We start from the raw sequence: 72,089 nt of genomic DNA, 5'->3' as shown, positions 1-72,089 counted from the left end.
GACCGATTTAAATTTTATTTCTATTATTATGTCACTATGGTAGGCAGTGATAGAGATAACACCAGAGTTTAGTTTTTTCGTACTATACAAATTCTTTAATTTTTTTTGTATGATTTTCAAATGCTAAACCTTAGTTTCAAGTAGATCGTACCAAATAAATAGGCTAACGTATTCTTCGTCGCCACCACGAAGGGTACAAAGGTCAAGGAATACATCAACTTCGAATTATCGTGTCATGGTGCTCCAATTGTATAATGTACTTGTTTTCAATTTAAGAATGTGATTGTCTTATACCGGTTGACATGCGCTCAACAACGTAGGCTTACCTACATCTACCCTCAGTTGTGATGGATTAGGGTTTTTGGTTGTGGACGACTGAGATGTGGTGTTGGTGTTTAAGGGTCTGACCACCTCCTTCCCAGCTAGTCAGAGGTAACTGAAATTTCCTGGGCATTAATGGGTGTTTGCAGGGAATCCCCCATGTAGAGCAGTAGCAGCAGGGCGACAGGTGGAATTCTTCCCAAACAATCCATTGCGCAACCAGGAACAAGTTGCACCTTGAACTTTATCTGAAGAGATTACGAGAGCACAACCTCATGATACAATTGAAAGATTATTTAAATATGATGCTAGGGATCAGATGGGTGAACGAGCTCAGATGGCTTTGTTTGTTGGTAGAATAGAAATTAGGACTGAATCGGGGCAAAAGAAATTCCTAGGACATTGGAAAAATTAACATAATGATTGTATTCTCCGTTTGAGGATGTTGAGAAAAATATCCATAGTCTTTGGAAATTTTAGCATCACGACATGTGAAAATGATACTAACCATCACTTTTCCTATTTCTTTAGGCCTCCAAATCCACGGAGAGAATAAACAATGCTGATGATTGTGTTTCCTGTTCAGTTGTTGGAATCGAATGTGGAAATGAGTGCCAACACCCTCATGCGATGAATGAAAAATGGTGCGATGTATTAGAAATGTTACAATAGAAAAATGCGCAGAGTGTAAGCAATAAAATAATATCAATGTCATCCATATATCATCACTGCGACTTTATATAATGCTGATATGTTGAATGAATATAAATTTTGTTTCCACAATTGTATTGTCCATAGTATGTTTTGATTCTCACACAAATTCAAAAGCATTCATGAAAGTTGTTTCCACATACGACCCTATCAACGCATTGTAATGTATATACCACTGTACGATATATATCAAAGTTATAATGTCAAAAAAAAAACTCCAAAAACGTGAAGTTGCACTGAATATTAGAATATATAATGTATACCATAGTTACCAAATACGCCTGAATCGGGGAAAAAATTTCGGAAATTCGTCAATTTGATTCAGAGAGCGAATTATTCAAGGAAATTCAAGTTGGTTCGTTTACGGTTTTATTCATTTGAGCCTTTTCAAAGAAAGCAATACTTCATTGTGAGGAGAACTGGCTTCCGAAACGTTAGTGCTTTTTAAGGAGTTAGGAGTTAGTGTTAGTTTCTACACTTTAGGATGGCCTTGCTCAAGATTCTTGGACATATACATATAATGTTAAGGTCTAAAGTTTCAATACATAACTGTGTTTATTTTAAAAAAAAGGAAATGGAAAAAAATGTGTAAATTGGAAAAGTTTTTCTTTTCAATTTCAATCTGTTTTGTAGTGTTGGAAAAATAAGAAAAAAAAACTTGAAGCTGGTTACTATTTATTTTCTAAATATATTTATATTTTGAAAGATTTTAAATAAATAAGTTTAGAATAGTGATTTTCTAAATATGTATTTATCTATTATACTTTTTGGATTCAAGTTCTTATTGGGAAGTGTCGCACGGAATTGGTCAAGGGTGCGGACACGGCTGACCTTCCTAGAAGTCTAAGACGTTCTAATGACAAACAAGACAAAATGGAGTGATCTTTCTCTAAATATACCTTTTACAACATGAAAACTACAAGTGTTTAGGCTTACCTTATTCCAAAACGCTATTGTTGAAGTTCGTCCTTGCGATCCGGATGAGCTCCTCCTTCACATCAATTCCTGCAACCACAAACAATCAAACAATTACCAAGCACTTGTATTTCATATAATAAAACATATATCCAACATGCAGACCAAGGAACACATGAAATAACTCATTAACACAAGCTATTGAGAAAAATAAACCAGTTTGTATTAATAACGAAACAAAGAAACTCTTACAACCTGGCCTTGGTGTTGTGCAAGTTCCTCCCAGGGTCCATCAAGGGTTTTCCTCTACTTTGACAAAGCTCACCCACTTCCAAGTAGAATCAAGTAAAGACAATCTCTCCTCACAAAGGTTCTAATGGAAGACCTAAATCCTGCAGCATTTACCCAAAGAAAATGTATAGCTCCAACCTCTCCTCCTTCTGGCTCAATGCCTTTATTTATAGTGTTGTAAAGAGGTTATTCAGGTCCACTATCAATGGGATCATCCCCCTCTATGGGTGGGATAGCTCCCTTATTGATGGGATAAGCTCCCTCCTAATAGAGATACATGAACCAACTGGAGGCGCATCCATTTCATCAAACCGACCTCTAGAATGTTCTAGAAGTAACCACAAGTAACTTTTTCAAGATAAAACTTGCGCATTTTGCCTTTTACAGAAGGACGCACCTGTCCTTTAACATACAGAGCGTCCATGGACGCAGGTTTTGTGAACATGGCCTGCGTCCCCGCAGGTAAGGCTAGAGAGAACCTGCGACCCCAGAGATAAACATAGTTTTTACAAGACTTTCTCTCTTTTTTGAGTTTGAGATGGATAACAGAGGCATAAGACTTGCCTAAGAGGGTAGCATGACTGTTGATTTGAGCCATACTAACTGTAAGTAGTCAAGGTGACATTTTTTAGTGTAACAGGAAGAGGAAGTATGGGTATTTTATTTTTAATTGTATCTTAAAAGTGGTTAGATAATGTAGAATTATTCAAAATTATTTAAAATCTAAGATGAATTAGAAAAAAATAGTGGAAATATCTTATTATTACAAAAAATAAAGTATATATATTCAAATTTTTATGATGTATACTATCGAATTTTTTCCGAATTAGAAAATTTAATCGAATCGAATTCGAATCCGAATTCGAATTCGAACTTGGTAACTATGATTTGTATTAGTCTGTTTCATGCAGGTGATGCTGCTTTTGTTGGTAGACAAGTGGAAAAAAATTCTCGAGGAAATCATCCATGGATGTTACACCGCCTGTTACACATTCAAAAACCTCCAATTAGTTTTCAAAATGTCGGCAATTTTCTAGATTTTTAAGCTCCACCTACAGCCTAAAGCTACTTCTGCAGACATAAATCACAGTGAAATGTTTGTAGAGACAGTGAGACCTTTTGGAGTGAAGTAATTGTGCTAATAACGAGTCATTAAACATGAAATTTCTGGATTGAAATGTTCAAATTTTGAATCCTTTCGCCTAAATTAAAATATTTGTGTTTGTCTCATCATAATCCAACAATTGTTGAAAGAAATTGTATGTACATTTAATACAGAATGGGTATATTTAATACAGAATGGGGAATTCTGAGAATAGCAGAGTTCCCTTTCAGAGCAAAAGCTACTACGTCATGTGCACATGGGGCGATTCTGAGAATCGCCAGGTCAGAATCACCCCATCTGCTACGAATCATCCCAGAATAGGAGTTCCTCTTCCTCCTCAGAGACTAATACCTGTATATCGAACTGTGCATATAGATCAAAATCTATATTCATAAGTGAACTAGTAATTAATAGCAGTTTGTCACTGAGAGTGTTTTTACTAGTTGGCAGATCAAAATCTATATCCATAAGTGGGCTACCAGAGCCCACAATAAGCTGACCTTCCTTCTCGCTCATTTTCAGGGCAGCTGAGCCATGTGGCTGCCTCCCGACATATTTATGTCAGCGTTAGCTCATCAAACAATATGGAGCCACCAAATTGCCCCGTTCGATGAAAATTTGCAGCAATGCATGAATCTAATTGTGAGGTAAATGCTCTAATTGTGGGCAGAATCTAATCACAAGGCAAATTCAATTTTAAATTGGAGGAAGAGGCATCTCAAGTTCAGTTCGGCCACCTTTACCATAGTATGGTGGGTGTGGGAGGGTGGATGTTGGTTTGATAATTGATGGTATGGACCAGAAGAAAACACTTTTACCACATTTTGTTCGCACACCTAAAAATTTACAGGAGGAAAATTTTATTCAGTTTCACTTGGTCGGTTGTATGGTCTTCAATGGGAAAATTTTTCCAAGGGTGTACTTCACAGCTCCAAATATTCAAAATGATGCAAATCTGACCATAACCATAATTCATGATGTGATTTCTCATTGGTCTGGTAATCTTCCTGAAGTTTTGTATCTACAATTGGGTCACAACACTTGCCGTGAAAACAAAACTCAGGTTATTTTTTGATATCTAAATATGCTTGTTGAATTGAGAATTTTTCAAAAGGTAAAGGTTGGTTTCCTTCTTGTTGGGCACACTCATGACCATATTTATCAGATGTTCAGTTGTTTTTCAGTCACATTGAGGAGGAAGGAAGTTGGGAGCTTGCCATCACTAATTGAATGTATTAAGAAATCATACATGCCAGAGCCTACTTTTGATGTGTTGGAAGAAACTGTTGACATGCGAAGGTTTATTCTGGGATCATATGGTGAGGGGAAATGTCTTGAACAACTTAATGACATTAGCTTCCAACATCAATTTCACATGAAAAAAATTGATGGGAAAACACTAATATGGGGCAAGAAGTATTCAACTACTACAGAATGGGCATCGTCATCAGGTTTCCAATTTTGGAAGTTCATTCTAGATTATCATGTCATGGTCTTTTAATTTTATAGTTCAAAAAATTTCAATTTCTTTTGTATCTAGCATTTTATGGTTGAGAGCATGTTGAATTTATACTTAGGAAAGAAAAATGATATTCTACCAAAAACATTAATGTGTTTTTTTTCCTCATAAACAACTTTGTTTGGCACATAAAAATTTGGTTTCACTAGCATTTTTTAAAAAGTTTGAAAATTGACCCTAAAAAAAATCATCATTCCAGTATCATCACTTTTTCGTTTTGAAGCAATATTTTGCACGAAAATTTCGTAGTAAATTTCGTAGTCACTGCCTTTTTAAAAACATGTTCAAAATTGACCCCTAAAAAATAAAATCATCGTTCCAGTATACACACTTTTCATTTTTAGCACTGTTTTTGATGTTTTTTTGGGGTTTTTTGGCGAGAATTCCCATTTTGAGTTTATAGTTCACGTTTCAAAGTTTATATTGTTTCCTTCAGAGATGAGGTATTGTGTGATGTTTCTCCTCTTGAAGTTTGTGATGTATTATTAGGCCATCCATACTTGTGGAAGCGGCATGTTGTGTATGAGTCTAGACCTCGCACTGTTATTATTACTTTGGCAAATAAGTTGTACAGAATACAAGAGGCGGCATTGACTACCGCCATTTCTTTGATCACTACAAAGTAATACAGTAACTCCATTTCCCAGATTGGGAAATTTGTTTTCCTTATGATTTGTCCTTAATGCAAGAATAATATTTTGGCCACGACCTCCAAACATGGCTCCTCCTCATGACAACAGCATACAGACAAGGTTGTGGAGGAGTACAGGGACATCTTCACCTCACCGATAAGGGTACCTCTACACTGTTAGGTTAAGCACTCCATCGATCTGACCCCACGTGCGCTGATACCCAATGGGTTGATCTATTGACACTTTTTTCCTGAGAAAGATGAAATTGAGAGGTAGATTTAGGAGATGTTGTAGAAAGGGCACATCAGGCCACGTTAATCACCCTATGGGAGCCCAGTTGTGTTAGTACAGAAGAAGGATGGGACCTGGAGACTCTGTATTAACTATCGGGTGCAAAACAAATCACTTTTCAGAATAGGTATCTAATCCCATGGATTGATGACCTTCTGGACCACCTCATGGGGGCGAAATATTTCACCAAGATTGACTTGAAGTCTGATTATTAGCAGGTATTGATTGAACCCTCTTATGTGTGGAATACTTCCTTCAAATCTAAGGAGGGCCTTTTCGAATGGTTGGTCATGCCTTTCGAGTTAATGAATGCAGCCAAAACCTTTATGAGGCTAATGGATGACATCTTGAAACCCTTCACTAAATCATTCGTGGTGGTGTATCTGGATGACATTTTGATCTTCAACCAAAGTTTGGAAGAGCACCTCCACCATATTCAAGAAGTCCTCCAAATCCGGCGGCAACACAAGTTGTGTGCCAATTTGGAGAAATGTACTTTTGGTATGACCCAAGTTCAATATCTGGGGTACATCATTGATGATCAGGGTTTTCATGTGGATCCAACCAAGATACATGTAATTCATGATTGGCCAACCCCAACCACTCTAATAGAGCTCCCCAACTTTCTAGGCCTTTCCAAATTCCGTCACAGGTTCATGTTCGGGTTCACTCATATCACTTGGACTTTGAGTCAAGTCACCAAGGGAGTAGTGAAAGAAAAATTATTCTTGTATGGATCCCAACAAAAGGTGCTTGTCGAGTTGACGCATCACCTCTCTTCTGCACCAATGCTCACATTAAGAGACTTGCAACAACCATTTGAGATCGAGACAGATGCCTCCATCTATGTTATTGGTTCAGTTCATACTCAGCAAGGGCATCCTGTGGCATATCAAAGTGAGAGCCTTTTAGAAACAGTGTGAAAGTATCCCACTTATGACAAAGTGATGTACTCCATCGTACATGCCTACTAACAATGGAAGAATTACATTGTGGGAAAGGAAATGGTCATCCACACAGACCACCAACCCCTGCATTTCATACAAACATAAGGGAAGTTGTAGAACGATCACCATCAGAAAGGGTCCACATACTTGCAACAGTTCCATTTGAAAATTAAGTACAAGAAGGGAAACAACAACAATGTTGCAGAATTCCTCATCCAACTGCCAGCCATGGCGTTGATCCTTGCTATACTCTTGTGGGCACGAGATTGCAGGGTTGCTACATCTTTACAAGAGCGATCCAGAATTCGGCAACACATACGAGACACTCCTGGAAGGTAAGCGAGTTCCAAATTTTCACTTCCGGGATGCACTACTATGCCACTGGGGAAACTTCTGTGTTCCTTCGAGCAAGTGTGCCAAGATGATTTAGGAGGTGCACTATAGTCATGTCACTAGACATTTCGGAGTAGAGAAAATAGTGGCAGTCCTATAAAAGTACTTTTATTGGCCGAACATTCGACAGGATGTTTAGAAGTACGTCAAATACTCCACTTCCTATGCCATTTCCAAACCAACTATCAAGAATCAAGGCTTATACACTCCTATTCGTACTCATATTCAATATTGGGAATCCATCTCCATGGATTACATGTCGGGCTTTCCTTCTACTAAGCATGGAAATGACTATTTTTTCATTGTCGTTGACAAATTCTCTAAGATGGCCATAATGGCGGCCTCCAAGAAGAGTATCACAGCAGAAGCCACTACTAATGTCTTCTTTGAACAAGTGTGGGTACATTTTGGGATCCCTTAGTCCATTATCTCAAATCGGGACAACGGGTTCCTAAGTACATTTTGCTCAAGTCTCTGGTCGATGTTGGATACCAAGCTCACTAAGTCCACGACTTTCCACGCCCAAACTAGTGGCCAAACAAATTTCATAAAGAGGATGATCGTACACATTCTTCATATGTACAAATCAAAGAATCCATGCACATGGGATGATAGCCTCCCCTATTTCCAACATAGCTACAATATAGCTCTCCATAACTCAACTAGCCACAACCCCTTTTAGGTGGGGTTGGGATTCCAGCTACTATGTCCCACTGATGTGGCTATACCATTTGCAGCTACTTAGGTAGATTTGACTCATGTCCAGTCCGAAGCTAACAAGGCTAACAACTTCATTAAGTGCATTTAGCAAATCCTCCAGCAAGTCCATGACATACTGGATAGATCCAATGCTAAGTAGAAGAACATCATGATCAACATCGGGTGCCACATAAGTTTTGAGTAGGCAACAAACTTTGGTTACATTTGCAGAAGGAGAGCCTCATTGGGCCCCACCACAAGATTTTCCAACTTCAATATGGGCCTTAAACCATCACTAAAGTTGCAGGGGACAATTCTTTCGAGCTCAACATTCCACCATTCCTTGGCCTACATTTGGTGTTCAATGTGGACAGCCTTCGACCATACACTAGTAGAAAATGGTGAAATTAGTGACTAGGTGACTAAAAACGTTAGTCACCACAACTTTTCCAAGTGAAATACTACCAAAAATTAGCAATATTAAGAGACCCAACTAAAAACGACTAACATAAATGACTATTTTAGTCACCAGTTAAAATATACGACTAGCTAATAAGTAATACTACTAAAAATGACTAACATAAATGACTAATTTAGTCTAGGAAAAAAAATATGACTACCTAACAAAAACTACAATAATATGAATTAGTCATTTATGTTAGTCACTTTAATTGTGTCACTTCAACAATCTAAACTTACAATTCATAGGGGATTCAAAGGTTGTTTTGGGTGAAAGGTTATGCTTCCTTGTACAATTCTTTATTGGATCAAAGGATGATTAAAATTATAGAGCTTATTAGAATCTTTAGGGTCATATCATTTGATCACCTTCACAGGGAATCAAATTCAAAGGTTGACAAATTATCGAAAAGGGGAGTGGGCCAAAACCTCCTTTTGCAACATGACATGACCACCTATATATGTTGCAACAACCTTTCCAACTTATTTAGTTGGTTGCACATATATTTCACATTTTCTCTTCATCTTGCAAAGTGGTAGTGCTAAGGAGCGGGTATGAACTTTGATCAAAGAATGTTCACTTAGTACCACTACCAAATCCTTCATGCAACTTACATGATGATAAATGGATGAAATTTAAATGTCAAAAATGTATAAGTAGTCCACATTCAACTTTGTTGTCTTCATTGTCCTTAGTAACAACAAGTTTGAATATTTCATTTATTTATCATGGCAAACACATAACTCTTTGTTGTCCAAACGTAGTTAATATTGTTGGTGTATGATCTCTTAATTGTGGAATGGTCTCTTGATGATGATAATGAACTCTCAATCTGCAATGCTCATGAATACAATGAATGAATGATCTAATGCCTTAATTGTATAGACAACTTATGATTCATTTTCTATTTTTTTTGTTCCATTGTATATATGCTTCACTAGCATCTCATGCTATATGGTTAATTGAGAAAGCTTTATATTTCATTTTTCAAGTATAATTTGGTTACATTAATAAGCATAGTTGTGTAATTAAAATCATTCAAATTTTTTTAATAATTCATGGTTTGTTTGATGATTCGCACACTTATCCCTGACCTTTTACCTTGAGAGTGAGTAGTGTCAAATCACTAGTCTTCGTTAAGGAACTTCCTTTCATTACTCAATGACCTAGCTTACCTCAATATTTAAGGATTCCCCCCTAGATAAGGATATCCTTCTTGTAATCTAAAGAGTGAAAGAAGGCCACCAAGGTGACATTGGGTGGCTTGCTTGATGGGTGGGGTAAAGACTTTTTTTTCTATGAGAGTGTTTGAGTGGAGATACAATTTAGAAAATTCTTACAAGAAAATTAGTTTCCCTTATTTCCATCACCTAAACTACTTCTAATAAAATCATGTGCTTTTAATAAAATCTAATTTTGATAAATAATTAATTCAATAAAATTAAAAAATAAGATTATTATTATTATTATTATTGTGATTTTTTTGTATATGAGAGAATACACAACTATAGCATGTTTGTACTTAAGGATTGATTCTATCCACTAGCACAATCACCTCCAAGTGTACCCACATTCCCTCACACGTGGCACACTGAACTAATTGAAGTTTAAACCAATAACATCATAAGAAATGCCTTAACAACCCATTTTATCATCAACTAATCTACACCATGGGGCAAATTAAAAATAACTTTTAATATTGAAAAATATAGCCAATTTATTTTATTTGAAAACCAATTTTAACATCTAATTTGAGGAAACTGTATAAAATAAAATTTAATGTGAAAAATGTTAAACAAAATAAAATTGGGGTAAATTATAAAAATAAAAATAAGTAAAGTGAAATATAAAATTAATCATTATAATTATAATTAATAATTCAATCATATTACTCCTAATTTACCATGTGTCAAAGGCATAAAATCTCTCCACATAGAAACCTTTGTTAAAGTGAAAAGAACTTTGATCCCCGTAAATCCAAAATTAAGATCTAAAATTAAGATAGATCCAAGCTAGTTTTATATCAATTTATGTAATTGAAAGTAAAGAATTATTATTTTAATGAAAAGTTACTTTCAAAAATATTTGTAATTTCCTCAATTTTAAAATAAAGCCAGCCTAGTTCCATCTTAACTCTACATCTATCAAGCAACAAGAGGGATCGCATCTCTTGAGGTGAAAACCTATTTTTTGAGTGAAAAACTTGAGGAAAGTTTTGTACCTTGAGAGATTTGATCCCTCTCGGTGCTTGATAGATTTAGAGTTAAAATGGATCTAGGTTGGTTTCAGTCGTGTGCAGCTAAAGAAAATATAACAAACATATGATCAATTTTATCAATAATACATAAAATCATCTAATATTAATATAATCATTCTAAATATGCTAATATGTCTTAGATTAATTTGTATATTTTAATTTTAAATTTTCCAAGTTGCCTTAGTTTGTTGTGATGATAATGACTTTAATGATGAAAAATGATGAAATATAAATTTTGAATGTAAAGGGATAGTGTAACAGTGTTGAATGATAGAAAATTTGAATAATAAGAATATAGTCAATTACAAATAGTCTTCATTGTTGTTAATGTAAAACTATTTTCTTCTATTATTCTTATTGTCGCCCTTTTTACTTTTGTCATCTTTTCATATTCATTGTCGTATTTTCATATCGATTATATGAAAAGGACGGGTTAAACCATAAACCATCTAAATCTTTAGCTCAATCTATTGTAGTAAACATCATTCCTTATCTCTCCTCTCCAATATTAATAGGATGAACGAATATAACACAAAAATCAATGTACATTGTCAATAATTTTTTGTGCTTACACTGACATCAATGCACAATGTTAATCCAATCACTTTAAAATTAATGTACCATCATACATCCAATTACATCAAAACAGAAATCAACATTTACACTGAAATTAATGAATCTAATGCAAACAATTAAATAAGATTAGAAAACAACATTTACACTAAAATCACTACATCTAATGAAAGCAATCAAATAAGATTAGAAATCAAAATTTACACTCAAATCAATTCATCTAGTACACGTAATAAAATTGGATTATAAACCAACATCTACACTGAAATTAATGCACCTAATTCAAGTAAGCAAATATGATTATAAAACAACATCTACATTGAAATCAATGCATCTAGTGGAAGCAATCAAATAGGATTAGAAATCACCATCTATATTGAAATCAATGCATTTAGTGCAAGCAATCAAATAAGATTAGAAATCACCATCTACACTAAAATCAATGCATCTACTGCAAGCAGTCAAACATTATTAGAAATCAACATCTACATTGAAATCAATGCATCTAGTGCAAGCAATCAAATAGGAATAGAAATCACCATCTACATTGAAATGAATGCATTTAGTGCAAGCAATCAAATAGGATTAGAAATAATCTACATTGAAATTAATGCGTCTAGTGAAAGCAATTAAATATCATTAGAAATCAACATATACACTAAAATCAATGCATCTAATGCAAGAAATCAAATTGGTTTAGAAATCACCATCTACACTGAAATCAATGTATCTAGTGCAAGAAACATTCTTCTCTCTCCCCCCTCTCCCCTATATATATCTATATCTCCCTCCATCTCTCCTTATTTTCCACTCTATCTCAACCCCCCAAACACACATGCTATTTCACTTCGTATCTATCAATCTCTTTGTCCCTCCCTCCCTCTCTCCATCTCTCGCTTCCTTCCTCTCTTCACTTTCCATCTATATCTCTATCTCCATTTGCCTCTCTATATCAGCCCCAAAATATGCACTCTATTTCTTCAATCTATCTACCTATCCCTCTCTCTCTCTCTCTCTCTCTCTCTCTCTCTCTCTCTCTCTCTCTCTTCTGCTTCTCTCCCTCTCCCCCACTTTTATCTCTCTTCCTTAATTCTTTCCCCTCTCCCTCTCTCTCCATCCTCTTTATCACTCCCTCTCTCTCTCTCTCCACCTTTCTCTCTATATTTCTTTCTTCTTACCTCTCTCTCTACCCCTCCAACTCCATCTCTCTTTCCCTCCCTCACTCCACTCTCTCACATCCTCTCTCTCTCCCTTCATCTCTTTCTTTCTCTCTCTCTCTCTCTATATCTTACTCTTCAGCCTCCAACTCTGTTACTATATCCCTCTCTCTCTCCTTCTCTCCCCAATTCTCTCCATCTCTCCTTCTTTGTCTTTATCTCAACCCCAAATATACATACTCTCTCTCCATCTCTGCATTGTTACTCCCTATCTCTCTCCACTTCTCACTCTCTATGTATTTCTTCTTCCCTCCCTCTCTCCCCCTCCAACTCCATCTCCTTATCCATCCCTCTCTCCTCCTCTCTCTCCAATCTTCTCTCTCGTACTTCCTCTTTCTCCCTTTCTCTCTTACCTCACTCTTTCTTCCCCCATCCCCCACTCTCTCTCTCTCTCTCTCTCTCTCTCTCTCTCTCGCTAATCCTCTCTCTTACCCCATCACTCTCCTTCTCTCTCTCACGTATTATCTCTCTCTCTCTCTCTCTTTTCCCCCCAATCCTATCTCTTCCCCCATATCTCTCGCTCTCTCTCTCTCTCTCTCTTTTCCCTCCAATCCTATCTCTTCCCCCATCTCTCTCTCTCTCTCTCTCTCTCTCTCTCTCTCTCTCTCTCTCTCTCTCTCTCTCTCTTTTCCCTCCAATCCTATCTCCTCCCCCATATCTATCGCTCTCTCTCTCTCTCTCTCTACCTATGTTACTATATCCCTCCCTCTCTCCTTCTGTCCCATTCTCTCCCCCCTTCTCTCTATCTCTCTTTATTTATCTCTTTATCTCACCCCTAAACATACACGCTTTCTCTCCATCTCTCCCTTGTGAGTCCCCCTCTCTCTCCACTTCTCACTCTCTATGTCTTTCTTCTTCCTTCCCTTTCTCCCCGTCCAACTCCATATCTCTAACCCTCCCTCTCTCCTCCTATCTCTCATACTCCCTCTCTCTCCCTTTCTCTCCTATGTTTATCTCTCTTCCCATGTCCCTCTCTCTCTCTCTCTCTCTCTGCCCTCCAATCCTCTCACTATCTCCCTCCCACTCTCCTATCTCGTCCCCTCCATATTTGTGTTTGCCTCTCCCTCTTTTACCCTTCTCTACCTCTTTCTCTTTTTATTCCTCCTCTCCCCTCTCCTTCAGTTTATCTCCATCTGTCCCTTGTCACTCCCCATATCTCACCACCTCTATAAATTTATCTCTTTGTTCTTACCTCCCATATATATAGAGTTAATATATATCATGATATATTAATATATATTATAATATAACAAATTTAATATTGGATTAAAACAAAGTTATTATATTTAATAATATCAATATTATGATATATTAATATGAATATTAAATTTAATAATAATAATAATATTATTATTATTTTAATAGATTTAATAATAATAATAATCTTTTAATATTAATATTATGGTTAATAGTATTTTTTGCATGGTATTAATAATAATTTGGCCCATGGTATTTTTCCCATAGGCTTCACCTAAATAAAACCTTTTTTTTTAGTGTTAGTAAGTGTAAAGAGGTTTATGGAGCAAATATAAAAAGAGGTTTTATTTATTTACCATACCTCTTGTTTATTTATATTTTTATTTATTTATCGTATTTCTTTTATTTACAATGGTATTTGGCCGATAGGCTTGGTATATAATTAAATGTTGATTTCTAATGTTATTTGATATGCTTTTATTTATTTACCATACATCTTTATACCTCTTTAATGTTCATTTATTTATCATACCTCTTTTATAAATATGGTAATTGGCCCATGATATTAATAATTATGTGATAGAGCAAATATAAAAAGAGATTTTATTTATTTACCATACCTCTTGTTTACTTATATTTTTATTTATTTATCATATTTCTTTTATTTACAATGGTATTTGGCCCATAGAGTTGGTATATAATTAGATGTTGATTTCTAATCTTATTTGATATATTTTTATTTATTTACCATACATCTTTATACCTCTTTAATATTCATTTATTTATCATACCTCTTTTATAAATATGGTAATTTGTCATGGTATTAATAATTATGTGTCCTGTGCGATCCACCTAAATAAAACCTATTTTTTGAGTTTTCATAAATATAAAGAGGTTAATGGAGTAAAGATAAAAAGAGGTTTTATTTATTTACCATACCTCTACTTTATTTAATTTATTTTTTTTATTTACCATACCTTTGGAGTAAATAAACAAAAAAAAAGGTCTTATTTATTTACCATACTTCTTGTTTATTTATATTTTTATTAATTAACCATAGTTCATTTTTTTACTATTCCTAAACCTCTTTATATTTTAAATATATGTTGTGTTTATACATAATAATAATTAGATTGATTTTTAAATAGGGGTGACATTAGATTAACAATGTTAAATATTAAATATTAACGTTTACATTTATATTTACATTTAAGTCTACATATTTATGTTTTTACTTGAGATCTACCACATGGGCTCAATAATTATTTTATTTTTATTTTGAAATTACAAATAACTTTGATAAATACATATAAATAACCAAAAAGAATTTTGTATTAATTAAAATAAAATAAATTTCAATTAATTGAAAGTTAAAATAATGTTATTTGAATGAAAAGTTGCTTTTTATTTTCAAAAGAGTAAAGAGATTTGTAATTATTTTATTTAAACTTTGAATTACAACAAAATTAATAATTTAAAAATTTAAACTGCCATAAATTTGGAGTTTTTGTTGATTTTTCGCTAAACCGTAGGGATTATAGATCATCTTGCATTGATAATTGGCAATGTAAAGGCATTGTTTTACATCTGGCACTATTTCTACCAGGGTAACACCTATCCAAATCTTTCGGAGCATAAAACTGATCCAGATCATGCAGCTGGATTTTCCCATGAAAATCGACATCTCAACCATCAGAGTGATTTGAGAAAGATAGATGCAGTGAGCTGCTAAAACCTGGAAAAAAAATTAGTAGGTTTTTAGATTCAAAGTTCCTTGTAATGGAGACATGGTGGGTGCTTCACATGTTGGTTACATGTCTATCAATTTGAACCGCTAACGACGAATCAATGGATGTCGATGTTTCATCGAAAGTCGGTCTTTGACAAAGTTGAGGAAACCTTCAGATCCAATGCTAGATTACTCTTACATTGTTGTTGAGCTAAATCAAATATTCAGCTTGCAAAATGATTGATCCAATCATTACGCACTATGGCAAAGGTCAACTCTCTTCCTTCTTGGCTGATCCAGATACTGTGCTAGATCTGGTGAGTAACTCTAACAAAGTGTGAAAAAACATTTCATAATTAATTTTAGATTTTCAGGGGTATTTCCATATTAATTTTTTTATTTTTATAAGATGAAGTTCTTCACCTATATCTGGAAGATGACAGTACATGCTTCCAAACTTAGATTTGATATTTTTTAATTATTTAAAAAATATTTATTTGATTTTTCTGGAGTTTCTCTACATTATTTATTTCTCTTGGGAGATGATTTTCCATATATGTCTTCAAAACTTGGACCCAAAAAACCATTATCCGTTTTCTCTTAAATGCGTTATTCTTTTTTTGTTGAATTCAAATTGCAAACATGGTTGCGAATGTAACTTTAGTAGCCATGGCCAAACACTCAGGAAAGCATGGCGTAAAGTTTTATGAGGTTTCTTCTTCGGTGGTAAATCCCATAACAATTCAGGAACTTTTAAAAATAATATTTGAACATTTTAAATGTAATCCCTACATTGATGGCAAAGCAAACCCAGTAAAATTGTTGCAGCAATTGACCTGTGTAAATACTATGGAGAATTATGGGTTGGACACAGCAATTAGTTCACCAAACAATGTATGTTGTAACGATACTCTGTGTTTCTTACTCGAAATTTTGATGACTATAAGTGGAATTTGAAAAGTTAAAAATTTACTCATGTAAATTTTACTTTGCATATAATTTCTGCATATAATCTTTGTTCAAGGAGTATATTCGTTATTTAATCTAAAGAATTATTGATTCACCATAATTATAAAAAATATATGTATATATATATAAAATGAATCATTGCAAACTGATAGCCATATTGCAGAAAGCAGGGTTATTAAGGTCATATACAAAATACATGTTACATCAATTGAAGAAACTGGAAAAGATCTACAAGCCATATGCATTCTATGAAGGAAGGTGAATTATGTGCAATGGAGATAAAATACAAATTTATTGGTGATGTTTTGTTTTAAACATTTTGATTGGTAATCAAGCAGCATACTCTTGGGTCCCTATAATACTAGTGATTACCCCATTACTATTGTAGTTGTATCCCTTATTAATATTGTTGTGCCCCTATCGTCCCCATATTTTTATTACTGTGCCCCATAGAATCCCCCTATTGTTATTTTTGTGGCTTTATATTATTATTGTTAGGTCAGCTGGGTTATATTGTGACTTCTTGGACTCCTATATATAGAAAGGAGGTTTTGTCATTTGAAACATCGAAGAATTGTTCATTTATGTAATGTAAAGGAGGTTACCCCCTTCAAGAGGCTGAGTTATAAGGCGTTTATCAATCTTTTCTATCTTTTTCTTGAGCTGGTTTCATAACATTTGGTATTGGAGGTTTGGATTCTAGGGTTTCGCTGCTCTAAACAGGTCATCGTGGCATTTTCGCTATAACTTTTTTCTACAATGTTTCAGAAGCTAAAAAGAAAACCCATTTGAGAATAAATCGTGCTGAATCTCGGGTCCATATTTCAAAGCTTTTCACCCTATATTTGTGGAGATATGATCTGAGGAAGTTGTTCTTTTTGCAGACTCCTGAATTACATTCCAAACAGGTGACCTGGGTAAAATCGTCATAACTTTCTCTCTGAGCATCGGATTGAAATTTCGTCAGAAGGTACAAAAAGAGGACATAATTTAGTTTCTTGTATATATTTTTTAGAGCCAAAGGTCGAAACAGTGACTCGTGGCACGTCGTACACGTTCGCTCTACTGAACTAGTCTATAATTAGGTCAATATGGGAGATTTCGCATAACTCTTCCTTGGAGAATCCAATTTGGATCACACTGGTGGCATTGGAAAGAGGACACAGAGGGCTACTGCAGGTTGCAATTTCAAAACTAGATGATCAGAAAGTACAGAGATACATCAGAGGAAATATCGAGCTCCTACAAAGTGAAAAAAGGTGTGTAGATTTTTTTAAATTTTTTCTTAAGCTTGGTTTGAAAATTTATTTTGAAGCAATTCAAAGGGCATAGTAGAGCATTATTATCGGTAACTGATTCCCTGAGGAAAGAAAATGCAAACACCTAGTAAGCAACTTGAAAGCTCTAGCATGACTCATGAAGAAGAGGAAGAAATGCTACATGATATATCAAAATTACAAGACCAAGTGCAACAAATTTCACTCTCACAAAAGCTAACAGAAGCTAAGATAAATGGCGTGGAATCTAAGATAAAGGGCATGGAAGCTAAGATGAATGGTGTGGAAGCTAAGATTGATGATTTGAAGATAGATTTGAATATAGATTTGACAAATTTTCTACAAGAAATACTTACTAATGGTGAAAGGGTAGCAAAGGAAACTCTCACAAAAGCTAATAGAAGCTAAGATAAAGGGCATGGAAGCTAAGATGGACGATTTGAAGATAGATTTGAAGAAAGATTTGAAGAGAGACATGGCAGATTTGAAGACAGATTTGACAAATTTTCTACAAGAAATACTTACTAATGGTGAAAAGGTAGTAAAGGAAACTCATGATGCGAACAAAAGAAATGTTAATCATGATTTCATAGACTGTAATGTGGGATCGAAGACCCACCATATTCCAAAAATCGATATGAGGAAGTTTGATGGCAAGGATCCCGCAACATGGATATTACAGATGGAGCAATTTTTCGATCTCAATAATGTGCAAAACACACAAAAGGTACGTATTGCAACTTTATATTTGGAACCAAATCAGTTTGTATGGTATCAATGGCTTTGCTCTCGTAAACAAATTATCACTTGGGAAATTTTTACGAAAGAATTGATACACATTATGAGGATACAAAAAGCAACACTTTTTTTAGCCAATTGATAAGTCTCAAACAAAAGGGTTCAATAATGGAGCACATTGAGGAGTTCCAAAAATTGAACAGAAGGGTAAAAAAATATTCCAGAGGAGCATAGGATTGATGTGTTCATAGGGAATTTAAAGGATAATATCCAACATGATGTTCGCCTTTGGGAACCTGATTCGTTAGAGAAGGCATTCAGGTTAGCAAGAAAAATGGAAAGAAAAATTATGGCAACCAGGAAGCATACCACTCACAACTATAAAGATGGAAGTGTTGTTGCCCCTAGTCTTCCACAACCTATAAGGTTGACACCACAACAATTGGAAGAAAAAAGAGCAAAAGGGCATTGTTACAGTTGTGATAGCAAATACACTAAAGGTCATAAGTATGCTGAGAAGAAATTATTCTACATAGATTGTGAAGAGAAAGAAGAAAAGGAGCAAGAAAGGTCAAAAGAAGAGGATATACTCCAGGAACAAAGCCTAGATAAAGAAGAAATGAATCCGACCATATCTTGTAATGCATTGGCCGGAACTACCACTCCTCAAACCATCAAGATAGAAGGACAAATCAAGAAGAAAAATGTAATAGTGTTGATTGATTAAGGAAGTACCCACAATTTTATTCATTGTAAGGTAGCAAAAGAATTGAATTGCTTCCTATATCCAACACTAGAGTGTCAAGTGATGGTTGCAAATGGAGGAACAATAAATTGCTCTAGAAAGTGCCATAATATCAAGCTATCCATGGGAGAATATGTATTGACTAGCCCAATGCTTTCCATTCCAATGGGAGTGGTGATGTTGTACTAGGAGTCCAATGGCTACAATCCTTGGGTACAATAGCTTTTAATTTTCAAGAAATTTTCATGAAATTTTCTATGGAAGGAAAGGAAGTTGAATTAAGGGGTATTGCAGGGAAACCGGGAAAGATAATCAGCTCTAATGGTATGAAAAAGCTTCTAAAAAAGGAACAAAGAGGTGTAATTGCACAATTATGTTCACTAGATGTTTCCACATTGGAATCATCTATTTCTCCAGATCTCCAAAAAGTCTTGGACAATCATTCCAAGGTATTTGAGACTCCCAAAGGTCTCCCACCTATTGTGATCATGATCATGCTATTCATCTGATTTCAGGAAGTGTTCCTCCAAACATCAGGCCGTATAGATATCCCTATGCCCAAAAGAGTGAAATTGAATGTATGGTTGCAGAAATGCTAGAGGTTGGTATAGTTTAATCGAGTCAAAGTTCTTTCTCTGCTCCAGTAGTATTGGTGCACAAGAAGGATGGATCATGGCGCATGTGTCTGGATTATAGGGAGCTCAACAAGCTCACTATTAAAGATAAGTTTCCCATTCCTGTCATTGATGAATTACTGGATGAATTGCATGGATCAATTTACTTCACCAAGTTGGATCTTCGTTCAGCATATCATCAAATCAGAATGAAGACTGAAGACATTCTAAAAACAGCATTTAGAACTCATGAGGGTCATTATGAATTTTTGGTCATGCCTTTTGGCCTTACCAATGCACCTTCAACATTTCAAGGCTTGATGAATTCCATTTTCAAACCATTCCTTAGAAAATTTGTGTTAGTATTTTTTGCTGATATACTAATCTACAACAAGTCTTGGTTGAACATGTTGACAGGCTGCTACAACTATTGGAGGAGAAACAATTATATGCAAAAAGATCCAAATGTTTCTTTGGAGTATAAGAGGTGGAATATCTGGGTCATATTGTATCTCATGAAGGAGTTAAGGTAGACCCTAGCAAAATTAAAGCCATTAAGGAATGGAAAATCCCCACATCCATAAAGCATCTACGAGGATTTCTCGAGTTGACAGGGTATTATTGCAAGTTTGTTAAGAATTATGGGAGAATAGCAGCACCTCTAACAACATTATTGAAGAAAGATGCATTTTCATGGACTCCAGAAGCAACAAAGGCCTTTGAACATCTTAAAGAGGCAATGTGCCAAGCACCAGTTTTAGCTACACCGGACTTCACAAAAACCTTTATTGTGGAATGTGATGCTTCAGGAAATGGAATTGGTGCTGTTTTAATGCAAGATGAAAGACCCATTGCTTTTGAAAGTCGTCCAATCAAGGGAAAGTTTTTACACAAATCTATTTATGAGAAGGAAATGTTGGCAATACTCCATGCACTTAAGAAATGGCGACCCTACCTAACGGGAAGACACTTCAAGGTAAAAACAGATCATGATAGCCTTAAATACTTTTTAGAAAAAAGATTATCCTCTGAAGAGCAACAAAAGTGGGTCACAAAGATGTTGGGTTATGACTTTGAAATCATCTACAAAAAAAGGGAAGCAAAATGTGGTGGCAGATGCACTCTCAAGAAAGGATGAGGATGTGGAAGCATTGTTGTGCACCATTTCTATTATCCAACCAGATTGGAAAAATGAAGCAAGGGAGGAATGGAAGAATGACGAAGAAGTGTGGGCACTTATTCGAAAGTTACAACAAGATTCCAATACGTCTGATACATTTAGCTGGAAAAATGATTCGTTATGGTACAAAGATCGCTTATACCTCTGTAAGAATTCCCGGCTAAAACAAAAGATTCTTATGGAATTGCACACTTCTCCCTTAGGAGGGCACTCAGGATTTTTAAAAACTTACCACAAGGTTAAGAAGGAATTTTTTTGTGATGGCCTTAAATCAGATATTCAAAATTTTGTGGCGGAATGTTTGGTTTTCCAACAAAATAAAGTTGAAACAATTAAGACAGCAGGTCTTTTACAACCATTATCCATTCCAAGCCAAAGTTGGGAGTAGGTTTCAATGGATTTCATCACAGGTTTACCCAAGTCTGAGGGAAAGAGTGTCATCATGGTTGTAGTTGACAGACTTACCAAGTATGCACACATTTGTGCATTATCACATCCATTTAAAGCCAGTACAGTTTCTACTGCATTTATGGAAACAATTCAAAAGCTACATGGAAACCCAAAGATTATTGTAAGTGACAGAGATCCCATTTTCACTCGAAATTTTTGGACAGAATTATTTTCTTGTCTTGGTACTTAGTTAGCTCATAGCTTATCTTATCATCCTCAATCTGATGGGCAAACTGAGATAGTAAACAAATGTTTGGAAGGATATCTTCGTTGCTTTGTATCTGATAAACAGACACAATGGGTCAAATGGTTGCCTCTGGCTGAATGGTGGTATAACACTTCCTTCCATACAGCAACAAAAATGACCCCATTTATGGCACTTTATGGATATCAGCCACCATCCATCACGTCATATTTAAGAGAAAATTCTAAGGTTCAAGTAGTGGAACATCACATCGAACATCAACAACAAGTCCTCCAACTCTTAAAAGGATAACCTTGTTTTGGCACAGAATAGAATGAAACAACAAGCAGATCAAAATCACAGCAAAAGAAGTTTTGATGTAGGTGATTGGGTATTCCTACGGCTACAACCATATATACAAATGTCCCTCAAGCAAGCTAAGAAGGATAATAAATTATCACCAAAGTATTATGGTCGGTACAAGGCGTTGCAAAAGATTGGTACTATGGCATACAAATTGGAGCTTCCTGCAGCTTCTCAATTACACCCAGTTTTCCATGTTTCATGTTTAAAGAAGGTTATAGGCGACAAGCTCCCAGTTCAAACAATATTTCCAGAACTTAATGAGGAAGGAAAAATTATATTGGAACCGGAAGCAGTCACAGAAACAAGAACTCGACAGCTACAAAATCGATCAATTTCAAAGTATCTTATCAAGTGGAAGAACTTATCCGCTGAAGATTCCACATGGGAGGATGAGAATTTTATATAGAAGCATCCAAAACTACTCAAGCATTGAGGAAAACACCTTTTTTGAAGGAGAGGGGCTTGTTGGGTCCCTATAATACTAGTGATTACCCGATTACTATTGTAGTTGTATCCCTTATTAATATTGTTGTGCCCCTATTGTCCCCATATTGTTATTACTGTGCCCCATAGAATCCCTATATTGCTATTTTTGTGGCTTTATATTATTATTGTTAGGTCGGCTAGGTTATATTGTGACTCCTTAGACTCCTATATATAGAAAGGAGGTTTTGTCATTTGAAACATCCAAGAATTGTTCATTTATGTAATGTAAAGGAGGTTGCCCCCTGGAAGAGGCTGAATTATAAGGTGTTGATCTATCTTTTCTATCTTTTTCTTGAGCTGGTTTCATAACACATACATTAATAAATTTTTTAATATATTTGTGCAGATTAGATATAATTCTAAAAAATTGTTTCAAGAGTTCTTTGAAGATGAATGAGACAATTTCGAATTTGATGTGAAGATGAACGAGACAGTTTCTAATTTTATGTTAAGATTATCGAGTGGAAAAATTACATTGGAAATATTCATATTCCCTGACTGTGAATATATCTTAAATGAGTTAATATGTATAAGTGGATCACAATGGTTGCAATGGCCATGAAGAAATCAACTTTCACTTCACTGGGTTCACTATTTCTGGGAGAGTGATGGGGGATGTTGGAGCAGAAAGTCGTTCAGATATAAATGGAGGTCATGCCAATGTGAACGTTGAACTCATTTCCACCAGCAATGATCTCATTAATGATGTGCTTACGTCGCAGGGAGGCAGTTACACGTTTACAAATATTACTCCAAGGAAATATAGGCGGGTTGCTTCCCATCATGAATACATAAACTTCATCAATCCTTGAGCAGTATACAAATATCAAGTCATATCAAATCCCACTACATTCATTTTCAAAAAGGAAAGGCCATGATATTTTTATCTCTTTACCTTCATTTGATACACAGAATAAGTTTGGATATTCCTTAAGGATGAGTGTCCAGAGGACACAGTAGCCCTCCATGAAATCAAACATGAAGAAGTGGAAAGAGCGGGCTCTGTGAGCCAATTGTTAAACAGAGGAAGAAGATACAAGGTCATACCTAATGTCGATCCTAGCTAGGATGGCGCTATGCATGAGGTACAATGATTGAGGTTTATAGAGTATATTTTTATAATATTCTCTTTCAAATACGTGATTCTCATGTTCGCTTAACAATTGTCCAAAGAGGCTCTCTAGAGATGGAGTTGGGCTTTGGAAATCTGGTAGTAGATGACATCTTTCATGTCCCAAGTTATGATATGGATGGCTTAGTTGTTTCTCAGGGTAACCCTATTTTAGTTGTTCATGTATACCTTTATTCAAATGATGTCTATCAGGTGAAGTGCCCTCAAAGAAGCTCCTTGGAAAAATCAAGCGCTTTGTCATGCAATATTTGATGCATATCGGAAATTTGCTTTTAATTTTATTCCATGTGGAAAATAAAGGTTGTTTCCATTCTACAAGGGCGAGAATAAAATATTTTATGTTTCACTTCCATTTATAGAGGTTCTTGTTGAGCACAATCATTTTAATATATCTCAGCGATTTCAGGTCACATATTTCTCAGTTGGAGGAATTGTGGTGACTTCTTAAGGAGTCTGTTTTGAAGGTGTTAAGATATTAGTGGATGGACGAGAAGGAGCTGTAGCAGATGTCCAGGGATATTACAAACTTGATCATGTAACATCAACACGCTACACAATCAAGGCTGAGAAGGATCACTTCGAGTTTAGAAGTTTGGAGAATTTCATGGTTGTGCAAAACATGTCTTCAATCCTAAAGATAGAAGCAACACATTATAATATTTGTGGTTCCCTAAAATTAGTGACAAATTTTTATTATGGCAATCATCAAATTGGCTTGACACATGGGCCAGACAATGTTAAGCCTCAACTAAAGAGGATTGATGATATGGGAAACTTCTACTTCGAGGTTCAATGATGGTGTTTCTAATCATTCAGAGATAGTGTTTATCCAAAAAGGCTATTGGTTGCATATTATGTCTACTCATCCTGTGGATTCTTACATCGTACATCCAAACAAAGAACCAATGGATTTGTTGATTGAGAAAGGATGGTAGCAAATCTGCTTAGAAGCTTCTCATGTGCGCATGCTTCATTTCTTGAACTCGTGCATTTTCTTTGGAATGCCTTCATTAGAATTCAATTTATTGGACCATAAGCCTATATATTTGACTGGTGAAAAATATCTACTGAGTGGTGAAATACATGTTGATTCATGTTCTTATCCCAAAGCAAATGAGTTGTCTCAAAGCATTATTGTAGACATATGGAAAAACGAGGGTGCATTTATAGATATGATCAATAATGTCAAAATTGTTTCAAGTGCTAATGGACCAAGCAACATTGTTTTATATCAGTACACTCACTGGGCCAATCTTGAAGATGAAATGGTCTTTGTCCTGAGATATAAAAGGAATGCTAGTCAGAAAAATAGTTTTGAAAAGGTCTTGTTTTATCCTAGAAGTCTGCACGATGCTGTTAAAACTGATGCGTGCCAACCTGTTATTCCTTCTTTTGTGGGGTGCCTAGGAAATTACATTCAGGGTCAGTGCTGCCAGCAATCCCAGGTGTTGACATTAAAATAATTGCTCAAAATGACAGTAGCAATGGTCTTTTGAAAAAAGGGTGACTTGGTTCTTTAAACTTCGACAGGATCAGATGATCTGTTTTTGAGTGGCCCTTTATATGATGATACTGAGTACTATGTTGAAGCTTCCAAGGGATATCATTTAAAAGCACTTGCATAGGACCCATTTTGAAGCTTAGCTGTATGCTCATCCAATTTGATTGGATGACCCAATCGACTAGCCAAACCATAAAGAATATTTGATCGTCAGTGTTCAACCTTCTATGCACTCCCTGCGTTTGTGGTCCTCAGTAGAGGAATCACTGAATTTGAGTTAAATAGCTGCTAGATATGGTCAAAACCTCTTCAATCGCATTGCTTCAAAATAGAACCATGTAAGTCTGGATTTTACAATTACTTTCAATGCTTTACAATGAAAACAGTGTAAATGCAGGATGTATGTGGATAAAATATAAACCACTATAAATGCAAGTTGTCTTGTATGTGTATGTGGGGGCATACATGATAAAACACTTGAGAGTGAATGGGATACTGTTTCAAGAGCTTTAGTGCTCTATCTTGAGACCCAATATGAAACGTGGAAGTAATTTGACCATACTGGAAATGGACTCATATCCCGACAATGCATACAATTTCTTTGTGGACATATTGATTGAGATGATGAGGAGCTTTAAATCATTAAAGGAGTTGGTAAAAACAACTTTATCTTGGTAAAAACAAAGTTCCTACTTTTCTTTTGCATGTGCAATGAACAACATGTTTCAATGTTTAAGAATGTTTGCATTTGCTACTTATTGTCAGGTATAACTTAAAAAAAAAAAATTATACACAGCATATATTGATATAGCTTAGGTTGACTATTATGTTTTGGTTCATTATTATGTCTTGTTTGCAGATTCAGTATATCCAATAGATATGAAACAAAACCAAGTAATGACTTTGTTTCATATCTATTCCTTATTGAAAATCTACACTACCTAAATTAAAAAAGTTAACCTACTATAAGATGTGAAAAGACCATAAAATTCTTCCATGGTTCTTTTCCATGACGTTCATAATGAATATTTATGTTTTTTACCTTGTAAATGAGTGCAGAGTTGGCTTATTCTAGTTTTGAAATGTAATGCAAGAACTTTCAAAATATCCCATACCTCGACATCTCAAATCCCCACTCTCTCATCTCTGTATATACAGCTTTATGTAGACATAACTAAACTTCATGATAGGGAAATCAATGTATTAGGTTGCTTTCTTTAGAGCACCCCTACTCTAGAGATGATAGAACTTTGTTTAATTGATGACTTGAATTATGATGATTCACGATATGTAAAGTTTTTGGAGGAAGTGATGTATTTGAATAGAGTTTCAAAGCAAGCAAGGATATTGGTATGAGAATCTTCTTTTTAAATACACACTTCAAAATATTTAAACCGTTGACCAGTAAAAAGGCTTTCAGGCTTCATTTTCTTTTATTTTTTTCTTTACGGAAGGGTATGACCAATGCAAGTTGTATGTGGATACAAGGATGAATTCTACTATGGATACGAGGATGTGGACACTAGTGGAATGACATGCTTAGTCTTGGGCAACATTGAGTATGGAAGCGGATGGTAGTCTCATGGAGTGGGTATGCGACATTTTGCCCCATTTTCATTTTGTTTATCATTCGTTGTTTGTGCTGGTTCTAATAGTCAGTTTTAATTATTTGTCTTGTTTTCATTTATATCATTAAAATTCCATGTTTCCCAGGCAAGGTAACATCTTCGGTTGCTTCCAATGAGCAAGTTGTACGATTAGGATGTTCCCAATGAGTTTTGAGCATTTTTCCAATATGCCTTATCGATTTTGGATTGTCATCGCGGGTTATCGCTTTAATTGTTGTCTGGTTTGAAATTTGATTAACAACGAAATTCCATGCTTTTATAAATTATTTGTATGTTAATTTTTAAAAGTATTTAAGAAATTCGTCTTCAGTATCCACTCTTCAAACAATGGATTTCACACTACTAGGTTTAAGGTTTGGGTTATGTATTTGGTTAAAATTTCCCAAGATTTATATCATATCTCAAGTGTTATGTTTGGGTTATTTATTTGGGCAAAATTTCCAAAGATTTATATCATATCTCAACCTTTTGAAATTCATGCATTCATGCCATTCGAATGTAACACATCATGACAAGGATGGGCCGTATTAAGCTCACCAAATCTGTTACTATGCTTCATGAATCATAATTCAAATGGACTCTGAATTTGGTTCTTTTCCTTGACTAAACAGTATTAAGCAAAATCCTCTCATTCAAACTCAACCCCAAGTCATACTCAAAATTTTTACGTGTGAATAACATTGGCTTGATAGCAAGTTTAACACCCAAGTCCTTGCAAGTTAGACAAGATTGTCCATTTAAAAAAAAATGATCATATCCTTAAAATTTTAGCCCTTGGATTCCTTCATTAAAGAAAATATCATTCTATGATATTGATAATTGGTCTATAAAAATGTGGATGGGGCGAAATATGAGTTAAGGAGTAGAGAAAGAAATTTTCCTTGACATTGCCTAGAATATTTTGAACTTTTGGAGGCACATCACGTGACACTACCATCACGACACCAACATTTTTTGGTAAAGTTCCACTGCAAGAGGCATCCACTGATTCACGTTCCTCAACCCGTGACCGTAAAGATGATTCTTCTTGAACATTTTTCCTAGATGATGATAATGATATATAGTCCTTATCATCATAAATTATGGATTTTATTTCTTCACCCGTGCTCCACCTTCCCCCTCCCAATTGTATATAAGCATTAGTTTTTCTTGCATGCTTCCCTCTGATTGCAAAGTTATACTGATACCTGAAATCCTCGTCTTGATCTTGGTTCTTATGCTTCTCTTTTTATTCTAAGATAAGTGATCGGAAAAACATTACCTCCCTACCACCACAAATATATAAACCATTTTTCCTACATTATCTTTCAAGGTCCACAAGATGAATACTAAACAATTCTCGAGTTGTTGCTCCCTCTCCAATCACCATAGCAACATCTTGATTTGGACCAGATCCATCTGTTATGTCTGTAAGATTGGATTTAGAAATATCAAGGTCCTTCAATGGTGGGGCATCTCCACATATTGAATGAAAGGGAGGGACACCTAAATTTCCAAACCGAAGAAAGGTATCTCTTCATCAATTCACATAAGCATATGAAAGGAGAAACAAGTCTGACCAAACCTGGATAACTTTCATCACTCTCTCCTGCAATGACACCATAATATAAATGTAAAAAAATTCACAAAAGGATCCACACAATCATTACACGAATTATGATTTCTTTTAATGAGTAAAAATTACCAGCTGCCTTGCTAATTGATGACCAATAAGGGGGTTGATCTTAATACATGATCTATTTTCATCATTACTATCCTCAACATGTTCTGTTATTTAGAATGAGATTTTGTGAATTGGAAGGCATGTTTTTCCACATTTATGTTTTTATATCCCACACAATTGGAATCCTGCTACATTTGGCCTCCTCTACCTCCCTAGGATACATGTGTTAAAGAGGGTACAAAACAATAATGATATGTTATTTTGCCATTAGTTCTTCTCATTTTTTGGATGAATTTTGTGGAAATTTTATTCATGCCAATTATGTGGCAGGAAATAATGTTCCATTATTCTTTTTTATCATCTCTTGTTTATGAGTTAGCATGCTTCTATTGTACTAGTTCATTATGACTATGTCATGTAAAGATCAAGTTGAGTGGGTTTTACATTTGATTTCCACTGTAGTCAACAATTGAATATATAAGTTTTCTGTTAGGTTGAATGATGGGACAACACACTTTGATTTCCACTAGTGCTCTCTTTTTCATATACTATCACAAGTGCATAAATACAAACTCACTTTTCTTTTTACATGGATAAGAAAATGATGACAACTTTGTATTTTGTAGTGACAAGGATAACTATGTATTGGAGCTATACCTTGATCCCTTCAATTCATCCTTTCCTTACCCAACACAACCATCTCCTATTGGTAACAAAGTTCAATTTCTGAACCAACATTTGTCTTCAATACTATTTCATGATAAAGAAAGAACACAACCATTGTTGGATTTCCTTCGAGCACACAAATACCAAATCCATGTCATTTTTATTTGCTTCGTTAATATATTGCATCATTGTGTTTGATAGTTAATTCATTATTATTCTATGCTAATAAATCTCTATCAAATAGAAAAGAAGGATGACATAACTGTTTTAATTAATTAAAAATTCACAGGGTTATTTCGATTCTCATCTTTCTATTTCACTTCTCTAGAGAAAACTATGTATTCAAATACCAACTCAACTCAAACCAAAATAAAATAGAGAATCCTAGTTATGAAAATATTTCTCTCTCCATACCTTATAATGACATTATTTTTTGAATTATACTTAAAGTTCACTGATAATAACCTGGATTTATATATTTCTTTTAGCACCAAATTGAAATCATGGTAAAAATATGAATATCCCATTAAATATGACCTAAAGATGATTCAAAGAATATCACCTTTAGTCTGAGCACGTGGCAGAGTAATTTCTGAGGTGTGAAGTTTTATTAGAGGCATTGTTTGTTTATTTGTTTTGGTTAGAAAATGGTTTTCTCTTGCTTTTATGTGACTTTCAATTTATCATATCTAGCATGTTGAGAAATGGGAAAGAATAATGTGTGACATTTATCTTGCAGAAATGGATGTTGAATGAAAGGATAACAATTTTACCCAAGCTACAATCCACTTTGGTAAAGGTAGAGGGACATCTTAAAAAGTTACCTAAGAATACACCATATAAATAGTTTGAACATAAGTAATATGTGGCATTTTTGTTTGCAGATATGTTTTTTTTTTATCCAAGATATCACAGCAAGACAAATATTGATATTGTAGAAATTGTTAGACGGCCTCATTGAGGTCAATTTTTCTGATGTTCTAATTGATTGATACATTCTCATGACAGGAAGGCTTTAAATACGAATTAATATGTTACAAAAACAAATTATATTCAAATTTTATACATATAAAATATAAAAACAAGTGTCAATTCCTTCATCTGATTGTTACTTGACTCTGGTGTGGGCACATTACATGAAATGTGATTGGAAAAAGGATGGGGGACAATATAGAGATCATGTCTTGGATATGATTAATTTGTTGTTGGAGATCCTTCAGGAACTTCAACCATCGACTTTGGAAATGTTTCTAGTAAGTATTCCTATGGTTTTTAATGTTGTGATTCTTTCACCTCATGGTTATTTTGGGCAAGCAAATGTTTTAGGAATGCATGATAAGATATCGATGGACAGGTAAACAATTTTTTTATAATTGAAATGTCCATTCCATGATATCCTCTCTTTATTGTTTGATTGTATTTTGAACGTTTATTTTGATTTTTCTTTGTATTTTAACTATGAAATTGAAAGTACTTGGTATTATGTATGTTTAAACAACAACCAAAGCTTGAAGATGAAATTAATATTACACGATATTGATTGAAATCCTTTTAATTGTTTTGTATTGAAAGATTTTCATGATTATTAAAAAAGTTTACTTTCATGTTGTTATTTGAGAACATGTTGTTTATATACTTGACCAAGTTCATGCATTAGACAACAAATTGTTGTTGCGAATAAAATGACAAGGATTAGACATCACACCTCAGATTATTTGTTTTAACAAGTTATTTACAGTTTGAGCTTTTTAGCATGTAACTTAATTGGCATGATTGCACCTAAGATTTTCCTGAAGGTTGAATACTAAGTTACTAAGGTGTTCTTTTCTATGGTGACTTTAATTTTTTTATACAGGTCATCTGGCCACATAGTGGCCACTATTGCTCAACTGAAGAAAACTTGTTCGTGTTTCTTGCTCTTATGGGGAAGCATGGATTTAACATTGTTGATGTTTAGGTATATGTAATATAAATATTTTATAGTCTACTTTCATTTATATTCTAGTGTTCATCATCTGTCATGTATTACACTTTGCATTCTAGGTTCTTTTGTTTTCAGAAAAGGAACTCAGTATTGATGGTAAGCAGCATGATTTGAAGAAAGAGAACACTAACACTGGAGCGACAAATGCAAAAAGAGAGAGAATAGAACCAGTCTAGTGGTACCCTTAAAGCCAATATCCCGCATAAGACACACACATATACTCTGATGTTCAAGTCTTCATGGTTGGTGAATTCACCTGCAATGACTTGACAACACAATGACAATGTTTTATAGTGATGAAACAACATTTCATGTGTAAATTGTAATCCAACCAAGGTTAAGTTGGAAACTCATATTGTAATACTCGACATTTCATATAATATAATTTTATCGTTGAAATTATTTATAGTTGCACTTGATATTGTTTAATATTTTAACTAACATATGTAATTTTGAATTTTCATATTAGATGAACCAATTCACATTGTATGATGTTTTTTTAATTTAGTTGCAAAATCATACTAATTAAACTATGTTGATTAATAATTGAAACATAAAATCAATCTAAAACTACTAAATTAGTAGTTTATATTGATTAATGATGAACAAAAATAAAATGAATATACGACTAAATTAGTCGTTTATAATGATTATTAATGAAAATAAATGAAATGAATATAAACTACTAAATTAGTCGTTTATATAATGAATATGAAACTACCAAAAAAATATAAATGACTACTGCAAATGATTATTTTTCCATTACAAATGATAACTAAATTTTGCATATATACGACTATTAGTAGCTAATCTACAGTATCTTATAACACGACAAAAATTTAGTCATATTTCTTTGGTCATTAATTGGTTTCAAACAACGATTAAAATTTGCATATATATTACTATTAGTAGCTAATTTACAGTATCTTATAACACGACCAACATTTTGGTCATATTTCTTTGGTCATTAATTGGTTTTCTCAAATGATCATATATTAATATATTTTGTTGTATATTTGGTCATTAATTGTGACAATTAATGACTAAATCAATAACTAAAGTAATGACCAAATTTATGACTAAATATACTGCTAGATGATAAAATTGAGATAATAAATTAATGACTAAGCTAAAAATGACTAAACGTTGGTCGCGTTATAAGATACTATAAATTAGCTACTACTGGTCACTGACTGAAGTCGTTTATATGCAAATTTTAGTTGTTGTTTTAGTAACTAATTAGCCATTTTGTACTAGTGATACTTTCCACTATTACTAGACATATCAGACATTGCAGAACAACTCACACCAACAAATTTAAACCCAGATTGCATGGAATAAGCCACAACTGATCAAATCATGGACACATAGATCAACAACACTCGCAATCAGAAGATCCAACTGTATCGGGTTATCAAGGTAGGTCAAATCCTACACCAAGGCAAGTGGCTCACCAAGGACCAGGTTCAGCAGAAGTTTCCCCATCTCATAGAGGCACTCAACGCAATGGATACCATTACTTCTTAAGGGCGGAGGACTGATCCAGGTGGATATTGGTCATCACCCGCATATTCCACTTGGACCCCCACTATTGTTTCTGTTATCACTGAAAATGCTGTAGTTAAAAATTTTTAGCCTGGCTTAAAGAGTGGGTGTTTTCGCAGCGCCTGAATTCTTTTCAGCAGTTTCGCAGCGCTACCTGTTTGAGTGGTTTCGTAGCGTGCTACGAAACTGGGGATTTGTTCGAGTTTTCATTGAAGGCCCAGACTTCAGGGGTTAAACCTTGTATTCAAATGCATGAGAAGGATGGAAGCGAATGATTAAAGTGAATTATTAACTGGAACTACATCAGCAATATAAATCAAGGTGGTAATGGAGAAGTGGCTCAATGCTTTGCTGCCTTTTCTAATACACCGGTTGCTTATTCTGTTTCCTCTTAGTCTATCATTTCAATGTTCACATAATGGTTGAAGAATGATTTGTCACCTTAAATACTGGTATTTGTGAGATCGCTTTGGAGATTACAAATTGGGATGTCATTAATTGTCTTCCAAATGAAAGAGTTCTTTAATTCATGGAGAATTCATTAGAGGGCCAGATGCTGCCAGTAGACTCAAAGCGGTTGTTTGAAAAGCATGTTGTTTCTTTAGTTCCTTTCATTCTAAATCTCATACTGAATGTATTCGTAGACTGGAAAGAAAGGCTATTGAAGGCTTTTACACGAGCATTTGCAGAGTGTAACTCAAGTTCGACAATGAAGCTCTTATACCTCTCGTCAATTGAAAACATGTTTTTTTTTTTCATGATGTACGAGATAAGTCTTCTTCTAGTGTTTCTAAGAGAAATGGTCAATTTGTTTCCGAAGCTATTATGGAAGCTGAGGCATGACAAACCCAACGCATCCAATGCTGTATTAAGGGTTCTTCTTCATATTGGTCGTTCTGCTCCTGTAGATTCTATGCTGCTTGCAGAATATACGAAATTACAGCCAGTATTACAAATAGGCAGCGTTGTGTTTATTTTTGCAGGGGATCACGTTTTTTTTAAACTGAGATACACAGCACCTCCTTAATGCACGTTGGTTCATTATTAATGCACATATTGAAGACATGAAAGTGTTCTTTTGAAATGCGGTGATCAATGCCAGGTGTCAAGTAGTTTTATAATAGTTTGATTGCTACAAGACCGCCATTATTAGTGGCACAAGAGCTGGTATTAGATTAACTGGTGCCGTTAAAAGATAAGTGCGCATTAAACAAAAACAAAAGAAGGATGATGCCATTCCTAGAAAGAGAGGAAAAATCGTTGTCGTAAAGACAAGGAAGCACATGGCAGAGCTCGAAATAGCAGAATTTCCTTTGTCAAGGTGGATGGTATTATTTAGATATTGTCTTCTACAAACGTGGTAACGTGCCGGTTACATGCTCCAGCTGGCGACCAAGAAACTTCTCAAGCTCCACAGAAGTTTTGGAGTTTAAAGAATTACCAAAGCACAAGTTAAATTCAGAGGGAGATTGTAAATATTTCAAGAACCATGGCTCTCAGAAGATTTGCGCTACATTAGATTACATTTATCACACTGTTGATAAGTATGCTATTAGTTCTACACTCTGTAGCGGAAGTGTTAGGAGGGCGATGTGTATTTTGTGGATCAGGGTGCTCACATTGCATTAGATAATGGAATTGTGCGAGCCACCATATCAAAACCAGCGGGGATAATTACAGGCATACTATTATGGGTAAATCAACTATAATTCAGGATGACAGCCATTCACAAAAGGTCTCTGAACAGCTGATATCAGCAGTGGTTCCATGCTGGTTAATGACTACTAAAGATCCTAAAAAGTTGTTGAAGGTTTTCGTCAATGCATTGCCACAAATGTCACAGCATCGCAGATTGGCTATCATGAAACATCTGCTAGGGGTTGTAGGTGAAGAAGCAAGTTTGCCTGTCCTTCTGTTATTACTAATTGAGATGATGGTTTCAAGAACTTTAATATCCTCTCAGAAAGCACAAAATCTTGAAGGCATACCGTTGGATTCAAAGTGGGAAATTGAGTTTTCTGTACAACTGAGTGGGCAATACACATCTAGAATATGGCTTCCAGCTTTAGTTAAGCTTTTGCAAGGAGCAAGGACAGATGTATATATTCTGGACCTACTTCAACCAGAGTGCAAAGGAGATGATTCATTTTTATGGACCTTACAAATTGAAGCTACAAGTTTTATTACAAATTACCTGAGAAATTCTGAATTGGCTTTTGAGCTTGAAATTGCACATGATTAGGCAGCTTTGCAGGAAGCACTAGGAGCTCTTATGGAACAAGTAGTCTTACAATTGCAGATTATTGATAGAAAAACTAAAAAACCAATTGTTCCTTCTGGTCTCAAGAACGATGCAAGAGAAGCTGCATATAGTTTATTGAATACTGTCACAAAACTGATGGTTCCATCAGCTTACTCTAAGGGCATCACATCCTTGTTGAAACACTCAGATGCAAATGTCTGCGAAAAGGCACTTCGATTGCTTTGTGAAAATTTGAAAGACAAGGTTGGGCTTGTACAACAGCCGAGAATGAAGAGGAAAATGGTTACCTTGCCAAATGCCCAGTGGCATTCTTTAGGTGAGGAAAGTGATGAAGCATTCAAGGAAATGATCATGGAGATTGTTGAGTTACTTAAGAGATCCCCAGAAGATTCCTCTGTGAGAGCAAAAATTGCAGCAGTTGCCACATTAGATGTCCTGGCAAAGAAATTTGTAGGGAACTTTCCCAGTACCTTTAGTGACTGTCTTAGTCCTGTTGTTGCAAATCTCACAGCAAATGATGTAGCCCTTTCCTCAGGTTGCTTGCATTGCATAGCTTCTTTTGTTACTGAACTTGGGCCACAAGCATTGGCTCATCTTCCTCACATTATTAAATATATCCTTAAGAAGACATGGCAGGTTTGCTTGTCTTCATATAAAGAAGCAACAGTGTCTAAGATGGCAGACTTTGAAGGGAACACAGCTTCTGGGGGAGCCTTTTTGATCTCTGTTCTTAGTGTTTTAGAAGCAATTGTGCAGAAGCTGGGCGGGTTTTTGAATCCATACTTGGAAGAAATTGTTGGTCTTTTAGTGTTGCATTCACAATTTACTACTGACTCAGGTTCAACAGTATGCACAAAGGCTGCTTCAATCCGCATTCTCATGTCTGAAAAGATCTCAGTGCGGCTTTTGCTTGATCCGATTGTTAGAGTTTATGGAAAGGCTGTAGAGAATGGAGAAGCTTCTGTTTCAGCCATTTTTGAAATGCTAGCAGTTGTCGCTTCTAAAATGGACAGACCATCTGTTGTAACTTATCATGCAAAAATATTTGAGTTATGTCTGATAGCTTTGGACCTTCGTCGTCAGCATCCAGAATCAATCAAGAACATGGGTAAAGTTGAGGCAAGTGTAATTAATGCACTTGTGGCTCTAATAATGAAATTAAGTGAGGCTACATTTAAGCCTCTCTTTGTTCGGAGTTTAGACTGGGTAGAGTCTGAAGTGGAAAGTGATGGAACATCATTACAACACCTATACTACAACTGCAATAAAATCAAGTGAAAGTTGTGTTTTGCAAGAACCTGTATCAACCCTAGTGTCATGCAGAAGATGGTAATGTTGTAAGAAGGTGTTTCAGATCGAGTTGGAAGACTGAGGAAAGAGAGCTGGGACTAAATGCTAAACTAGTAAACTATGTTCCAACCAAAGTATCTCCAGAAAACAGAGGAATCCGGTCATGCTGTTTGAGTTTGTTTTTAGGAAAAGCTATTGACATTAAAGCCTGGTAGCTAAACAGGATTATTTTCAAATTGTTGTTCATTTGTGGGAATGAAGAGACCATTAATAAATGTAGCACAGTGTTAGCAGAAAACCAGTGAGGAGGACTGTGTTTTTAAATCACACAGCAGTTTCGTAGCGCGCTACGAAACTGCTGTAGGTGATGTTTTCAATGCAAAATGAACAGTTTGACCAGGATTGTTAGAGGAGAGACACTTGTACATCAAGGCAGAATACAGCTCATTTGGAGACATGGTATGGTATTTGTTAGCAGCATTCAAAGTTATTAAAGAGTTGGGAACATACTTCTACACTTTCAGAAAGTGTTGAGAGACAGAGACCGTTTAAATAGGATCACACCTTCTGGTCATTAAATGAGACATCAGCGCTTTCAAGCATCCCAAGTCAGCATTCATCGCATCTGTAAGCTCAACCATCTCAACTTAACTAAAGGAGGACAGCTGTCACAGCATTCTAGAAAGCATCAAGCATACGAGGAGAAAGGAATTAATGTTTTAGTTTGATTAGGATTGTGTGCAATTACATTTCAGCACTTTGTAATAAATGCATTAATTAAATAGCATGTAGGAATAGTTAATAGCCACATTCGAGGCTCCCCTCATGCTGGAGGAGGAAGATTGAGGTGTTTTAGTTTGCTTGCCTATATATGGGCCAAGGTGAGATGTAGAAAGGGTTGGATACTTAATAGAAAAACAGTGTTGTTTTGGGCCATTGTAAGACCTTTTTTGACAGTAATAGTAAAACAGAGTTATTCTCTTCTCAAGATTCTCAAAGGATTGTCATGATCAAATGTAGTGATGATGTGTGGTACTTTATGTTATTTTATGGTTTTGTTGTATCCAATCACTCAGAATTCATAAATATATGCTCTGACTTCCTGTGTATACAGCAAGCTATGTTTTGGTGAAATATGTTTGACATGTAATGCTAAGAGCCTTGATTTCTATGAGGTCACTGTGTTTTCCTTGTTTACTTGATATTATAGACTCCATAGCCCAATGAGAGCCAGTTTGATGTGTTTCCAACCAGTTATGCTTTCATAAGTAAATAAAGAGTTAGCCATCTAGTGTTTGAAGGATTTTGTCAAGAGTTGTGAGAGAGCCCTCTCTGATTAGGAAGGCTAATTCCTAATCTAAAGTATGGTCTGAAACAGTTACATGAGACCTTGCTTGGTTGCAGTCCCTAGTACTGGTTTTGTGATAACATTTTGGTGCGTCTGCCGGGAGCTTAAGATTGAATTTCTGAAGGTAGCAGGAGTTCAAATGATTTTCAAGGCTGCAAAACTACCTTGGCGACTCCACACATCAAAGAACAAATTAGAAGGTGACTCCACTGCTAGAAGATCAGTAGCTTGATGAAGTTTCAAGATGGATTCCACTGCAAGAAAGAATGCCAGGTATGCTCCTATGAATCGGTTTCATATCCCTGGTTTTCCAAATCCTATGCCAAAGGTTGATTGGTTGGATGATCTTCCAATATTCAAAGATGAAAAGAAGGATGATGCTGCTCTCCATTTGGTTAAGTTTCACATACATGTGCGCAGTCTTAAGGTTCATTTCCCTGAAGATTGTCTCATGAGGATGTTTATGGCTACTTTAGAAGGAGAAGCATGGTCTTGGTATAAAAGTTTGGAAAATGATTCATTATCTTCTCTTGCTGATTTCCATGATGCGTTCTGTGAAATGTATAAAGAATGTTATCCTTCTTTGTTGCTGCTCAAAGATTGCTGTAGGCATTCTTTGAATCTTATTCAGTACTTGGAGGATTGTTATGATGATGATGAATTTACAGATGAAGAAATTTTAGAGGCTCTTCATAGCAATGTTTTTCAGCATCAAGGAGAAGGTATAACACTCCATGAAGCACAGCATGAGGAGCAGCAGGGGTTTAGTTGTGAAACCCATGTTTCATCCTTTGATATTGATGTAGAGATGCAGCAGATTGGTCCAGCTTCAGATCATGATGAAGATGAAATTGATTGCACCCAGCAAGAAGAAATATTGGAGGAAATTTTCTATGACCCTCAGGCAGAGGAAAAGCTTGCTCAATTTTGTAATTCCTTGCAGCAGCTTACTTCAAATAATGATCATAGTAGTGAGGAAAATTACATTGTTTGTGAGCATCATTCAGATAGGCAGTTGGATAGTATATCAAATAAATTTGGTGTGGCTGAAGATAAGTTGTCTAAAGATACAGAAAGTTTTGAGAATCAGCAAACTAACCATGTGTTTTTTGACCCTATAGCTGAATACATGGATAAGATTTACTGTTCAGGCGGCTTCCAGTTATATTTTCATGTTGAAGAACAGTTACACCTCATGCCGCCTCGGTTACTTCAGTATCTGATTTATTTTTGTTTCAAGCACAGCCAAAGGACTCAAATGTCAGATAAGATGAATGATTGGCTACATTGGAAATATCATGTTGCTTGAGCTACAAGTGGAGTTTGCAGCTGATAGGGTAGGTAGGTAGAGGTAAATGCAAAATAAGCTCAAGGTCAACTGAGCATTTCTCAGTAGATATAGTTTTCTTTCTCCTACAGTCATGCTTGTCAAGCAAATTTTAGTTTGTCAAAAATGGATAAGGCACTGGAGCTGCATGTTCTTAGTGTACCACAGGGGCACACTATCCCTAGTGGAGCCACTGTTATCACTGAAAATGCTGTAGTTAAAAATTTTTAGCCTGGCTTAAAGAGTGGGTGTTTTCGCAGCGCCTGAATTCTTTTCAGCAGTTTCGCAGCGCTACCTGTTTGAGTGGTTTCGTAGCGTGCTACGAAACTAGGGATTTGTTCGAGTTTTCATTGAAGGCCCAGACTTCAGGGGTTAAACCTTGTATTCAAATGCATGAGAAGGATGGAAGCGAATGATTAAAGTGAATTATTAACTGGAACTACATCAGCAATATAAATCAAGGTGGTAATGGAGAAGTGGCTCAATGCTTTGCTGCCTTTTCTAATACACCGGTTGCTTATTCTGTTTCCTCTTAGTCTATCATTTCAATGTTCACATAATGGTTGAAGAATGATTTGTCACCTTAAATACTGGTATTTGTGAGATCGCTTTGGAGATTACAAATTGGGATGTCATTAATTGTCTTCCAAATGAAAGAGTTCTTTAATTCATGGAGAATTCATTAGAGGGCCAGATGCTGCCAGCAGACTCAAAGCGGTTGTTTGAAAAGCATGTTGTTTCTTTAGTTCCTTTCATTCTAAATCTCATACTGAATGTATTCGTAGACTGGAAAGAAAGGCTATTGAAGGCTTTTACACGAGCATTTGCAGAGTGTAACTCAAGTTCGACAATGAAGCTCTTATACCTCTCATCAATTGAAAACATGTTTTTTTTTTTCATGATGTACGAGATAAGTCTTCTTCTAGTGTTTCTAAGAGAAATGGTCAATTTGTTTCCGAAGCTATTATGGAAGCTGAGGCATGACAAACCCAACGCATCCAATGCTGTATTAAGGGTTCTTCTTCATATTGGTCGTTCTGCTCCTGTAGATTCTATGCTGCTTGCAGAATATACGAAATTACAGCCAGTATTACAAATAGGCAGCGTTGTGTTTATTTTTGCAGGGGATCACGTTTTTTTTAAACTGAGATACACAGCACCTCCTTAATGCACGTTGGTTCATTATTAATGCACATATTGAAGACATGAAAGTGTTCTTTTGAAATGCGGTGATCAATGCCAGGTGTCAAGTAGTTTTATAATAGTTTGATTGCTACAAGACCGCCATTATTAGTGGCACAAGAGCTGGTATTAGATTAACTGGTGCCGTTAAAAGATAAGTGCGCATTAAACAAAAACAAAAGAAGGATGATGCCATTCCTAGAAAGAGAGGAAAAATCGTTGTCGTAAAGACAAGGAAGCACATGGCAGAGCTCGAAATAGCAGAATTTCCTTTGTCAAGGTGGATGGTATTATTTAGATATTGTCTTCTACAAACGTGGTAACGTGCCGGTTACATGCTCCAGCTGGCGACCAAGAAACTTCTCAAGCTCCACAGAAGTTTTGGAGTTTAAAGAATTACCGAAGCACAAGTTAAATTCAGAGGGAGATTGTAAATATTTCAAGAACCATGGCTCTCAGAAGATTTGCGCTATATTAGATTACATTTATCACACTGTTGATAAGTATGCTATTAGTTCTACACTCTGTGGTGGAAGTGTTAGGAGGGCGATGTGTATTTTGTGGATCAAGGTGCTCACATTGCATTAGATAATGGAATTGTGCGAGCCACCATATCAAAACCAGCGGGGATAATTACAGGCATACTATTATGGGTAAATCAACTATAATTCAGGATGACAGCCATTCACAAAAGGTCTCTGAACAGCTGATATCAGCAGTGGTTCCATGCTGGTTAATGACTACTAAAGATCCTAAAAAGTTGTTGAAGGTTTACGTCAATGCATTGCCACAAATGTCACAGCATCGCAGATTGGCTATCATGAAACATCTGCTAGGGGTTGTAGGTGAAGAAGCAAGTTTGCCTGTCCTTCTGTTATTACTAATTGAGATGATGGTTTCAAGAACTTTAATATCCTCTCAGAAAGCACAAAATCTTGAAGGCATACCGTTGGATTCAAAGTGGGAAATTGAGTTTTCTGTACAACTGAGTGGGCAATACACATCTAGAATATGGCTTCCATCTTTAGTTAAGCTTTTGCAAGGAGCAAGGACAGATGTATATATTCTGGACCTACTTCAACCAGAGTGCAAAGGAGATGATTCATTTTTATGGACCTTACAAATTGAAGCTACAAGTTTTATTACAAATTACCTGAGAAATTCTGAATTGGCTTTTGAGCTTGAAATTGCACATGATTAGGCAGCTTTGCAGGAAGCACTAGGAGCTCTTATGGAACAAGTAGTCTTACAATTGCAGATTATTGATAGAAAAACTAAAAAACCAATTGTTCCTTCTGGTCTCAAGAACGATGCAAGAGAAGCTGCATATAGTTTATTGAATACTGTCACAAAACTGATGGTTCCATCAGCTTACTCTAAGGGCATCACATCCTTGTTGAAACACTCAGATGCAAATGTCTGCGAAAAGGCACTTCGATTGCTTTGTGAAAATTTGAAAGACAAGGTTGGGCTTGTACAACAGCCGAGAATGAAGAGGAAAATGGTTACCTTGCCAAATGCCCAGTGGCATTCTTTAGGTGAGGAAAGTGATGAAGCATTCAAGGAAATGATCATGGAGATTGTTGAGTTACTTAAGAGATCCCCAGAAGATTCCTCTGTGAGAGCAAAAATTGCAGCAGTTGCCACATTAGATGTCCTGGCAAAGAAATTTGTAGGGAACTTTCCCAGTACCTTTAGTGACTGTCTTAGTCCTGTTGTTGCAAATCTCACAGCAAATGATGTAGCCCTTTCCTCAGGTTGCTCGCATTGCATAGCTTCTTTTGTTACTAAACTTGGGCCACAAGCATTGGCTCATCTTCTTCACATTATTAAATATATCCTTAAGAAGACATGGCAGGTTTGCTTGTCTTCATATAAAGAAGCAACAGTGTCTAAGATGGCAGACTTTGAAGGGAACACATCTTCTGGGGGAGCCTTTTTGATCTCTGTTCTTAGTGTTTTAGAAGCAATTGTGCAGAAGCTAGGCGGGTTTTTGAATCCATACTTGGAAGAAATTGTTGGTCTTTTAGTGTTGCATTCACAATTTACTACTGACTCAGGTTCAACAGTATGCACAAAGGCTGCTTCAATCCGCATTCTCATGTCTGAAAAGATCTCAGTGCGGCTTTTGCTTGATCCGATTGTTAGAGTTTATGGAAAGGCTGTAGAGAATGGAGAAGCTTCTGTTTCAACCATTTTTGAAATGCTAGCAGTTGTCGCTTCTAAAATGGACAGACCATCTGTTGTAATTTATCATGCAAAAATATTTGAGTTATGTCTAATAGCTTTGGACCTTCGTCGTCAGCATCCAGAATCAATCAAGAACATGGGTAAAATTGAGGCAAGTGTAATTAATGCACTTGTGGCTCTAATAATGAAATTAAGTGAGGCTACATTTAAGCCTCTCTTTGTTCGGAGTTTAGACTGGGCAGAGTCTGAAGTGGAGAGTGATGGAACATCATTACAACACCTATACTACAACTGCAATAAAATCAAGTGAAAGTTATGTTTTGCAAGAACCTGTATCAGCCCTAGTGTCATGCAGAAGATGGTAATGTTGTAAGAAGGTGTTTCAGATCGAGTTGGAAGACTGAGGAAAGAGAGCTGGGACTAAATGCTAAACTAGTAAACTATGTTCCAGCCAAAGTATCTCCAGAAAACAGAGGAATCCGGTCATGCTGTTTGAGTTTGTTTTTAGGAAAAGCTATTGACATTAAAGCCTGGTAGCTAAACAGGATTATTTTCAAATTGTTGTTCATTTGTGGGAATGAAGAGACCATTAATAAATGTAGCACAGTGTTAGCAGAAAACCAGTGAGGAGGACTGTGTTTTTAAATCACACAGCAGTTTCGTAGCGCGCTACGAAACTGCTGTAGGTGATGTTTTCAATGCAAAATGAACAGTTTGACCAGGATTGTTAGAGGAGAGACACTTGTACATCAAGGCAGAATACAGCTCATTTGGAGACATGGTATGGTATTTGGTAGCAGCGTTCAAAGTTATTAAAGAGTTGGGAACATACTTCTACACTTTCGGAAAGTGTTGAGAGACAGAGACCGTTTAAATAGGATCACACCTTCTGGTCATTAAATGAGACATCAGCGCTTTCAAGCATCCCAAGTCAGCATTCATCGCATCTGTAAGCTCAACCATCTCAACTTAACTAAAGGAGGACAGCTGTCACAGCATTCTAGAAAGCATCAAGCATACGAGGAGAAAGGAATTAATGTTTTAGTTTGATTAGGATTGTGTGCAATTACATTTCAGCACTTTGTAATAAATGCATTAATTAAATAGCATGTAGGAATAGTTAATAGCCACATTCGAGGCTCCCCTCATGCTGGAGGAGGAAGCTCGAGGTGTTTTAGTTTGCTTGCCTATATATGGGCCAAGGTGAGATGTAGAAAGGGTTGGATACTTAATAGAAAAACAGTGTTGTTTTGGGCCATTGTAAGACCTTTTTTGACAGTAATAGTAAAACAGAGTTATTCTCTTCTCAAGATTCTCGAAGGATTGTCATGATCAAATGTAGTGATGATGTGTGGTACTTTATGTTATTTTATGGTTTTGTTGTATGCAATCACTCAGAATTCATAAATATATGCTCTGACTTCCTGTGTATACAGCAAGCTATGTTTTGGTGAAATATGTTTGACATGTAATGCTAAGAGCCTTGATTTCTATGAGGTCACTGTGTTTTCCTTGTTTACTTGATATTATAGACTCCATAGCCCAATGAGAGCCAGTTTGATGTGTTTCCAACCAGTTATGCTTTCATAAGTAAATAAAGAGTTAGCCATCTAGTGTTTGAAGGATTTTGTCAAGAGTTGTGAGAGAGCCCTCTCTGATTAGGAAGGCTAATTCCTAATCTAAAGTATGGTCTGAAACAGTTACATGAGACCTTGCTTGGTTGCAGTCCCTAGTACTGGTTTTGTGATAACAGTTTCTTTTCAGCTTCCTTAATTGTAGCACAACTTACTATTTTTGGCAGTTTTTTGGGTCCTAAACTTTTGACGCCGTTTTGAGGGACTAAAAGATGTTTTTAGGAAAAATGGAGAGACCAAAAAAGTCCCGAGCCAAGTTTTCTTATTTGCTTCTGACCTCCTCTTCCAAATCTTTGAAATGAGGTATTATGATAGCCAAACAGAGATCGTATGCTAAAGTTACAACCCCAGGAAGTTGATGTACCAATTTACCCAAATGGGGCCCACAGTTTTGGCGTTTCATCTCGTATGGTTAGGTTTTTGGATGTTTAGGGTTTTCCATTGTTTCTCAATAATAAATAGCCCTTTGAGCCTCATTGTAACATAGTTCACAGGCATATAGCTGCCACATATTTTCTCAGAGATAAGCCACCATCCCCCGAGCTAGTTTATTTCCATTTTTATATGTAAGCATATTTCAATTCTTTGATATTTAATGAAATGAAGTTTTATTTACGCTACATCTTTGTGTTTATGTGTATATTTTTATTTTGTTGCATTAAGTCCGTATCAATGATATTAGAGAGTTGTGCTCTTTCTATGTTTTCCTTTTTATCTCCCCAATGAGGTCAAGGTATAAGGAGTTAGGTCTCAAACTGGTTGAACCTTTGCAAGACCAACCTCGCAAACCCCGATGGCCTCCCATGGTGGAAGAAAAGAAAGATGAGGGGGTAGAAGATACTTTTAAAATATTTCTGGAGGAAGCCCTTGAGAGACAAAGGAATGTGATGATGGATAACTTTGCCTAGATCTTTCGACGGCTACCCACAGACAACACATCTTCATCCAGTAGCCACTCTGGAGGTGCCACTCCTTTTAAGGTACAAGTTAACTTTGGAATTCCCATATTTGAAGGTCAAATAGATGAAGACGCGATAGATGGATGGCTAAATTTGTTGGAAGAATATTTTTCATTTCATGACTTTTCCAATCGGGAAAAGATTACTTTTGCACTCCTCAAAGTTGCCCCACGTGTCAAAGACTAGTGTGAAAGCTATTGTGAACAAAAGGACGAGTGGGAATACTCACTATTTTTAGCCGCACCCACTTGGAATTCTTTCCAAGACACCATCACGGAACAATATTACCCTATCGAGAGCTATGAAGATAGATACATAAATTTGACCACGTTGTGGAAGGGAAGGGACCAAGTTGTGTCAGAGTTCACAAATGTTTTCCAAACCCTTCACACAAAGCTGCGTATCAAGGATTCTGTGCAGAATTGGGTACTAAAGTACCACGTATGCCTACACAAGGACATCTAGGATGAGATGGAGTTACTCGACATTTCCTCTCTTGACGTTGCCTATCGATACGCTGTCAAGATCGAGTAGAAATTTAAACACAAGAAGTGAGACTTTGGATCTGTGAATCCGAAGTAAGGGAAAGGAGCCCCCAAACCATAGGACAAAGGTAAAATCCAAGGTGCGGAAACTAAGGACAATCCACCAAAGCCGCACGTAAATGACAACACGACAAAGACAAAGAAGGACACATGAAAATGGTGTGAGTTCCATAAGAGCCCCACTCAAAACACAATTGAACATCAAGCCAAGTAGTCACTGGTGGTCGAGCTGAAGGCTTCCGAATCAAATACATGTTCTGAATCTGAGTCAAAAAACAAAAAGAGGAATGAAAAAGGGAAGTAGATTATCGAGGTGGAGCCTAGTGCCACCATTGCCACCACCAAGATCTAGAAGGATGAGCCCGAAGATCCAGAGGAGGGGAAGTGACTCTTCCACTCATAGATGTGGGTGAAGGGTTCTATGATATAGCTCATTGTTGACATCGGAAGCCAAAAGAACCTCATTTCTGTAGTGGTCATGAAGCAAGTGGGCCTACCGACCACACCACACCCACAAATCTACACCATCGGGTGGGTTCACCAAAGGCGAGATCTCTGCATCAGCCAACAATGTCGCACTCCCTACATCATGAAGCCCTTCATAGATGAGGTAGTATGTGATGTTTCTCCTCTTGAATTTTGGGATGTATTATTGGGCCAACCATACTTGGGGAAGCGGAATGTTGTGTATGAGTCTAGACCTTGCACTATTATTATTGCTTTGGGAAATAAGTTGTACAAGATACTAGAGGTAGCATGACCTACCACCTTTCCTTTTATCACTATGAAGCAATGCAGTAAGGTCATTTCCCAAATTGGGAAATTTGTTTTCCTTATCATTCACCCTCATGGAAAGAAGAAGATTGTGGCCAAGAACTCAAGACAGGGCTCCTTTACACGACAACAACAAATGGATAAGGTTTTGGAGGAGTACATAGACATCTTCACCTCACCCACAGGGGTACCTCTACACTGTCAGGTCAAGCACTCCATCGATCTGACCCTAGGCATGTCGCTACCCAATGGGTTTATCTATCAACACTATATTCTAGAGACGATGAAATAAAGAGGCATATTCATGAGTTGTTGTAGAAAGGGAACATCATGCCAAGTTCATTGCCCTGTGGGAGCTCGATCATGTTGGTATATAAGAAGGAAGTGACCCGGAGACTCTATATTGACTATCAGGCGATGAACAAGATCACCTCCCATAATAACTATCAAATCCCATACATTAATTACCTTCTGGACCAGCTCAAGGGGGCTAAATATTTTATCAATATTGACTTGAATTCTGGTTATCACCAAGTATCGATCGAACCCTCTGATTTGTGGAAGACTACCTTCAAATCCAAGCAGGATATTTTCAAATTCTTGGTCATGCCTTTCGAGTTGATGAATGCCCCCGCAACCTTCATGAGGTTGATGGACGACATCGTGACCCTTCACAAACTCATTCATGGTGGTGTATCTGGATGACATTCTCATCTTCAGCAAGAGTTGGGAAGAGCACCTCCATTATATTCGACAGGTCCTCCAAAACCTGCGGCAACACAATCTGTGTGCCAATTTTGATAATGAACTTTTGGTATGACCCAGGTTCAATATCTGGGGTGCGTCATTGATGAGAGGGTGTGCATGTGGACCCAGCCAAGATACAAGTCATTCGAGATTGGCTAGCCCCAACCACTCTAACGGAGCTCCACAACTTTTTGGGTCTTGCCAACTTCTATCGCAGGTTCATGTTGGGGTTCTCTCATATCACTTTCCCTTTGATTCAAGTCACCAAGGGATGAGAGAAAGAAAATTTATTTTGGAATGAATCCCAACAGAAGGTGTTTGTCAAGTTGAAGCATCGCCTCTGCTCTGCACTAGTGCTCACATTACCAGACCTGCTGTTAGGGCCTAAATATACCTCAGGCTGAGAAAGGCAAGTCTAGGGTAACATCAAACCATGCTTAACCTGGTAGCTAGCCCTACCAGGTCGGGAGAGGGCTATCTCCTTGTCAATCTCAATGAAAATTTATCAAGGAAGGCTTGAGATGACTGATCTATAAAAACTAATTTTAGGCTAGGTATGCTTGCTCAGAAGAATTTGATTGATTTTAATGGTTGGTTGCTAGATCAGATGGGGAAGGCCTTCAAATTTAGCTTGGAAAAAGCGGTGTGCATCAGGCAAATGGTGCTGCGCATCAGGCAAAATTTTGCCAAATTTTGCTCGAAAACTAAAATTTTCACCTAGTTTTCTACTAGTTTGACGTTTTCTCTCTCATGGTCAAATTAATGATGTAATATGATGTAAATTTATGTACTTTGATGTAAAAATGATGAAAAATGACTTAAGGAGGTAGATACATCAGTTTTAGGTGGTTTTGAACTGAATGAATCAGTTTCCATAGTTTTAGAGGCAAGTTGTTCCACTGTCTATTTTTCAGTTCTTGTTTAGATCTTGTTGAAACAGCTCCTTGACTCATGGATTCGATCCCTGATGGCTAGCATAGGTGGTTTGATGCCTATATCTTGTACTTTCTTAGTCATTTGTCAAGGTTGGACTCTTGTGGATGCATTGAGCTACTTTGTACATCATTTCTGCAGTTTGGCAAGGAAATAAACCAGGGTTTTGCAGCATTTTGTGGGATTCTTGTGGTAATGTGAATTAGCATTGTTTTCTTCTCTGTAATTCAATTGATCTTATGTTTATGTGTACCATCATCTCTCTCTTTCTGCATAGCTAAATGAATCAAGTTTGAAAGGTGGAACTCATTGGTGTTTCAGTGCTCTACCTTGGGGTTTATTTAGTTTTACATGTTTTCTACTATTTGAAGAGGACTCATGACACTTGCATGCCCTCTCCAGCTCCTCACCAGTCTTTAGACTCACCATTACACTCATTTCAAAGTGCTAAAACACTTTCCTACCTCGTCCCACAGAAACCTCTGCAAATCTGAGTTGATTTCTCGGACCCAAAGCTGCCTTCCCCATCTGATCCAGCAACCAACCATTAAAATCAATCAAATTCTTTTGAGCAAGCATACCTAGCCTAAAATTAGTTTTTATATCAGTCATCTCAAGCCTTCATAGATAAATTTTCATTGAGATTGACAAGGAGAGAGCCCTCTCCCGACCTGGTAGGGCTAGCTACCAGGTTAAGCGTGGTTTGATGTTACCCTAGACCTACCTTTCTCAGCCTGAGGTAGATTTAGGCCCTAACACCTACAACAACCATTTGAGATCACAACAAATGTCTCTGACTATGCTATTGGTGCAGTTCTTACTTAATAGGGGCATCCCATAGCATATCACAGTGAGACAGTTTCAAACACGATTTGAAAGTATCCCACCTATGAAAAAGATATGTATTCCATTGTGTAGGCCTACAGACAATGGAAGCATTACATTATGGGAAAGGAAACGGCCATCCACACAAACCACCAACCCCTGCCTCAGCCAGTGGCTAGGCATGGCACTAACCCTTGCTTGACTCTTGTGGGCACGAGACTGTGATGTGGCCACATCTTTACAAGAGTGATCCAGAATTCGAAAACACATACCAGACGCTCCTTGAAGGTAAGTAAGTTCCAAATGTTCATCTCTAGGATGCATTGTTATGCCACCTAGGACAACTATGTGTTCCTTCAAGCGAGCGTTCCAAGCTTATTTGGGAGGCGCACTATAGTTGGGCACTGGACATTTAGGGGTAGAGAAAACAGTGGTAGTGCTACAAAATTATTTTTATTGGTTGAACCTTCGATAGGATGCTGGGAAGTACATCATATCGGGCACTGCCTGCATCATTTCCAAACCAACCATCAAGAAGGAAGGCCTATGCACTCCTCTACCTACTCCTAGTCGACCTTGGGAATCCATCTTATTGGATTACATGTCAAGCCTTTCTTCTACTAAGCATGGCAATGACTACGTTTTCATGGTCATTGACAGATTCCCGAAGATGGCCATTTTGGTGGCCTACAACAAGAGTATAACAGTAGAAGCCAATGCTAAGACATTGTTTGAATGAGTGTGGGTACACTTTGGTATCCTATAGTCCATTATCTCAGATCGGGACAGCAGGTTCCTAAGTACATTTTGGTCAAGTCCCTGGTCGATGTTGGATACCAAGCTCACTAAGTCCACGACTTCCCCCCCCCAAGCTGATGGCCAAATAGAGGTCATCAAGAGGATGATCGTACACATTCTGCGTACGTACAAATCGAAGAATCCATGCACATGGGATGATAACCTCCCCTATGTCTATCAAAACTACAACATATCTCTCCATAGGTCAATAGGCGACAACCCCTTTCAAGTGGAGTGGGATTCCAACCACTATGTCCCATTGATGTGGCCATACCATTTGCAGCTAGTCAAGCAGATTTGGCTTATGTCTAGTCCAAAGCTGACAGGGCTAACAACTTCATTAAGCACATTTAACACATCCAAAAGTAGGTCCATGACATATTGGACATAGCCAATGCTAAGTACAAGCAACATCATGGTCAACACCAGGTGCCACACAAGTTCCAGGTGGCTGACAAAGCTTGGTTACATTTGTGGGAGCACCTCTTTGGGCCCCACCAAAAGCGTCGCCCACTCCGATATGGGCCTTACAACATCACTAAGGCTATAGGGGAAAATGATTTTGAGCTCAAAATTCCACCATTCCTTGGCCTGCACCCAATGTTCAATGTGGACCACCTTTGACCATACTTTCCACCATTACGGGACACATCAAATATTACAGAACAACTCACACCAACAGAGTTAAACCCATACTGCATTGAGAAGGCCACAAATGATTCGATCATGGACATGCAGATCAAGAAAACTCTCCAGTAGAAGACCCAACTATATCGGGTTGTCAAAGATAGTCAACTCCTGCACATAGGCAAGTGGCTCACTAAGGATTAAGTTCAACAAAAGTTTCCCCATCTCATGGAGGCACTCAACACAATGGTGATCATTTATTCCTAAGGGGGAAGGATTGATCCAGGTGGATATAGGTGGCCACCTGCCTATTCCACTTGGACCCCCACTGTTTTTTCTTTTCAGTTTTCTTAATTGTAGCACAACTTACTATTTTTGACAGTTTTTTGGGTCCTAAACTTCCTAAGTCGTTTTGAGGGACTAAAAGATGTTTTAAGGAAAATGGAGAAGTTGGAAAAGTCCCAAACCAATTCTTATATCTTTTTTCTTCAACCTCATCTTTGAGATCTTCAAAATGAGGTATTATGGTAGCTAAATGGAGATCGTTTGCCAAAGTTACGACCCCGGGAAGTTGATGTACCAATTTACCAAAATAGGGCCCATAGTTTTGGCTCTTCATCTCCTAGGGTTAGGTTTTTGGATGTTTATGGTTTTCCATTGTTTCTCAATAATAAATAGTCCTTTGAGCCTCATTGTAACATAGTTCAGAGGCATGTAGCTGCCACATATATTCTCAAAGATAAGCTACCATCACCCGAGCTAGTTTATTTCCATTTCTGTATGTAAGCATATTTTAGTTCTTTGATATTAATGAAATGAGGTTTTATTTCAGTTGCATCTTTGTGTTTATGTGTATATATTTATTTTGTTTCATTCCCACATAATTCTATATCAAAAAGATAAAAAATAACATTGAATCAAACTAGAAATGTCTATTGGGAAAATTGTGTTGTTGTTGACTCTGCTACTGAGCCTCCTACTCTATTGTAAACACTCTTTTGCACTCGTCAGTATCTAACTAACATTGATACTCCTGACACTAGATATTGTGGGTCCCCATAGCAAGGGTAATGATCCATGAGGAGAATGCCTCAATGGACCCTGCCCAAATTTCTGCAACTCTTGGAACTAGGACTTCATAGGCCCCACCTCACATCTAGAGATGTGGATGCATGTGCTCCCTCTACCCACTTAGCTCGAACTCTCCTCTTACAATAGCTCTCTGCTTTAGTGGATGTCTCCACTCTGCCTCTCCATTTGTGGTTTTTTCACAAATTCCTAAGGCTCCTTCTAAGGTTCCATTTTAAGAGGCCTATCATGCTCCCTCTCAACCACCATATCTCTAATTGCTCCTGAAGGCTGCATGCAAAGAAAACTATGATATACTCATACTATTGTTGATATTTCTCTGTTGTTTCTTCCGCACTACTGTTGCAGCTACTACAATAATGAGTACGGTCTCCCCAGATCCTAAAGTACTAACTTCCATAGGGATGCTCCCTTTGAAACTAGACTTGTTTTCGTGTTACTAAAAATTGGCTCATTGATCTTCCCACTAGCAGCCTTCTAGCTCCATTAAGAAGTCTGCTCATTGGGTCTTCTAGATTTTCCCTGAACTAGGGATCCATAACCCTTCCTCCTAACAACTCATTATTTCTTCAATGATCATTTACATGAGGACTTCAAGGATTGGTTGTAGTGTGAACCTTGCTCTGATACCATGTAGAAATTAATATGTAGATTTGAAACTTCTCATGTAATTTACTAAAGCACAAGACTCAAATCTACTCTATTCATCTACAAAATTCAATTCACGATTGAGAACATAAATCATAAGCATGCATCAAGATTCAACACACATACACAGAGATTTGTCTAGGGGAAATCAACTGCTCAAAACCCCTTCCTATCTGTATTGCATTAATCAAATAATAGAGATGAATACATATGCTTTCTCAAGCCTGAGCACAACCTGCACCTGTATAGTCTATCTCACTACCTCACAGACTGACTCTGGCCAACACTTAACCAATTTCTCAGCCTGCCAAGCTCTTATTTCCTTGCATTGTTCCTTGAGTAACTAGGCCCCTATTAATTAGGAAATTCCTCAACGAAAATTACACAATTCCTTTAGACCAATCTCTGACTGCATGCACCACCTGTACAACTTGGATTAGTTTACAAATGATAGTACACTACCTTGGAATCTCCACCTCAACCGGGTAACTCGAATTCTCTGCCTCCATGAGCTAATTTAGGTTGATTGATAAGTTAACTGGTTGATTACTGAGTGATCTGAATTTACACTTCCACAACTTGACCTTCCACTCGTTCCTCCAACAGTTAGAACTAGTTTAACTAACAATAACTCAATTTAACTGAATTAAATTGCTACAACTAAAATTAACTCAACCTAGGCTCCTAAAATTTAGGAATCACTGCAAACAATTAAAGTTCATGCTCCTAACACGAATTAACTAAGCTCATTGAGTGATAACAACCATGTCACCTCAGTTAATTCATTTAAGCTGCCTGTTGATGTGGAATTTTGAATTTTCTCAATTTTGACTAAGACAAAATCAAAATTAAGAATTTATTGTTGCATTTTTCAACAATGTTTGTATGCCCTAGTGTGGTCATTCCATTTTCCCACAATTGGTGTGCTTCTCCATCAATATGTAAAGTGGCATATTTGATAGCATCCATCTTATGCATGGGATTAAGCTGGAAATATGTGTCCAACTTTTGCACCCTGACCTAGTTGAACATTTTTTTGACCCATCAAAATAGGGGAGAGTTACTTTCCTCGCAGATTTTTGTAGATCCTAGTTTGGTCGAGAACCTCCATATGTTGTTGCCTACTACCTTATTCTGTTGTTTTCTCTTAATAAAATAATAATCATTTAGGGACAAGTTCACCTTACTTCAGGAGGTAGTTTTTGGTACTCCCTCATCCATGTTGTAATTGTTCTCGATATGGGTGAGAAGGATTCTTGCTCCCTGGAAGAGTCATCCAAAAATGATGGCATAGTAGGTATGTTACCATAAATGTGTGGGATATTTTGGAGGTTCGCCTGCATATGTATATGGCCACCCGCACTGGAATGTGAACCACCTTCTCCAATGTTTCTCTACTGGTTAGAATTTCCAAGTTGAGTATGGGACATTTTGATGAGTAGTTTCATGATTGCCTCTTCGGTTGTGGAAATCTTATCAAGGGAATACCCAACCTTTGAATCTCCATGGTCACCTATCAATTCGTCTTCATGTCCTTCTCGTTCTTTAGGCATATCCTCCAAATTAGTATTATGTCTTTGGATTCTATCTCTTCGCCCTCTCCAACCAATGGAAATGCTCCTCGATATTCCTTTTTTTCCTTGGAATCATAGCCTATAGTTGGCCAAGGTAGTGGCTCTCATACCATTCTAAGAATCCCTAATGTCCCTTCCTTTAAATGATTACTATATCTGCAAGAAAACAAAATTTTCCATACATATGGGTGTAACCAATATACTAGAGGAGAAACTCTTTATTTGTAAAAATGATTGAAGGGTACATTTATTCATTGTATAAAATAATAGACTACCCTACTATCAAACCACAACCTTGGATTTATGTCCCTCCAAGCGCTAGGACCCTATGATGCTAAATAATTGCACCAAACCTTACAGGGATAAATAATCGAAGAGATCTACCTAGCCTCCTCCTTAGTTGTCCGTAAAACTGGAATGCAACCCCCAACAATCGCTCCACGTCATCGGCCCTTCACACTTCCTTGATATTTATGCACCTTCTTCCCCTGGTGATTGTGTGGCGAGCTTGCAAATAAATCTTACTCCTTGGCTCCTCGATCGTGTGAAACAAGAGATGTCCTGTTGACTTTGGAATTTCGGTGCATGGAGAGTAATGTCTTCCAACTCCATGCATGAAAGTATGGCCTATTGGCCTTACCATCAATAACAAATATGTCTCCTGACATCCTTGACAATTACAGGGAGCAACAATCTCTAGATCTACAATGTGAATAAATTACGTCCTTGATTTTGTTGCCATTGTATGAAAATCTTCGATCGAAGCATTTATGGCCTCTATCACTCCCTGCAACCGGTTGTATGGTCCCTCATCAATGGAATTGTTATATGGCCACTGAACTAATGCAATGGGTCCCTACGAACACTCTTGGCCTTCATAATAGTGTCACTACACTACCATCATATGATCCTACCATTAATAGGTTTGGCCTTGTGGCCTTCCAATCTATCATGTGATGGAATCTTACCATTGATCAACAATACATGCATAAGATATGTGTAAATAAAATATTTAGATTGATTTCTTCACTCGATCATGCAATGGGTCAATGCCCTGCCTGAAAAGAGATATCAGCTTCGTCCTATCGTGACCCATTCCACATGGACTCGATTAGATTTCCACGGTAATGGATGCATCCTAATGACCCTAATATTTGCATTAATAGGAATCCCTCCACTAATAAATTAAAGAAGAATAAAACCAACTAGGGTGATATCTATTATCACCGAAATTGGGTTCTCGGCTAGGGTGAAATTGTCTCCTCCCAAAGCGAGCAAGAGGATCTCGCTTGAAAACTCGCCTGAGCCTTCAATCAAAATGCAAAGAGAAATATCCAAATTCCATGCCTTCCATCCTTCTTCCTTCTTCTTTTATAACTTTCAGTTGGTTCTTCCCAAGTTTCTAGAATTGACCTTAATACTATCAGTGAATACCACAGGAAAAAAACCACCAACAATTACCTTGGGAAAATACCACGTTCTCCTTAATTATTTATTAAAATCTCCCCTCTTTTGCTCCTATTTTATTATAAATCAAATTTCCCCTTCTTCAAAAATTCCCCTTCTTTCTAGCCTAAGGGAACGAAGGGCCAGCAAGGGTGTTATCCACCAATAGTTAATTAGTCAAGGATATTATAGCAACCACAAGTGTTGGAAGAATATCAGAGGCTTTATATTGTGGTATGAGAAATTGTAGTGAGAGACTTGGCCTCGTGTGAGAAATGTGAGCAAAGCATTGTTGTTCTTCATGAAAAATATAATGTGCATAATTTTGATGGGAAAAATATATCAAATCAACATGATATAAAATTTGGGAAGCATTAACAGATGGGGGAATTTGTGTGGATATGCAATAGTCACATTCACTAGTCGAGATTATGTGAAAAATGTAAATATAAATTTGAATTTGTTGAATAAATGAAAATACGATGGTTGATAATATCTCCCATGCAAATTTCTTACTCTTCAATTTACAATGTGAAATTAATGGAAATGCTCTAGCTCCTTTGCATTGATTTCAAAATTTCCTCACAAAGTTTCAGTGCTATAGCCTTGTTACACTAATTTTAGTATTGCCTCATAAATATTCAAGCTAAACGATGGACAAGTTTTTCAATTAAAAATTGGTAATAATATATAATTTGAGAAGTAACAGGAACAATCATACTTTACATTGATTTTGGAATTGTCTCACAAAGCTTCAAGCTCAACCATGGACAATGTCTTTAATTAACATTGATAATTATTGATAATTTGAGAAGCAATGGGAACAATCATCTAGTTAAAATGAATATGATCTCCTTACTAATAAATTAATTTTAGAGAGTTATTATTTTTATAGATTTGTTGGTTTGTGTAAGGTTTAGACTCGATAAGATCTCGTGAGAGAGGTTGATTGTAGAAGCCAACTGTAAGAAAATAAACTCTTTCAAGGCCACAATCCTAGTGACAACTAACCCTAGCCTAGACTTAACTTACCTGGTAAATAGTTCACAGTTTACAATTCTTTTACAAGAGGGAATTTTATTCTTACATCCAAAATTGAGGCTACAACCCTAGTTGATAGACTCATAGCCTAACTAATAGGTAGCTCACACAAATGAAGAAAACCTCTTTTTAAAATGGGAACTCTAACTCTTCTAAGTTTTGGCCCTCTCTTATTTTAACTTTTTTGTGAAATTATGATTTGTTGTTGTTTAAAATACATTCTTGAATGCATAAATGGATTCAATTCCCTGAAAATCCCTTGAGCATACAGGTTATGCATATTTCATACCTCAAACTTATGATTCCAACAAATTTTCAAGTAAAATTGACTAGAAAATATGCCCAAAATATGCCAAAATAAAAAATATTTAGACTAGGTCTCAATTCTTTCATATAATAGACTCAATGTAACCAGTAATGCGCACGCACGCACACACATTATTGCAATTTTTTAAAGAGCGAAATCATTCTTCCATCCAATATTGGTGTTACAATCTTAGTGGCAGTTGACCCAACTAAGGGTCAACTTAACTAGTTTTACAAAAAAGAAAAAGAGAAGTGGTCTAGACAAATAAAAACAAAAAATATATCAAGAGATATATAGTTCTTACATCCAACCTTCTAATTACATTGTTACAATATTAAAAGCAATTGGCCTTGCATAGGACCAACATAAAACGAAAAATAAATAAATAAATTTATCTAGTTTGTAGAAATAAAAGAAAAACATTTTTAAAGGAGACAATTTCCTTTAGTTCTTCCATCCAAATTAAAATTGATCTAATCCTAAATTCAACTTAACTTAATAAATGAAAACATCACACAAATGAGCAAAAGATTTTTACTTAGCTTATTAAAAAAAAAACACACAAATGAACAAATCCTTTAAAAAATAATCCCATTTTCAAAAGAATATTACTATATTAAAATACTACTTCTAATTACCATTTATCAATTCAACTTAAATTATGTTGAAATTGATCATGAAAATTTCTTCTTCTTTTTTATATATTTACCTTAATATTATGTGTTTTATATTTGAGGGAAAAAAATAAAATATCCCTACCCGATTTTTAATAATGTGTGTTTTATATTTGAGATGAAAAATTAAAAAGTTCATACCCAATTTTTCGAAAAGTTTTCTTCAAGATACACATATTGTATTCTAGTGAGCAAGCCAAAGCTAAGAGGGGATAGTGTCACTAAGCAAGTTACTTTCCAGATCCAAAGCTTCCATCACAGAACACTAAGCAAGTTACTTTCCAGATCCAAAGCTTCCATCACAGAACAATTTACCAAGGATTCGGGCACTTTCCCTGTTAATATGTTTGTGTCCATTGAAAGGATCTTTAAATTGGGGAGCCTGGTTCATATCTCCGACGACATTTCACTAGCAAGCTTGTTGTCATTTCTAGCTTCGTGCATTTAAGCAGTAAATGCGGGAGTCCTCCACTGAGTTGGTTTGCTCCGACAGACAGACCTTTAATTCGAGTGAGCAAACCACGCTGAGGGGGGATAGTGCGAGTAAGGAAGTTACTTATTAGTGGACAATTTCCCAAGGATTCAGGCACTTTTCCCGTCCCTTGCAGGCTCATGCTGTACAGATTTAGCCCAGATTTAGTGGACAACTCAACATTATAGCTCACATGTATTCCCCATATACACACGTTCTACTCCACATATATGTTCCATAAAGTATGTAGAATTTGTTATACGCCACATGATTTACTATCATAGGAAAACGTCCTTATACCCATTTTATTCTGTAAATATTTTATTTTCTGGTTTACGAAGTTCTTTCGATGAACGGTTGTTGGCAACTTGTCGTCTATGATTCAGAGCTTGAGAATTTGTTGAATAAGATTTAACAACTAATATTTAAGATTTTAAAAGTTATTTGTATATTATGGTCTTTTTTTATATGAAATTTTTCTAACATAATTATGAAAAATAATTTTTAAATAAAATATTTATTAGTAAAAAGTTAATTTATTATGATAACATTATTCTTAAAGAACAAAGTTTTAAACATAATACCAAGCATAAGCACGCAAAACCTTAAAAAAAAAATTAATATGACCAATAAAATGAAATCTAAATTCCAACAATTGGGTGTGAATATAAATGAACACTCAAGCCTGAAACCTTTTGAGGTCACATTAATATCATATAAATAAGTGGCTCACATACACAAAATAGGATAAGAACAAATGAGAGAGAGGATGAGAGGGCAGAACCGCAGTCGGACCAAAACACAAGAGATAAGAAACTTTCTTTACAAGATAAAGTTATGACAGAAACTCAGACGGCATTCTATCCAGTATTATTATCCATTACGAGCAGGGATCAGGAGGGCCGGAGCAAACTTCCAATCTAAGCAACATACCAATAATCAGCAAACTTCCAATCTAAGCAACATACTAATAATCAAAGCAGCGATCATGGGCTGGCGGACTACAGCAATCATACGGACACACATGCGGGCAGCATGGCGGGTCGTGGTTCCCTTTCGTGCAACCTATCTGGTCGTGGTTCGTAAGAGTTTTCACAAGGGTTGAGATTGTTCGGTGAGAAGCAGTAATCGGTGCAGCTGCCAGAAGAAAGAGCATTCCAATCATCAACATAGGACTGTCTCCGATTCTAAATTTCTGCATTCTGACAATATTAAAACAACACCAGCACATTTCTGCAGTCTGACAATAATAAAACACCAACGCAACATTGAAGTTGAAGTAATGACTAATGTGTGCGCCTCAGAAGTCTTGTTATCCTGATCTTTCATACCTGGTCGTGTGTGTACTGAAGGATCGAGGAGAACCAGTAATCGGGGTAGCTGCTAGAAGAAACAACATTCCAATCATCAACATATGGTCGCCTCCAATCCTAAATTTCTGCATTCTCACAATGATAAAATAACGACACCCCAATCCTCGTAGAACCCAGAAAATGAATTACTCTCAAACAATGACATCGATATAAATAACAAGTACAGTTGCATGGCACCGGCAGTGATCGAAATTTTAACGCGTCTCAGCATTTGGTCCTCCTTGGATGCTGTACTACATAGTTGCAATTTTCCAACGCCGGCCTTGTACTATGAATAGAAATGGAATAAAAGTTGCAGATTGTCTGCCCTCCCACTACAAGATTTATCCTTTTGGTCGGTCCAACATCATTTTTTTCCGGTTTGAACTGCCCTGTCAATATAATATTAATATTAATATAATTATGTTCATTGAACATCACTTATTCCAGCAACTTGCCCTTTAATGAGGAATTTGGTTAAATTGGTTAGAAAAATGAATCAGTAGTAATGTTTTTTAAACTGTTTGTTTTATACATATGATGAACAGATAGTCTTCATAACTCTAATGACATCTACAATTTGATTACAGGGAGGAGTAAATACTCTTCATACAAAGATCTGAAACTGTATGCTAATACAAAACTGAGACTATAAATCTATATACGCTCTGCCCCTTCCACAATTTATCACAGATTCACATTATGGAAATCTATAAGACTAAAATGCATCTCGGATCATTTACATGTTCTTCCTCTACAGTAGAGAACCCGCAGACATAGCCACAATAATTCGGGTAGCAGGAAGGGACGGGGTTCTCAACAGAAATGAGTATTATCATACCAGTAATCCGGGTAGCTGCCAGAAGAAACAGCATTCCAATCATCAACATATGACCGCCTCCAATCCTAAATTTCTGCATTCTCACAATGATGGCGACACCCCAATCCTCGTAGAACCCAGAAAATGAATTACTCTCTCACAATGCCATCCATATACATAACAACAGTTGCTTGGCACCGGCAGTGATCGAAATTTGAACGCGTCTCAGCATTGGGTCCTCCTTGAATGCTGTATTACATAGTTGCAATTTTCCAACGCCGGCCTTGGACTATGAATCGAAATGGAATAAAAGTTGCAGATTGTCTGTCCTCCCACTACAAGATTTATCCTTTCTGGTCGGTCCAACATCATTTTTTTCCGGTTTGAATTGCCTTGTGAATATAATATTAATATTACTAGCAATTGTCCCAAAAGGTACAAAGAGAGGCCGATAGGATTATTAAATTAGAATTGTTGAATTTCTCTAGAGGAGATGTTGGTCCAAGTGAATTATTAGGCAGTATAAGAGGACCCCGAGTTTAAATAAGGGCTACTAAAACGCTCTTATAAGCTCACACTCTTTTGAAATTGATTACCCATAAATATACCACAACACTCAAAATAAACAGATCTAAACCAACAAATATGACAATACAGGCGTGGCTTAAACTCTAGAACTGCCAAAATCATGGAATGTAATAATTATAAGAATTTACATCTCTTTTTAGAGTAAAATTACCTTAAGTTAAAAAAACGGATAAAGTCAACACATTCACAACCTCTGGCTTTGTAGCATGAAGAGCATTTCAAAAAATTTTAAGAATTAAATAAGGTGAGACTGAATAATCTGAACAATGCCATGAAATGGAATGGAATGCAAATGAAGACTCGGCCGAAATCCACTGACAATGAACGGGACTACAATGCAATGTAATGAATAACAAGAATTGAGTGGGGAGCGCTATGCTTCCCTGCTGTTTTGTTTTGTTCCCAACTTTCCACCACTCATACAGCTGTGAAATTAAATTAGAAAAAATCAAGCTCTAATAATAACAGCGGGCATGCATGCAACCCAGCCCATAAACGGAAACAATACCGGGTAATAATAGAAAGCTTCCCTTAACTTAAAAAATCTTCGAGCTTTATCCATTTGTAAATCTGGATACGAAGTTGGCTTTTGACAGCCTCATGCTTAGAAATCAATCATCCCTATAATGTGTAACAACTGCCTGTAAACTTGGCAATGGTATTACAACTAATAAAAGTTTGATGGGCAACAACAAACCTCAAACCCCAGACGTATGAGCTGGTAATATTGAGCAATTATTTGGCTGGCCCCTGCAGGGTACATGGTCATGACTTTAATTCAAAGATGTTTTGTCCAAGGGAAACATCCAAATATCCCATTGACCTAATAAATTGAAATGAAATACAGTGATCATCAACTAAGAAAATTTGTTTTAACCTTTGGAGAAGTTGAGGGTGAAGGTGGGCTGATCGACCCCCAAATAGTTGATGTGAAAGATAAGATCTTCTGGGAGGTCATGCTTTGCTCTCTAGATAACCCATCCGATTCCGGCATAGACGAGTCCATACTTGTTCCCGCTCACGTTTATGCTCTTCACCAATGGAAGCCGAAAATCCCATTCCAAATCAGGATAGAGGAACGGTGCAATAAATCCGCCGCTTGTCGCGTCCACACGTATGGGTGTGTCCCACCTGCAACCATTGGGCGCAATCAACGGTCATGACCACAATCACAATTTTCAACCTGGTCAGTCCTATTCAATGAGCAGGTAAATCGAAGGAGATCTGATGGCTCACCCTGTTTCCCTGTTTTTCTGTAGGAGGAGATCGTTCAACAACTTGACATTTTTGAACTCGCCATTGTAAGTAGAACCCAAAATGGCTGCCACACAAATAGTGTTCTCGTCAACCATCTCAACAGCTTTGACGAGATCCATCACATAGTACCCTCTTTCAGTTTAACTTCTTTCAGCTCTACGTCAAAATATCGAGCAAATTTCTCCCAACAAACCTCCTGGACGAACTCTGTTATCAACGGCTTATGTTTTTATGTTGCTGATGATTGACATGTTCCTCTTCTTTACAACATGCACCTGTATTCATTGATGTTCTTTTAAAAATGCAATTTAACACATCACGAAAGTAAAAGGTCTTGGAAGGGTCCTTTGTCAAACCCGGACCTGGATCATGGCTAAAGCTTTCTCATTTTTTTTCCTAGCTAGGGTTTGGAGAGTTTGACTTGTACCAACTTGTGATAAGCTATTGGTATGTATTGTAGTTCAAATTTAACACTTCAATTAGCTTTTCTATTTCAAAGTTTGTTCTTGCATGCGTTATCTATTATTAGAGTAGTGTGCATATCCCAAGGGAGGTATAGATCCCAAGGGACACACTATTTCTAACACTTCTATCCATGTATGAGGGTGCACCAGCAGAGTAAATTAGGGTTAGGGTTTGATTGAGACAATTTGGGCACTTCATGCATGTGACCAAATACATTGTATCTTCCATTTGTCTCTTGTTCTATAAAAGAGACATAAGCTCACCAATGTGTTGGTTGGCGAGTTTTAGTTTTGAGCTACAGCAATTTAACTATTTTTCTTTCAAAAAATAGAAGATAGATACACCATTGAGTGTTCCACATTGTGTATTTGCTCTTTGTAATTTCCAGCAGTGTGTGTTTGTACATTAATGTCTTTAGAGATTGTTATTTTGATTGAGATCTTTAGTTTATAGGCTACATAGGTTTATGTTAACTTATCTAAGTGCAGAATCTACTTACCATGGTCAAAATTTAACAAGTATATCATTCTCTTAACATTTTTTTTTTGGAGGGAGGTTGGAGGGTGTTTTTTTTCCTTTTGATGGGAGGGTATAGGGTGAGTGAGTCTGAGGTTTTGGATCATACATAATTAAGGTTAAAAATGAATAAAGAAAAATCATAAAAGAACACATTGTTGATGTTTGTAGCAGCAGACAGATATTTCTGCATTGGCTAGGTGTCAAGCATGCAGGAATCGTCCAAAGCTTCCCTAGGAAACTTGCTCAATTTATTGAGGAAGTTGTTTTTATGATTTAGCCTAAGTTTAACATAAACTTGCTCAATTTATTGAGGAAGTTGTTTTTATGATTTAGCCTAAGTCTAACATAAGAAAAGCACATTAATTAAGTTAATTAATTAATGTTGGCTATTGAGCTAGGAAATCTAAGGGAATGTAATTTTAATTACATTAGTGAATTTGTTTTAATCTCAATAGTTAATCTCAAATACCATTCATCACTTTGGACATTTGGGTTAGGGATTTAGCTCAATGAGAAATTGTAAAAGCAAGCCTAAGGAGTGGAGAAAGACATAACAATTGACAGAGATTGAGACAGTGATTTTCTCAGGAGCTGAAGAGAAAAGAGGTGTCCAGCAGTGAGAGGAAAATTCTAGAGGAGATTGAGTGGAGGCTCTTCAGCAAGGAGGCCATACCAATTTCTGAGCAGAAGTTTTGCAGGGGCTGTACAAGGAGAGCCGAGGTCACACATGCCATGCGGGTTTAGTTTCAGCAGGCCGCATGTGTGAAAGAGAGGCTGTGCGCAGGCTGTACATACTACAGCACTTCTGCAAATTAGATTTCTCAGGGGCATATTTGCCAGGTTTATTTGCTGTAATAATTATTCTAATTTTCTTTGTAGGCCAATTTCCCAGTAAGAGAGCCTCACTGTTCAAATAATTAAAAGTCAAGATCAGTTGGAGAAGAATTTTCTGTGTGAAAGATGTCCTGTATTTTGCTTCTGCTATTTCATTTCTGAGTTAAAAATCCTAGTGTATTTTATTCAGTAATTGCAGAAATAATTTTTTCGGGTTATAAAAATTACTAGGAATTATAATCAGATCTGGAATCTAGAAATTAACATCCATCAATGCCTTGGTACACCAGTGACGTGGATGGAGAGTTGAACTGTCCAACAAGGTTCCTTCTCATTGTGCTTTGCCCCACCCAAATGGCATATTAAACAGGGGTGAGGCCAGGTCCAAGTCCAATTGAATTTGGTGGAACAGATACCCCTGATACCTGATAACTAAGCCAAAGAAAGTCCAGGTTATGATGTGCAACCGCTCATGGTGTCTTCTGGAAGCACTTCCAACAACAAAAAAATTAAGAAAGAGATATGCTTTCGCATCCTTTCTATGTCAAAGGAGAAGGCAAGTGGCATATGCAATGCCTATCAATATGCAAAGTACAATTAGAATCATCATATCTATCGGACAACGTACAAACATAATCCTCAATGCAAGTAGTTATGCTACAAGATGCACAAAGGCCTGAAATCAAGAATAAGGAGTCGCATCTTTAGATATAGCCAGAAGATGAAACAAAGCCTACTGGCGGTGCTGTATGCTTATCCAAAGTATGGACTCTGTAAGAGACTTGCTCAAGGGTCACTTCCTTTGTAAGTTTGCACTATAGTATAAATGAACCAAAGCCTGCAGGGATGAAACATATGCTTAAGGCTTAAACAAAGTATGGGCTCTATCAGAGAGTTGCTGACAAATCTTGGAAAGGTTCACAACTTCACAATCCTCCAATCTGTGATCCCCCTTCCTAGTTATTAGCATAGCACACAATCTGCACGGAAGCACAGTAACACTGTATCCTTTTTTGCTTTCGTCTCCTTTTGATGGCAGGTTATATGGTGAATCTGATGTTCTAGATAGTACATGATTAATTGTAAATATGCAAAAAGAAAATTTTAAAATAATGAAAGTAATACATGCTTATTCCATAACAAGCTAGCTCCAAATTTGAATAGCCACCATTTACTATTGGATTCAATAAACAGGCTCGGTACATGCTAGCAAGGACTACTGATAGCCTTCTAGTCTCTAGAACATAATGAACAACAATGCCATAATTTTCTAGCACAATCATAAAAAGAAAAGCAAAGTTATCGACAAATAAATGAATTTGCCCATACTTCAGAAGCATTGTGAAATATCACTAGAAATAAGCAGAAACTTCGCATAGCAGGACATCTAATTGGAGTTTCAAGGATGAGGCTATAAAGCCCTCAACTGCAAATACGAACCGAAAACATAGAAGATTTGAAGTCAAAGGTAACTATAAAGAAGATATCAAATGTATGAATAGCAACTTCTTACAAGATTAGGAATCTTCTCGGATTGATCCCTTGAGTTTTTTAGAGTCCAACCACCATCAGCACCCACATCCAGAATCCCCGAAAAGTTCCTAACAACAATAATAGATAATTCTCTGCATAAATTAAAAAAACTTATGTTAGCTCGAGTCTGACAAACAGACTTTCTAAAAGTTTGGAGAAAGCATGACACTTATTAATACATCCTAATCAATTCTATACGCATTACTTGCGCTTGAATGGTAGATGCATTTCTCGTATACCCCAAAAACCTGTAGCCCAATTTCTCCTTCTGTTCTTGTTTCCCATATCATGTTTATGATAATATAGACGCTATGAGGTGCAATGTTATATATACACACGGATCAAACCCCTGATTAAATTATGATTAAACTCATTTTTCAATTTTTATTCTAAGCGAAGAGGACATAAAACCAGGCAGGTACAAAAGAATGTTAAAAAATAAAACATAAACATAATGTGTGTCGGTATTCAAGAGTTCACAGCAGAAATTGTCAGTTACTCTTGAAATCTAGATCTGCATAAGGGTTTCAACTTAACAGGTCTCCTCCCTGTATGTGTATATATGTATACTTTGTTAAATTGTGTACACTTCGTTAGATCGAGTACAGAGAAGTGAAAGTCACAAGAAATCAAAAGCAATAACATTTCAAAAGCAGAGTAATGTGAACAATAGAAACGAAATTCCACACGATATTGAGGTACCTTTTGGTGAGAAGGACTATATCAATGCTTTGTCGAGCCCCACTTGCTATGTCTGGAATTCGAAGTGCCTGAAACGCCTTCCCACCATAGATTTTCTCAAGTCTGAGCTTCAAGTAAAAAATTACATAATAACTCAATCAATCCAAACTGTTGGTGTACATGCACTTAGACTAGCTGTGTTGGTGTACATGCACCTAGATTAGCTCCAGTTAACTTATTGCTTGCATGTGGCACATGTACACATTAACATAAGATAAAGCACACTTAGCTCTAGTTAGCTTTAGTTATTGCATGTACAACTAAGCTTAACTTAGTTGCTTTTATGTATTTATTCTAAAACTAATATTGTAGAATCAATTTTTTTATTCCTTTCTCAATTCTTGGTCGCTTCCTTCCTTCTCGTACAAGCTTGTTTATTGTTTTACATATCTAGATCTGTGTATCTCAAAAATCTTACATGGTATCAGAGCACAGGGATTTGTAATCAGTGCACAAGCAATTTTATTTGTAGGTTCAGAAGATTGAAGCAACAACAAAGAATGGAGTCTAAATTGGAGTTTCCACAATCGGCAATTCTCACTCCATATAATTATTTCGAATGGAAGCCAAAGATTCAACTTCATCTCAGAAGTAGAGGTTTATTTTGAATAACCATGGAAACGGAAGTTGAACCAACATCGGAAATGGAGAAAACAAGATATTTCAATCGCATGGACGAGGCATTCGGCATCCTATGTTTATCTATTTCTCCGGAACTGCTATTTCATGTTGAATCATGTTCAACTCCAAATGAAGTATGGAAAATTTTGGAAGAATTGTTTGGAAAACAGGATGAAATGCAAGGTCACATTCTCGAAAATGAGTTAAACTCATTAGATCCGAGAAACTTTGAGAACATTCAAGATTTTTTCACAAGGTATAAAGCCTTGTTGGTTCAGGTGAAAGGATGCGGGATCGACAAATCCAAGCAAGAAAAACAGTTGATTCTTTCCATTTTATCAAAACTTGGTCCATAGTATGCAGTATTTGTCTCTACATTCCACACAGTCAGATCTGCAACTGGTGCAGATTGGAAGATGCCCTCACTGGATTCTTTTATTCAGTCTTTGATGCATGAGCAAGATAAGCTCATCAAAATGGGCACACTTAAAAATTCCAAAGCGCATGCACTTACTGTGCATGCAAAAGGAAAGGCAAATTCCAAAGACCATCAGAAAGGAAAAGGGAAGAAGGATCCTGATCCAAGAAAGGGAGGACATCCCAAACCCCCTGATGGATCATCTGGCTCAAAGGAAAGGAAAGGAACGAAAGGGCAATCAATGTGCAATTATTTCCACCGTGGCTTTCATCCTGAATCTGCATGCATGAAGAAGACTATAGATCTTATGGCGCAGACACTCCAGCAACACAATCTTGGAGACCACATTCCTGAGAATGCTAAGAAGAAGTCTGGAGAAAAAGCACCAGATCCAGGAGGTAACGGGCATGCTTTGATTTCTCTTCATTCTGCACCACAAGAATGGATCATCGATTCAGGAGCTTCACATCATATGGCTTCTTCAAAGGAATCCTTTTCTTCTCTACATGCATACTCAGGTCCTCCCATTCTCATGGGGGATAATTCTGCAGTTGCAGCAACTGGACAAGGAAGAGTGCAATTCGAAGATGGAAGTTTTGAAAATGTCTTGCATATTCCAAGGCTTTCTGTGAATCTTCTCTCAGTGTATCAGATGACACACACAAGCAGCGGAAGGAAAGTGGAATTTACCCCAGATTCTGTGAGCATTTATGACATGCAAACCAATTTGAAGATTGCATCTGGAAAGGTAAATGATCAATCTCGTCTGTATATATTTTCTGATTTTGTTCCTCAATCAGATTCTATTTTGCTACTTACGCATGCAAATGAAGAAAGTAGGATTTGGCACGAGAGATTTGGGCACTTGAATTTCAGATATATGCAATAGCTTAGTAAGCAAGGGATGGTCAAAGGATTGCCAACCATTGAATTTTCAGATGGTGTTTGTAATGGCTGTGCTCTTGAAAAGCATCCACAAGAAAAATTCGAGAAGGGGCATGCATGGAGAGCCTCTTCATGTATCTGGCAAGACAATTCTCTTGTTGGTGACAAAATAAGAGCCAAAGGAAACGTCTTCCGCCCCGCACGGGGGCACGGTGGCGGGTTGCTCCTCAATATGCCAGCTATAATAGGAAAACAGAATGCAGTCGTCTTACACGACCCGGTCTGTGCGCACGCCATTAAATCTCGGCCAGCTAACGAAATAAGTATTGCATATTTCTGCATGGGAGTCGGCTTTGCAAACTTACACCTCTTGATATTCAGATTTATGGCCTCTCCTAAATCAATTTCAGCAAAAGTATTCACAGGAGGAGGTACATGGCCTCCGCTTGTCTCCACAGGAATGTCTTCATATGCATCGAAGTTTATACCCGTATTCACCTGGTCAAAGACGTCGTCACCTTTCAAGTCTTTGGCGAAGGGGTCTACTTCGAGTTCACTAGAGCCACCAGAACGAGCGTTGGAGGTAGTATTACCCCACCCGCGTCCTCCCGATGCGCCCCATGAGGGTTTTTCGCCCCAGACCGGCTTCTCATCCCAGCCTAGAGACTTTTCAGTTTTTTCACTCGGGGTGAAGGACACGACTGCCTAGCAGTTGTCTTTTCTCTACTTTTGCATTATATTTTGAGGGGGGGTTTTCTTCCCACTGGGTTTTCCCTCTTTCCTCCTTTTTATGCATTGTATATGGGTACCTAAAATGGCCGTGTTTCCGAGACTCATTCATTTTGCATCACACTAACCTAAGTTATGCTTAAGGGGGGGTGTTGGTGTACATGCACTTAGACTAGCTGTGTTGGTGTACATGCACCTAAATTAGCTCCAGTTAACTTATTGCTTGCATGTGGCACATGTACACATTAACATAAGATAAAGCACACTTAGCTTTAGTTAGCTTTAGTTATTGCATGTACAACTAAGCTTAACTTAGTTGCTTTTATCTATTTATTCTAAAACTAATATTGTAGAATCAATTTTTTTATTCTTTTCTCAATTCTTGCTCGCTTCCTTCCTTCTCTTGCAAGCTTGTTTATTGTTTTGCAGATCTAGATCTATGTATCTCAAAAATCTTACACAAACAAACTACGTAATTAATCAGTCCTTGGAAAAAGCAAAGCAGTAGAATGGGGGTGAAGGAAGGAAGACGTACCGAGGCAAGGATTCCTGATTATCTTGAAGCAAGAGTTGAATGAACCGATCCATCCGTATCAGCCGCAGCGCTGCTCAAAGCCATTTTTGGCTGAAATCTGAATATCCAAGGGCGGATCTTCAACAGGCTCTTATTACACAGCGGCTTCAGCCAGTATGTCGTCGATTGCAGGAAAACTGCGGAGCGGAATCGAATGTGGGAGTATGGTGTTTAAAGGAGGCTTTGACAAAGGGCGAGCTTGTTCACGGCGCTACGGTTGCTTCTGTTTGTAACATGTTCCTATAGTTCCATAATAGGAAATGATAGTGCTTCATGGCGGAAAGGCATGGGATTGATGATTTTTCCACATGAAAAAGGGCGGGCTTTTTTTATTTTCTGCATAGAATCTTTTCTCGTGAGCTTTAGTGCTTTTTTGACTTTCTGTGTTTTCTTGATTTTCTGTTGTTTCTTTTTCTGGTTCAGATCAACGGTTGAAAGTGTCTCACGTGATCAAACGGAGCAGAATAAAAGTGTTGACTAAGAAGTTGATGCATAGGAAGGCCTATCGGCCTAAATATAATTGTATTCATTGAACATCACTTATTCCAGCAACTTTCTCTTTAATGAGGAATTTGGTCAGGAAAATGAATCAGTAGTAATGTTTTTTAAATTTGTATTTTAGAAAATATTAATTTTATATTAGTATAGATTTATTTTAATTATTGATTTACTAAAAGGAGAAATCAAATTTCAAATTTGAAAAAAAAATTGCACATCAAGAAATTTAATTCTTTTTAGTGCTTAGTAAATATGTGGTTAAGATAGATCTACATTATTTGAATTGTTTTTTTGAATAATTTATCATTATTAATATTTTATATTAAAAATTGAATGAGTTACACATTTTTCTCTCTCATTAAGAACGTTTTACTTTTAATTATTTTTTTTAACATTGAAATATTTCATTAAAGTAAACATTACTTTCAAAGGTCTAATTAATTTATATAGTTATTTAATTTATATTATTTGAAATAAAATAATATTTATTTTTCTATCAAATAATTTATAATTTTTTTAAAAAGTGTTATAATTTCTTTTTAATATACATAAATTTAAATGTGGATATTATTTTAAAAGTCCAAAAGAGAAGTATATAATTCTGAACTTTGTAAAAAAATTCATGATATTTGATGAGAGATTCATTGACAATAATTAAACATGTGTTCTACAGAATTAGTTTTTTAAAGGGTAAACTTGCTTTTGTGCTAACATAAAATGGTGCATAAATCAATATACATCAATATTGCGGTAAGATATTTATCTAAACACTAGTTATATGATAAATGTAATGTTATGGAAAAATATTCCAAGAAGATACATTATATCATCGAATCCATAATAGCTAAATAGAATTTATATATATATATATATATATATATATATATATATATATAGAGATAGATATATATATATATATATATATATATATATAAATATATATAAATAAGTTTGTTATTAAAAAAAATTAAATTAATATAAAAATTTTGTTATTAAAAAAAAAAAAATTAATATAATATTAAACATTAATATAAAAATTTATGATAATAAGAGTTTTAGAAACGTCATAAAATATATTTAAATTTTTCAAAACTAACTTAAAATAAAATGTTATAAAACTAAATTAAATTTAAATATTTATAAAATATTTTGATTTTGAAATAAGTTATGGTTTTTGGGTCATTGGTATTGATAACCCATGGTACCAGCCCGTGATATTGTAACAAAATTTATTTATAATTTAATAATTTCCATGGTAAAACGGGTATACTTTTTAATTTTCAAAATGTTGAATTTAATATTTATTTTTTCCAAAGCTTTAATAAACTTCATAGAATCTATTTAAAAATTAATTTACATTTAAAAAAATAAAAAATTACTTTTTAATTTTCAAAATGTTCAATTTAATGTTTATTTTTTTCAAAATTTTAATAAACTTCATAGAATTTATTTAAAATTTTTGAAACTAATTGAAAGTTAAATCTTTTTTACCAAAATACAAAATAATATAACCTATCTTTGAATAATAAGTGTATATGCAACATGTACTAAAGACAATAACAAGTGTATTTACAACATGCTTAGTACATGCCTCTTATGTAAGAAGTAATTGATAATAATAAACAACTAAAATTGCATATATCCCATCTTATGACAATAAGACAATTGCATTTAGGCCAAAGAACGCAATAACTTTTGATGCATTTGTAAATCATTTTGTAACAAACATTTTGGTTTAGTGGTATAAACAAATGTTTTCAACAATGAATTAATATGATGTCATAGATAAACACATATGTTGAACAGTGAGAAGAAACACTTGGAAAGGATAAATGCCCATTTCTTAAGAAAGACGTTTTTTTCTCCAATTTTGTTCAATCAATGATGAATCTTGACAATGTTGGAGTGAAGGCCCCTTCCAATAAGGGAAACACTTTGGACAATGCACCACATTCAATCATTCTCTTTTGCTTTAACTTGATCCTCTAACATTTATTTTCATTTATTAAATATTATTGGTTGCACTATATACTTACATAGAAATATTCTCTTTCTTAAAATCATTATTCAAATATCATATTTCCAATAATTGAAATTATGTGAGAGAACTAAATTTGGATTTGAATCATGATAAGTTTTAAACATTAAATATTATCTGTTGCACCATATACTTGATGGAAATATTTTCTTTCTTAAAATCAGTATTCAAATATCATATTTCCAATAATTGAAACTATCTGAAAGAGCTAAATTTGGATTTGAATCATGATAAGTTTTAAAATCCCTATTTTTGGATGGAGTAATATATTGATTAATTTATATATTTTAAGTTTTCAACTTTTATTATTTGAATTATTGATTTTAATTTTATTGTATAGTTTTATTTATAATTTCAAAAATATTGATTGAAATATTAAATTTTGTTAATTTATTTAGTTTAAAGGATTGTGTTTTATTTATGAATATATTAACCAAAAGAAAAATTAATTGGGCAAAAACTTGCATAAATTTTGGTGGATAGTATCTACTAAAAGTCTGCACATTTACATTTTTATTCCTAGTTATTAAATCTGCAGATTTACACTTTTGCTCCTACTTATTAATGTGTTTAAGAAATCATAAATATGAGTAAGAAATAACAACCCTTGGTAAGTGCATTTATTTATATCTTGTTCTTATCCATTTTTTATGCAAATATTTGATAAAATTATGGTGGGTAGTAATTCATGGTAAATATGTTATTTACATGAATGAGTTATTTTCAAAAATTTTAATTTTTAGTGATTTCCTATAAAACTTAACAATACAAAATCTAAAAGTATCTAATAGTTACCACATAAAAACTTTTTTATTTTTATTTTTTAATAAAATTTTAATATGTAGCAATTCAATATAAAACCACATAGATCCAAAAATTATAACATAAAATATAAGACAGTTATCCATATGCCTTATATCTGACAATTCAATATAAAACCACATACAAATTATGAACACTTAATCCTCCACCATTAAATAAATATTATAAATATAAAAATAAGAATATGAAGAAATCTTAGAATATCAATACCTAGAGTCATTTGTCTATTAGTATATATTAGAGTTATTCTTAATAGAAAGTCAATGTTCGTGGAGTTACGAATACCTGATCTCACATGGTATCATAGTGCAGGTCTC

At 36.0% G+C, this 72,089-nt stretch overlaps 2 protein-coding genes across 2 annotated transcripts; both read left to right on the top strand.

Annotated features, from left to right (window-relative positions):
- The first annotated feature begins 34,075 nt into the window (after nt 1-34,075).
- On the top strand, nt 34,076-35,926 carry LOC149218756 (uncharacterized protein At3g06530-like). Its single transcript, XM_089386629.1, has 2 exons — nt 34,076-34,483; nt 34,628-35,926. Exons 1-2 carry the CDS (start codon nt 34,076-34,078, stop codon nt 35,924-35,926), a joined length of 1,707 nt encoding a protein of 568 aa, XP_089242755.1.
- A 4,518-nt stretch (nt 35,927-40,444) lies between these two features.
- On the top strand, nt 40,445-42,295 carry LOC149218755 (uncharacterized protein At3g06530-like). The gene is made up of 2 exons (XM_089386628.1): nt 40,445-40,852; nt 40,997-42,295. Exons 1-2 carry the CDS (start codon nt 40,445-40,447, stop codon nt 42,293-42,295), a joined length of 1,707 nt encoding a protein of 568 aa, XP_089242754.1.
- The last annotated feature ends 29,794 nt before the right edge of the window (nt 42,296-72,089 follow it).

This window comes from Pinus tabuliformis, chromosome Q (genome assembly GCF_031772625.1).
Source record: "Pinus tabuliformis cultivar Carrire ecotype Pingquan chromosome Q, CPIR1, whole genome shotgun sequence".
Classification (NCBI taxonomy): Eukaryota; Viridiplantae; Streptophyta; class Pinopsida; order Pinales; family Pinaceae; genus Pinus; species Pinus tabuliformis.
This window is presented reverse-complemented; position numbering and strand designations above follow the sequence as displayed.

Coding starts and splice junctions, on each gene's coding strand:
- LOC149218756 (XM_089386629.1), top strand. CDS start 34,076: ATGGGTAAATCAACTATAATTCAGGATGACAGCCATTCACAAAAGGTC. Junction 34,484..34,627: donor TGCAAGGAGCAAGGACAGAT/GTATATATTCTG, acceptor GCACATGATTAG/GCAGCTTTGCAGGAAGCACT.
- LOC149218755 (XM_089386628.1), top strand. CDS start 40,445: ATGGGTAAATCAACTATAATTCAGGATGACAGCCATTCACAAAAGGTC. Junction 40,853..40,996: donor TGCAAGGAGCAAGGACAGAT/GTATATATTCTG, acceptor GCACATGATTAG/GCAGCTTTGCAGGAAGCACT.